This window comes from Rana temporaria, assembly GCF_905171775.1.
Source record: "Rana temporaria chromosome 4 unlocalized genomic scaffold, aRanTem1.1 chr4t, whole genome shotgun sequence".
NCBI classification, from domain to species: Eukaryota; Metazoa; Chordata; class Amphibia; order Anura; family Ranidae; genus Rana; species Rana temporaria.
In genome coordinates this window covers 161,206-233,294 of record NW_024404457.1, presented here as the reverse complement: position 1 = coordinate 233,294, position 72,089 = coordinate 161,206, and the positions used below count along the sequence as shown (strand labels likewise).

Below are 72,089 nucleotides of genomic sequence, written 5' to 3'. Positions count from 1 at the left end.
CGCTATTCAGTTCTCAGGCATTCTCAGGGGAGATCGCTCTCCTCTGAGTGCCTGTTTATGAAGCTTTGTAGATCGATTCTCATGTTGAGATGAGGAGCGATCTACAAACGGCTGGAAACTCCTGAGAACTGCTTCTCTCACTGTAATCTGGCGTGATGTAGCGGGATTACAGTACGAGGAAGTGAAAAATACAGAAAAAGATGAACATGAATCAGCACACATTATACACCACATATTAATAACATAATAAAGTTACATTCCCACCAAACAATATACATTAACCTAATTATTAAAAAACATTGTTTTTATCAATATTTAAAGCTCATACATGTGCCTATTTACATGTGAATGGTGTATAGTAAATGAATGGAATTCCACATATGTAATGCAGCTATACACCATTCTGCAGAAGTAGCCAGAAAGGTTTAAGGGCGTTGGAAAACTTCAGCTGTTCAGAATGAGGCAATTAAGGCCTCTATAAGTAATCCAGAGGATTACTACTGATTGCTGCATCCTGAGGCTTTTTGAGTAAGGAGAGCAGTGAGCTGAAAAGACTTCTGAAGAGGTGAGGTGGTGTTGATTTTTCTGTGTGATAAAATCAAAAAGACTATTGTTTTGTGCTGTATGACCAGCAGTGTCTGCCCAGCACTAGGCTGTGCCAGACTCCATAGATAGGTTCCTGTGTGGTGAAGGTAGACGCCCCAAGTGGCCAGGGTTTATTTTATGTTTGATTTTGTTTATGCTGTTTGGATGCTTGCACTTGTTTCCAGCAAGATGGAAGAATAAACCAAAATCTTTGTTTTCAACCGTCTTCGGCTGCTTCTCTGTATAGTTCAGTGTGTAGTGAACCCATCCAGAGGGTCACACACCCCGCTACTGAGCTAACCCCTTACACATGGTGGAGTGCCGCGGGCAGTTAAAGTAAACCCAAAATGGAGGAGATACTGAAACAGCTGGCTATAGCAAATGCAAATTAACAGCAGACAAATGCAGGTTTGCAGCCGAGCCTTGCAGCTCAACAACAGGCTCACGCAGCTCAACAACAGGCTCACCAAGAGAGCATGGCAGCTCACCAAGAGAGCCTTGCACCTCAACAACAGGCTCATGCAGCTCAACAATAGGTTCACCAAGAGAGCATTGCAGCTCAACAACAGGCTCACCAAGAGAGCATTGCAGCTCAACAACAGGCTCACCGAGAGAGCATTGCAGGCTTGGAACAGAGACACCAGCAGGAAATGGAGGCCATCATGAAACAGCTTCAGAGACAGCAGACCAAGGTTGGGAGTCAGGCCAGTAACATACCGACTTTTCGGGTAAGACACTTATTGCCAAAGATGACTGCAGATGAGGACCCTGAGATGTTTCTGACCACGTTTTAGAGAGCAGCGGAAAGAGAGAGTTGGCCTAAAGAACAGTGGGCTGGACTAGTGGCCCTCCTATTATCTGGAGAAGCCCAAAAGGCATATTTTGATTTGGAGCTTGCAGACGCAAAAAACTATGATCGATTAAAAGAGGAAATATTGGCACGTTTTGGTGTAACCCTGGATGTCCGTGCTCAGCGGGTCCACAATTGGAGTTATCAGCTGAGGAAGCCACCTCGGTCGCAGATGTATGACCTCATCCATTTGGCAAAGAAATGGCTGCAGCCAGAAACTCTGTCCGGACCAAAAATTTTGGAGCGAGTAGTCATGGACAAATTTCTTAGGTCTCTTCCTAACACCCTGCAGAAATGGGTGAACCATGATGGTCCGGAAACCGCAGACAAACTTGTAGACCTGGTCGAAAAATACCTAACAACAGAGAATTTGTCCTCTTCCACCAGAGACGCACAGACTTTCCACCCCAAGGCCAGACCCTCCCCACCTATAGGTAAGACTGCATCAAGGGATGGGGGTGGAGAGAGGGACCAAGGAGCAATGATTGGCGAGAGCGGCCTGGAAGACCCATCCCACAGGAGAGGACCAGAAGGTTGATTTGTTACCGTTGCCGGGAAGAGGGACATGTAGCAGCGGTTTGCCCCGCGGTTGATGAACCCATGCAGTGTGACTTTCTGACAGAGAGACGACAGTCCCTTTTTGCAACCACATGCACTGCAGAAAAGGGAAATGAGAAACCTTTATATAGAATGTGCTTAGATGGTAAAAATGTTGTGGTATTGTTGGATTCAGGTAGCCTGGTCACCTTAGTGAAAAGTGATCTAGTAGTGGGAAAAACCTTACATCCGAGGAAAATGGCTGTAGTTTGTGTACATGGGGACACTCGAGAATATGCGGTGACTACGGTTTCCTTTGAAACCTCTCTCGGTAACTTGTGTCACCAGGTGGGTTTAGTTCCCAAACTGTCACATGACGCCATTGTGGGAAGGGATTTCCCAAAATTCTGGGAACTCTGGGACTGTCCAGATTCCCCAGTAGGTGGTTCTTCTGAGGCTGAACAATTTACTCCAGAAACCGCCAATCTCGCCAATCATTAGCAGTAGTCCCGATAATTCCTCTAGTTGCTCCTTGGTCCCTCTCTCCACCCCCATCCCTTGATGCAGTCTTACCTATAGGTGGGAAGGGTCTGGCCTTGGGGTGGAAAGTCTGTGCGTCTCTGGTGGAAGAGGATTCTCCTGAGTTTCCATTCTCAGTCTTAGCAGGGTAAACATCAGTCCCTAGGGAGGAGCCTGCTACCTCAGAAGAGGAACAGCGGCCAATAGGGTTTGATGACCTCGAGGTGCACAGAGAAAATTTTGCCACTGAGCAATTGAGGGACCCCACATTGCTAAGAGCCCGGGAGAATGTAGTGAAGATAGATGGGGAGTTAGTTAACCCTGACGAGAGGGTTGCCCTCCCTTACTTCATTATTGAAAGGGACCTGTTATATCGAGTGTCACAGAGGATAGAGGACACCATTGAGCAACTGGTAGTGCCTAAACGGTACCGCAAGATGGTTTTGGAACTGGCCCATGGGCACATTCTTGGGGGACATTTGGGAGCAGAAAAAACCCGGGAGAGGATCACCCAGAGGTTTTATTGGCCTGGGATCACTAAGGAAGTGGAATTGTACTGCTCTTCCTGTCCAGTGTGTCAGATTACTGCACCCATGCCACATTTCCGCAGTCCGTTGGTACCCCTGCCCATTATCGAGGTCCCTTTTGAGAGGATCACCATGGACTTGGTTGGCCCCTTACTGAAGTGCACTAGAGGGCACCAGCACATCTTGGTAATAATGGACTATGCCACCCGTTACCCAGAAGCGATTCCTCTCCGAAACACCTTTGCTAAAACCATTGCCAAAGAGTTATTTCAGGTTTTCAGCCGTGTGGGTCTTCCTAAGGAAGTCCTAACTGACCAGGGCACCCCGTTTATGTCTAGGGTTACCAAAGAACTTTGTAAACTCCTGAAAGTGACCCAATTACGTACATCAGTATATCACCCTCAAACAGACGGGTTAGTGGAAAGGTTTAATAAAACCTTAAAACAAATGTTGAGGAAGGTGGTGGATAAAGACGGAAAGAATTGGGATTATCTGCTCCCTTATCTGATGTTTGCCATAAGAGAGGTTCCCCAATCGTCCACAGGGTTCTCTCCGTTTGAGCTACTGTATGGGAGGCACCCCCAGGGCCTACTGGACATTGCCAGGGAAACATGGGAGAGTGAGAGTTCCCCTCATCGAAGTGTGATTGAACATGTGGCCCAAATGCAAGATAGAATTGCCCAAGTGATGCCGATTGTGAAGGAACATTTAGCCCAAGCCCAATTGGCTCAACAAAGTATTTACAATCGTGGGGCCCAGGTCTGTTCTTTTGCACCTGGTGATAGGGTGTTGGTGCTGGTCCCCACGGTTGAAAGTAAATTCCTAGCCAAATGGCAGGGTCCATATGAAGTGTTGGAAAAAATGGGAGTGGTGAATTATAAAATTAGCTCTATCACGTGAACTTGCTGAAACCATGGAAGGATAGAGAGTCCTTGGTCGCTAAAACTACCTGATTTTCTGCTCCATTTAACCTGGCTGTCCCTGAAGTTGGGATAGCGGAGACTCTATCCAAAACTCAGCAACAGGAGGTTAAAGAATTTGTGCTCCGTAATAAAGAGAAGTTTTCAGACCTGCCAGGTTGGGTCTCCGGAGTTGAACATGACATTATCACCACACCAGGGGATAAGGTCAAGTTGAAGCCTTATAGAATTCCAGAAGCTCGGCGAGAGGCAATTCGCCAGGAAGTAAAAAAAATGCTTGGGCTGGGGGTGATAGAAGAGTCAAATAGTGATTGGTCCAGTCCCATTGTCTTAGTGCCCAAACCAGATGGAAGTTGGCGGTTTTGTAATGACTTTCGCCACCTGAATCAAATCACCAAGTTTGACACCTATCCTATGCCCCGCATAGATGAACTGATTGATCGCCTAGGCACTGCCCGATATATGACAACGTTAGACCTGACCAAGGGTTATTGGCAAATTCCTCTCTCGGAGTCGGCCAGGGAAAAAACAGCATTTGTAACTCCAGACGGATCTTTCCAATATCGAAGGATGCCTTTTGGATTACAGAATGCTCCCGCCACATTCCAACGCACCATGGATAAGACCCTTTGGCCTCATCAAGCCTATGCTGCTGCATACCTCGATGACGTTGTCATCCACAGTGAGGATTGGGAATCATACTTGCCAAAAGTTCAGGCTGTGTTGGATTCCATCTGGAAAGCCGGGTTTACAGCCAATCCAAAAAAATGTACCCTTGGGCTAGAAGAGGCGAAGTATCTGGGGTATACCATTGGAAGAGGTCTAATCAAGCCCCAAATAAACAAAGTTGAGGCTATTCAGGATTGGCCACGTCCCACCAACAAGAAACAGGTTCGTGCATTTTTGGAGATGGCGGCTATTATCGCCGCTTTATCCCCCATTTTGCCTCACAGGCTGCTCCCCTGACCAATTTGACCAAAGAGAAGGAGTCTGTCATGACCAAATGGACTCCCGAAGCAGAAACAGCTTTTCAGGTGTTAAAGCAGGCCTTATGTAGTCAGCCAGTTTTAAATTTGCCTGATTTTTCACAGGACTTTGTGGTTCAGACAGATGCGTCAAATGTGGGCTTAGGAGCTGTACTGTCTCAGATTATCAAGGGGGAGGAACACCCTGTTATGTACCTCAGCCGAAAGTTGAAGGCCCATGAGGAGAATTATGCCACCATTGAAAAAGAGTGCTTGGCGGTGAAATGGGCTTTGGATTCTCTCCGGTACTACCTCGACAGTTTGAACTGGTGACGGATCATGCCCCATTGAAGTGGATGGCACAGAACAAAGAGACCAATAGGAGAATAAATAGGTGGTTCCTGGCACTCCAGGAATTTAGTTTTGTGGTAACGCATCGCCCCGGTGCTAAAATGGGGAATGCAGATGGGTTGTCCCGAGTGCATGCCTGCCTGGCAACCTGTGTCCCAAACCTAGGGTTGAAACAAGAGGGGGGGGGGGGTGGGGGTATGTGACAGGAAGTCAGGAAAATCTGTGGGTGTGGTCACAGATGGGAGATACATTTCTGCCTTGTTTAGACAATACACCAATTGTTATTAGGCGTCGGCTGCAGAAGTAGCCAGAAAAGGTTTAAGGGCGTTGGAAGACTTCAGCTGTTCAGAATGAGGCAATTAAGGCCTCTATAAGTAATCCAGAGGATTACCACTGATTTGGTGCATCCTGAGGCTTTCTGAGTGAAAGAGAGCAGTAGCTGACAGTCTTCTGAGGAGGTGAGGAGGATTGATTTTTCTGTGTGATAAAAATCAAAAGACTATTGTTTTTCTGCTGTATGACCAGCAGTGTATGCCCAGCACTAGGCTGTGCCAGACTCCATAGATAGGTTCCTGTGTGGTGAAGATAGACGCCCCAAGTGGCCAGGGTTTATTTTATGTTTGATTTTGTTTATGCTGTTTGGATGCTTTTGATTTGATATTTTTCTTCTTACATAGTTCCAATTTTATTGACAAAACAAACGTCCAATATATTTCACATTGTTAATCACTTACTTACCTGTAGTATAGTAACGGATGGACATGTGAAATAGACGCTTTCGTTTCATTGTCATTTACATAAAGTTATTGTAACTAAATTGAGAACCTACCATTGCACAAATATCAAGTATACTAAATGCCCAGTTTGGGGGTATGTTGATTTATTTTCAAGTCGTTTATGGAATGCAATTGGTATTTTAATTTCATGTAAAATATTAATATTTTGTCTACCAATAAATTACCTATTTTGTATGATCGTACGTCTCCGTGAATAAGTTTCATATTATAGACTATGTCATATAGATTGACTTGTATTCAAAAATATCTTCATTAGAAAAGAATTCAAAATAAATTACTGTGCGGGTAAAAATGACCTTAAAAAAGCACAACAGGTTCGATATAAATTAGACCCCGGCAAGCAATTACCTGTCTCTGGTGACCGCCGGCAGCCACATCAGACATAGATAGACCAACAACAGAGATGGGTCACGTACTGGTAAGGTACTGAAAGGTATGTCTTACCGTACTCTGGAGGTGATCAGACTCCAGCTCGTCCGCACTGGTCCACCTCGGCCCCTTCGCGACCGGCTGTCCGTTGGTTCACAACCCGGGGCCCTCACGTTAGGGCACCAGCTGATATGGATTAGACTAATCGTCTGGCGAGTATCTTCCCCGTCCTGATTAGGCCTATATGATATAGTGCATGCACCACGAGAAAAGGACCACACTGAGACTGTGCTCAGATTTAAGATGCTCTCTTTATTGGTTCCGGATACATGGGGGGTTTTATAGGTGAGTGACTAATGCTGTAAGCAAATGTATCATTAGCATAATGTTATCTAGATACTCGTAGCTTCTGATTGGTTGTGTCCATGTAAGGTGAACTTCCTCCAGGATCTGAGTGTCATCAGATAGGGTGTAGTCTTGGGCGGAGGCGCCATTGTTTAGCTATATTCTTCACTCGATGGGAGGGGGTGCTACTAGCGGCCATTTTGAGCAAGGAATATAAAAGCAATTTATATACAGGAAAAATATAGACTTTATAGTATAGAAAAGATGCATAGAAAATGGGCATTTTACCTAATCATCACAGTATTATCACTGATCTCTGTATTGGTGTCACTGGTGATGTCAGTTCCCAGCCGGTGTCAGTAGTACAGTGACAGTGCATAGTATTATCACTGATCTCTGTATTGGTGTCACTGGTGATGTCAGTTCCCAGCCGGTGTCATCAGTACAGTGACAGTGCATAGTATTATCACTGATCTCTGTATTGGTGTCACTGGTGATGTCAGTTCCCCAGCCGGTGTCATTAGTACAGTGACAGTGCATAGTATAATCACTGATCTCTGTATTGGTGGCACTGGTGATGTCAGTGTGAAACAATAATATAAATGTCATTTGTGTACAGCGTCACATGACTGAGCAATTACCAGGTAAAGGAGCACAGTGTTAAATAGCAAACAATGGTCTGGGCTGGTCATGAAGGGAGGGGGGTAAAACCTTCCCAAGGCTGAACTGGGTAAAGAATATATAAGTCCAACATTTCCTCTTCCTGATCTGTGTCTGCTGTCCCATGTACTGGTATGAAGAAGTCTCCTGTTCTCTTTGTATTGCTTCCTTTGTGTGAAATCCCTGGTGATCCTGCCACTCCCTCTACTTTCCGGTTAAGAACTGACCACACTAGGCAGGAGAGCACAACATGATCAGTTTGCTGGCTGTGCGGAGCTTGGAAGTCAACCTGCTTTTCTCCAATGATCAGACTTGTGCTTACAACCTCCCCCCTGCACAGCCATTCACTGGGAAGACCAGTGTGTGGCTGTTTCTCCTATCCCAACTCTTATGCAGCTGAGAACAGAGGGAATGTGATCACTTATAAAAAAGGAGAGAAAAGTACTTCTAATATATTTTATATCTATACACAAATGTTTTGCCTTTCATTTCTATTATAAACTGAATGGGTTGTATTAGAAGGTGAGGCTTCCATACACTTTCCCTTATATCCCCCAATATCTGCTGTACTGATAAGTGTATGAGTATGATCTCAGGTATTAGTATGAAATCATGTCTGACAGAGCAAACTGAGGGCTCTACTTATAGGAAATTCATTCAGCTCTTACACATATTGCTAGAATGTAACACAGTGATTTCCTATGACTGTCAGCTCCATCTAGTGGACATAAAACTGTATTTTTCATTAAATACCTCAATCAGTAAAAATAGCACAATACCACTTTATGGCCACTAGATGGAGCCAAGGAAATCAGTGTATGAAATAAAATACATCCAATATTCATCATGGCGGCTCACATTCATTCAACTATTTTTATTTTATACCGACCTCTAAGTGTTTGTGAAATCTTCCACCCCAAAATGTACTCAGCCAATGAGAGGTAATGACTCCATTTTTATTTTTCTACTGCTATCAATGGCCAATACGGTACAACACTTCATCCATGTCTTTGGTGATCTCTGATCTCCTTATGAACGGTTTCTTTTTTTAATCCAAAATAAAGGTTTATTGAAGCACCAAAAGAAATTTACATACATCGAGAATACTTCCAGTCATAGATCATTGAACAGCAATCCATTACACATTTCAGCTTTGGTAAACCCTAGCCTTACATCATCAACCGATATGACAAAATCCAGTCCCGGCCCCCCCCTCCCCACATAAATGCTTCTCCCGTCCCTTAGCCCGATCACATTGACAGTATAGAAATCAAGTTGGAGTGCTCAAACCGAGTAACCTACCTGTGACCAGGTCCACCGGTGCCAAGCCCGGTACATCTAGCCACCTGCCCCACAGCTTCTCGAACTTCTGGGAGCAACCTCTATGTTGGTATATCACTTTCTCTTTGCGCAGCATTTCCCCCATTAGATTGATCCATTCCCTCATACTGGGGGGCTCCTCCGCTATCCAGTGAGCCATTATAAGTTTGCGGGCCAGAAATAGGGACCTAATGACCGCCACTTTAGTGCCCTCCTCCCACTCCAGTTCATCCAATATAAGTAGCAAGCAATGTTTTGGGTCAATAGGCAGCGTTATCTGGAACACCCTGTTAATGGTGTCCACTACTCCCACCCAGTACGGGTGAAGCTTCGGGCATCTCCACAGTAGGTGAATCAGGTCACCATGGTCTCTCTTACACCTGGTACACAACGGGGTGGGTCGTAACCCCATAGCAAACAGTCTGTGGGGGGTGTAGTACACTCTCAGTAGTAGGTATAATTGCGATACCTTATGGGATACATTTAGGGAGAAGATTGGTACCGCCTGTAGAGCCTCATCCCACTGTTCACCATCCATCGGGCCCACGTCCCCCTCCCACTTGGCTCTCACTCTCAACGGGTGTTTGGTCATGAAACTGTGTAACAGCATGTTATAGCATTGCGATATAAAACCCTTGGTAGAAGTCGCCCCTGCAACCAGATTGAACAAAGTGGTAGGGGAGGGAAGCCACTCCGTAGCGTCGCCCTGGGCCTGCACTGTGTGTCTAAGTTGCATGTAATAGAACTGCATTGATAGTGGTAGTTGAAAAAGCTCCCTCAGAGTCTCAAATGAGAGTAGGTTCCCGTTGCGAAATATCTGCCCCAGACGGGTTATCCCATATCTCTTCCAAAGTGCCCCATGCTGTAGCTTGGCTAACTCAGGGTATGAGTCATTCGACCAGATGGGGCTATATTCCGTGAACCCTGTTACTCCCTGCAAATACCTAGCTTTGTTCCATACTTTTTGCATAAGGTTATAGGTAGGGTATTGTTTTTTGGCTTTCCAAAGGCCAGCGCTTCCAGGGCAGGTGCTACCGACTCCCTCCCAACTGTATGGAGCATCACCATCTCAGAGGAACCTCCTCCTTCCCCCTCCCTCCTCTCCGCAGTGCGAACCACGCCTACCAGCTGTTGCAGCTGAGCGGCTATATAGTATAACCAGGGATTAGGGAGGGCAAGCCCCCCCTCATCCTTCGGACACTGGAGATGTTCCAGCTTAATCCTGGGGGTACGGTTTATCCAGATAAGTGAGCAAAACAGGGCATTAACAATCCGGAATACCTTCAAGGTCACCACTGTGGGGGTATTGTGAAGGACATAGAGCAGTTGGGGCATAAGGATCATTTTGATCAGATTTTCCCTGCCGGCTACCGACAGGCCTAGAGAATTCCACGTTTTAATACGGTCACAAAATTTTTGCAGCAACGGGGACACATTCAGTCTTCCATACTCACATATCCTGGGCGTCACCTGGATACCCAGATATCGGAATGAGGCAGTCATGGGCACCGTGGAAGAGGACGGGGGGGGGCCCCCCCTCGTCGGTGAGCATCAGCGAGGACTTGGTCCAATTTATCTGCAGCCCTGAAAATCTACCAAATTCCTTTATCACAGTCATAGCCCCCGTCAGTGAGCCCTCTACGTCTCCTAGCAAAATCATGGTATCGTCCGCATAGAACATTATTTTTTCCTGCCTGTCTCCGTACCTGAACCCCACTACCTCCTGGCTGGCTCTAATTTTAATAGCAAGTGGTTCTATTGCCAAGGCAAACAGCAGAGGTGACAGTGGACACCCCTGTCGCGTGCCTCTCCCCAAAGAAAAAGTGTGGGATACCGCCCCTGACGACCGGATAGCTGCCCTCGGGTTGAAGTACAACAAGCGGACCCAGGAAATGAAGGATTCCCCAAACCCAAACCTCTCAAGCACCTCCCATAGATACTCCCACTCAACGCTATCGAAGGCCTTCATAGCGTCCAGTGAGAGCAGGGCCCTCCCTCCCACATTATCTGCCGGGGATTGCATATTCAAGTATAGCCTACGCAAGTTGACGGCCGTCGACTTGTTAGGCATGAAGCCAGCCTGGTCTGAATGCACCAGACTAGTAATGACCCCATTCAGCCTGATCGCTAACATTTTGGCCAACAGCTTAATGTCACTCTGGAGTAACGATATCGGTCTGTAGGAGCCCGGATCCAACGGGTCCTTGCCAGGCTTTAGTATCAAGACAATGTTAGCCGTAGTCATAGAATCAGGTAAAATCTGTCTTTCCCTGGCCGCATTAAACACTACTAAAAGTTTCGGTAGGAGAATACCCGTGTAGCGTTTGTATATTTCAATGGGCAATCCGTCTGCCCCCGGTGCCTTACAGTTAGGGAACTCAGCCAGGGCCGTCTGCAGCTCCTCCAAAGTAAAGGGGGCGTCCAAGGCCCTCCGCTGCTCATTACCCAACCCGGGGAAGTCAATGCCCTCTAAGTAAGTCAAGAGTTCTGCTCGGGTAGATAGTTCCGTCAGAAGGTACAAATTCTCGTAGAACCTGGCCAGTTCCACCAATACTAGGTCCGGGGAGTTCACTATTTTGCCCTCTTTGTTTTTAATAGCTCCGATGCTGGGGGACCTCCGCTGGGAGTTAGCTATTCTTGCTAGCATACGTCCTGTACTTTCCCCCTCCTCAAAGTACGCCAGTCTAGAGAAGAATAATTTATTTTCTGCCTTGGAGGCGAGCAGCCGCTCATAAGCTGATTGAGCTGACTGCCATACCTCTCTAGCAGCCTCCGTAGGGGTTTGCACGAAAGCCACCTCCAGGGCCGTTACCTGTTTTTCAAGGTCCTCTTGGAGCCCCGAAGACGCCTTCTTCACCCTGGTAATTTCCCTTATAAGCAACCCCCTCACATAAGATTTAAAGGCATCCCATTGCTCGGGACGGGGATTCAACAAAACTCTCCCTATCCAAAAATTCCCGCATGCTCCGTTCCACCTCCTCATGCGACAGGAACAATTCTAGCCAAAAGGCGTTAAATTTCCATGGGGATCTTGGGAGTGTAGAGGGTAGAGAGATAATCAAGTTTGTCACCAAATGTGAGTGATCCGAGACACTACGTGGCTTGTAAGTCACTTCCGAGATGGACGGGAGCATAGCAGGGTTACACACTACCAGGTCTATCCTAGATAGTGTCCCATGAGTCTTGGAAAAGCATGAGAACTGCCTGTCCCATGGGTTCCTTGACCTCCATACATCTATCCAACCTACCTCGGTGAGCAATCTCAGCAATGGGGAATCCCTCGGAGTGGACGAGGCCCCAGAAATAGGGTGCCTGTCCACCGAGGGATTCAGCCAGCAATTAAAGTCCCCCACTATCAGCAGCGGAAGGTCCGGCCTGCCCTCCAAATAGGCCAGCAGCGACCGGAGCACCGCCACCGTGAACGGCGGGGGTATATAAACACATGCCACTATGCAGGTCAGCTTTCCCACCCGACAATGCAAAAAAATAAACCTTCCCTCTGCATCAATACACACATCCAGTTCCTGAAAGTCAATGGCGGCATGAATCATTACACTCACACCCCGGGAATACGAGGTGTGAGTAGAATGGTAGGCCTTACCCACCCAAGCATATTTCAGACAGCATTGCGTTTCAATAGTCAAGTGCGTTTCCTGCATACATAGAATCATAGGATGGTATTTTTCAGACAGGTGGATACCATCATATGTTTCAGTGGGGAGCCTAGGCCCCTCACGTTCCACGATACTACTGGTAACTCAGCCATTAGGATAAAGCATGTATAAATGAAAGGGTAATAAAATTACAAAGAAAAACATCAATCCCAGGCTGGCATCTGGAGGCCCAGGAGTGGCTAGGAAAGGACAGTCACTATGCCACGGTGCAATGGTAAGCAAAAAGAGTTCTCGATGTAGGTGGTAAAAGTGCAAAAACCGAAAGGCCTGGGCCGTCAACTGACCGGTCCCGTATCCATGACCTAGAATCCGAAAACAGAACTGTAGTGTGACAAAAATAACAAAAAAAAAGTTATAGGCCCAGGTCGCCAACAGAGCTGACCTCTCAGCTCCAACAGGGAGCGAACCATTATAAGGCACTTTTGCTCCACGTGTATTGTGAAGCAATCGCATCTTCCTTGCAACTTTACAAGGTGGCTCAAAGATCTCTTCCAAATGTAACGTCTCCCAGCAGAACATGGCAAAAACATAATCACATAGAAACAGGATAAGAGCCTTTTTGTGCAGGTAGCAATAAATGTTGACAGCAGGCCAGCTATTTCCAACAGGGGAAGGGGAAAGAGGGTATGGAAATCCACCCCTCCGCTTATAGAACGTGTAGACAGTACATCAAAAAGTAACGAGCAAACATAGTAGCCTGCTTCAGCTCCTGTAATGTCAGTCTCCTTCCTCCTCTCTCTCGCGGTGACGTAGTGCCTGTTCATTCCGGTCAAGCCATAATGCAGCATCTTGAGCCGATTCGAAAAATTGGGCCTGGCGGTTGGCAGTGACTCTCAGCTTAGCAGGGTACAGCATAGCATACGGTAGTTGTAGTGCGTGAAGACGCCTCTTCACATCCAAAAATTTGGCCCGGCGGCGCTGCACCTCAGCAGAAAAGTCCGGGTAGAAGGACACTCGGACCCCATTAACCTGTACATTAGCTTTCTCTCTGGCATGCCTCAGCACCGCCTCCCTGTCCCTATAATGCAGCAATTTGGCCAGGATAGGCCTAGGGGGGCCCCAGGCTGCGGCGGGCGGCCTGGTGTGCGGTGCGCTCGTTCCACCGTAAAAAATGGGGAGAAGGCCTCCTTTCCGAATATCTCCACTAGCCAGCTTTCAATAAAGGTGGTGGGGTCCCGGCCCTCCGTTTTCTCCGGCAACCCCACTATGCGCACATTATTGCGGCGTAAATGATTTTCAATGTCATCAGCCCTGTTGTTAGTGTCCCTGGCCAACTGAATGGCTGCATGGGCCTCTCAGGCAACTGGGGGCAGCCTGTCTTCCACCTCACTCACCCTGCTCTCCACAGCCGTTGTGCGCTCCCTTATCTTTTGCATGTCTTGCCGCAACAGGGATACCTCCTCCCTGAGGCCCCCAAACTGTTCTTTCAATGTGTTCACTGATGCAGTACACACATGGACCGCTCTTAATATTTCAGCCAGTGTCGGTTGTTCTGTTTCCCCAGCCTCAGTATCCGGATCTGTATGTATGGAGGGGGGCTGTTCAGTACCGTCAGCACGCTCCACACATCTCCAGGCCCCGCCATCCGTCTGTCCCTGCAAGGCCTGCCCTGAGTCCGGGGACCGCTCATCTTCCCCCCTGCTCCTTGCTCCTGGGGGCCCCCAAGCTTCTGCGTAAAAAAGGTCATGTCTCTAGGGTACTCCTTACCCTGAGTCTTTGTTGCTTTTTTGCTGGGCTCCCCCCTGGGTTTGTCAGCGCCTTGTGGTGTGCGGAGGGCCCGGGCCGCGGCGGCGCCATCTTGGATCTCGAGTGGCGGCCAATCATCCTGTTTTTTTAGCCATTCCGCGGGTGCAGTGAGCCGGCGGATGGACCGGGAGGTTGACCGGGTGAGTAGCCAGCTGAACAGCCGAGCCTTCGGATCGCTGCTGGGAGAGGATCGTTAGCAGGTACTGCGGAGGAGCTGTGAGACACACGTCTTCTCACATGCCGGTCTTGGCCACGCCCCGTATGAAGTGTTTCTTACATGATGAAGATCAGCCATGGAGTATATCTGAGGTGTATATCAGGGTGTGCTTCTTCCCCACATGAGACCTGTGATGTCCAGCAACATTCATATACAAGACATTTCCCGCACTCACCAATACACCTCAAGGGTTGTGTGGGATCCCTGATGTACAGGAAGACAGGACTTCAGTGAGGAGCAATTCCCTCACTCAGGACAGGAATACGGCTTCTCCCCCGTGTGAGATCTCTGATGTTTGTAAAGATTGGACTTCTGTGTAAAACATTTCCCGCACTCAGGACAGGAATATGGCTTCTCCCCCGTGTGAGATCTCTGATGTCTGTAAAGATGGGACTTCTGTGTAAAACATTTCCTGCACTCAGGACAGGAGTACGGCTTCTCCCCCATGTGAGATCTCTGATGTGTGAAAAGACTGGACTTCAGTGTAAAACATTTTCCGCACTTAGGACAGGAATACGGCTTCTCCCCTGTGTGAGAGCTCTGATGTGTGTAAAGATGGGACTTCTGTGTAAAACATTTCCTGCACTCAGGACAGGAGTACGGCTTCTCCCCCGTGTGAGATCTCTGATGTTTGTAAAGATCGGACTTCTGTGTAAAACATTTTCCGCACTCAGGACAGGAATACGGCTTCTCCCCCGTGTGAGATCTCTGATGTGTGTAAAGATTGGACTTCTGTGAAAAACATTTCCCACACTCAGGACAAGAATACGGCTTCTCCCCCGTGTGAGATCTCTGATGTGTGTAAAGATTGGAGTAGTCTGAAAAACATTTCCCGCACTCACGGCAGGAAAACGGCTTCTGTCCTGTGTGAGATCTCTGATGTGTGTCAAGATGGGACTTCTGTGAAAAACATTTTTTGCACCCAGGACAGGAATACGGCTTCTCCCCTGTGTGAGATCTCTGATGTGTGTCAAGAATGGACTTCCGTGAGAAACATTTCCCGCACTCAGGACAGGAATACGGCTTCTCCCCCGTGTGAGATCTTTTATGCATATTAAGAAGGGATTTAAAAAGGAAACACTTCCCGCACTCAGTACAGGAAAACCTCTTCTCTGTTGGAAGGACGGCACCATCCCTCACAGTCTGAGGTTCCTCAGGATAAGAGGAATACGATGGTCCGGCACCGTCCCGCACAGTCTGAGGTTCCTCAGGATAAGAGGAATACGATGGTCTGGCACCGTCCCGCACAGTCTGAGGTTCCTCAAGATAAGAGGAATACGATGGTCCGGCACCGTCCCGCACAGTCTGAGGTTCCTCGGGATAAGAGGAATACGATGGTCCGGCACCGTCCCGCACAGTCTGAGGTTCCTCAGGATAAGAGGAATACGATGGTCCATCTACACTGTGTGGTGCCGGATGGACATTTGAGGTAGTCGGGTTTTCTCCTGGACTATACTGTGTGATGTCCTCATCTTCTACTTTACAGTCTGGAGACAAAGTGAGACAATCCTCTGAGGTTTTCCTCATCTCCCGTCCATCTACTAAAATAGAAATACAAAGATTATTACTAGACATGAGCTGATTGGTTCCCCTAAACCAGGACTCCGCCCACATCAGGCAGCTTTGTCTCTGAGGATCTTACAATTCCCCCCTCAAGTTAACTAATAAATGGCTCCTCTGATCTCCTACCAGATCATTTCTTTATTCATGGACCTTAGTCAGAGAGTGAGGAAACAACGAGAACTGTCTTTTATAGGAGTGACAGTGATGAGGGGATTATAGGACGAGTGTCCCCACCCCCTCTATCACTCATTACCATCTTCCCAACACAAGAAGTCCTGCACCTCCTTATTTAGTCCATGATTTAGTCATGAATAACAGCGGGGCTGAGCCCCACCAGAGGTCAGAGAGTGAGGATGGGGGGAGAACAACCAAGATGAAGACTGGACTGATCCTGAAGACCCCCATCATTGGATTATTGACTCCTCCCTCATTATCACTTTCTGTTTAACCACTTTCCCACCGCGCTATAGCGGAAATACTGCTACAGCGCGGTGGAGTTATTCTGGGAGGACGTCCCTGGGAATCATCCGTGAGCGCCGGGTCTAGAAGACCCGGCGCATCACGGATCGTGGTAAATTGCCGCTGATAGCGGCCGTTTACCACGTGATCGCTCCGTCAAATGACGGTGCGATCACATGTAAACAAACCGGCGGTACAGTGCGAGAGGAGAGGGGGGAGCGGGTGGCAGCAGCAGCACTGTGGGCTGGATCTGTGAAAATTGCAGTCACAGATCCAGCCATCCCTCCCTGCGCAATACTCTGCAATACCCCCCCACACTCTGCAATACCCCCCCCACACTCTGCAATACCCCCCCCCCACACTCTGCAATACCCCCCCACACACTGCAATACCCCCCCACACTCTGCAATACCCCCCCCACACACTGCAATACCCCCCCACACTCTGCAATACCCCCCCCCACACACTGCAATACCCCCCCACACTCTGCAATACCCCCCACACACACTGCAATACCCCCCCCCACACACTGCAATACCCCCCCACACACTGCAATACCCCCCCCCCCCCCCACACTCTGCAATACCCCCCCCACACACTCTGCAATACCCCCCCCCCCCCACACACTCCACAATACCCTCAATACTTCACAATACCCCAATACGTCACCTATGGGGATTCTGAAGTAGCGAAGTTTGGCGCAATTCCACGAGCGTGTGCAATTTTGAAGGGTGACATGTTAGGTATCTATTTACTCGGCGTAACTTCATCTTTCATAGTATGCAAAAACATTGGGCTAACTTTACTGTTTTTTTTTTTAAGCACAAAACAGTTTTTTTTTAAAAACACGCGTTCAAAAAATTGCTGCGAAAATACCGTGCAAGATAAAAAGTTGCAACAACCGCCATTGTATTCTCTAGGGTCTTTGAAAAAAAAAAGCATATATAATGTTTTGGGTTTCTATGTCATTTTTTAGCAAATAAATGATGATTTTTACATGTAGGAGAGAAATGTCAGAATTGGCCTGGGTGGTCCCTGCATGTTGGGCCTCTGTATGTGGCCACGCTGTGTAAAAGTCTCACACATGTGAAGGTGCTCCCTGCATGTTGGGCCTCTGTATGTGGCCACGCTGTGTAAAAGTCTCACACATGTGAAGGTGCTCCCTGCATGTTGGGCCTCTGTATGTGGCCACGCTGTGTAAAAGTCTCACACATGTGAAGGTGCTCCCTGCATGTTGGGCCTCTGTATGTGGCCACGCTGTGTAAAAGTCTCACACATGTGGTATCGCCATACTCAGGAGGAATAGCAGAATGTGTTTTGGGGTGTAATTTGTAGTATGTATATGCTGTGTGTGAGAAATAACCTGATAATATGACAGAAACTAGATTTTTTTTTTTTTTTACAGAATTTTCAGTCTTTTTTCTTTTATAGCGCAAAAAATAAAAACCGCAGAGGTGATCAAATACCACCAAAAGAAAGCTCTATTTGTGGGAAAAAAAGGACAAAAATTTCAGACGGGTACAATGTTGTATGACTGAGTAATTGTCATTCAAATTGTGAGAGCACCGAAAGCTGAAAATTGATCTGGTTAGGAAGGGGGTTTAAGTGCCCAGTGGTTAAGAGGTTAAGGTTCTAAAGTCTGAGGATGTTATCACATTATTATCACCATGTAAAAGTCTGTGCTCCAATCAAATCATCAGATATAAAATGTCCAGCTGGTAGGAAATGGGTGTAAGAAAAGAGAATACATATTATGTGTATATATAACAGTGGGTAGAGGGGAGAGGGCAGAAGTCAGGACTATGTAATGTACAACATATTGTATAAGATACAACAGACAGGACTATATAGTATCAGAATGATGTAATGTACAACATAGAGGATATAGTGCAGGGGTCAGGAGTATGTAATGTACAACATAGAGTATATAGTGCAGGGGTCAGGAGTATGTAATGTACAACATAGAGTATATAGTGCAGGGGTCAGGAGTATGTAATGTACAATATAAATGATACAGTGTAAGGGTCAGGACTCATAATATTGGTATTCAGTAATCAGTGGTGGATGAAATGTTTACATGAGACAAGTTGCAGAGATCCCACACCGCTGCCTCCCATCTCCTGAGACTGCACTCAGTGACTTGGGTCTGAGACTATACAGACATATCCTTCCACCCGGCACAGCCAGCAAATAACAGAGCAAGTAACACAGGAGAATTGTTCTGTCAGAGATCTCACTAGACCCGGGCATGGGGCAGAAGACCCAAGGTACATACCCCAGGTGTCTAGGTCAAGCAAACCCTATGGTGAAAATCAACATTTTGCTGCCAGCTGAACCCCAGAATCTCCATAAATCCAGTCTAGAGACATAAATTGTGTCTGCAGCACAGAGAAGGAAGATTATCCGAGAGAAATACAGGAATACAGGACGGGGAACACAGCTCAGGAAAGTGACCAGGGGATTACAGGCTGATATCACCCAGTCCCCGCCCTACTCTGGACCAATCAGTGAGCAGTATGGGTGGAGGAATGGATTTAGTGTTAATGACCCACCTGTGCTGATCTCTGTAGGAGTGTCCTCCTCTATAAATGTCCCCGTTATTCCATCCTCCTCCATAGACTGCTGATCATCCCTCACATACGTCTCTTCTTCTTCTTCTGATTTCACCTCAAATTCTATATCGACTGGATCTCCACTCTAAACCAAGAGAATGAGAGAGAATATCATCTGTAAGATATAAACTTACATACAAAATCCACACATCATCTCCACCAGTCCATGTTCTAGATGCTCCGCCCCACCGACCTTGTAACAGTGGGGGATGGTGTGACCTTCCTGTGTGGAATCCCGGGAATACAGAGGACGGGGACATCTCTCTGGTGGGTTCCTGGTATTAGGTGGCTCCATCATATCCTTGTGTCCTGATAACTCCTCCATCACTCCATACTCCTCATCCTCCTCTTTATACTCTTCTTTAATATCAATATTATCATCCCCGAGGTTTCCACACTGAATATAGAATAAAAATGACATCAATGGTAACAATGCAGATAATGTACAGATCCTAATGATACTATCAGTGATTGTTCCTCATCTACCTGATGATGGTGGGGGATGGTGTGACCTTCCTGTGTGGAATCCCGGGAATACAGAGGACAGGGACATCTCTCTGGTGGGTTCCCATTACTGGATCCATCTGTAGGAAACACACACACTGACTGAATACATTGTTTCTATGTGTTTATCAGATGATGGGGGATCTAGGTGGAGCCTCCGTACTGCTCTCTCCTTTACAATAAAGTCTCCTCTTACCCGGTGATGTGAGGGGCGGCTGATTGTCCATCATGACGTCCTTGTAGAGATCCTTGTGTCCTTCTAAATACTCCTACATAGGGAAATAGACAGTGACATCCTGACACCTTATAGGAACCTGATAGAGTCTCTCTATCCACATTCCTCCCACAACTCTGGCCACCTTACAATCCACTTATTCGTGTCACTAGTGTACCTGTTCCCTCAAATACCGGGGTATTCACGTCACACCCTCTCCTCATACTAAGATAACTAACCCTTTTTTTTTCTAGACATACACTCATCCTTGCATTAATGGGATATTTACTGTATAATATCTCCTGGCTAGGCAGGGTTAATGTCCTCAAATGTTAATTCCCCCCAAAATGGTGTACCTATTAGAGACTCTCCCAGGTCCCTTTTTCTCCCAAGTACCTTTGTTGTATATGGCACCACAAGACCCATCACAGAGCACAATCTACTTTTCTTTCCCTTGGATCTAGGGGCGGTCTGGGGGCACCTGACCTGTTCATATATAATTATGCCTCCCACCCCCACACTTTTATGCCCTGGTCTGTCCATCGCCCTCCCAATTGTTGGTGTGAAATAGAATTTGAACTCATCTCCTCCCACACACCTATGCTCTTTATTATGGTCAGCTGATTCCTCCATGTCCTCTCCACTCACACAATCCTCCTCCTCCCCTATGCCATTTATGTCGTCCTTCAATCCCAGACTCCCTGTCCTATGGAAGAATCCTGCCCTGCCTGAAACCAATGGATTTCAGTGGTGTCATTTTGTAGATCTGGTTACACGCAAAGCAGACCCTTTGGGGAATTCCACTCCAAGCACCACATTCCCAATAACCTCTTTATTTCTTATATTCAATTTCTCCCTCTCTCCATTATTTATCTTTAGACCACCCAACTAAATGTGAGCACATATGAATCCAAGGCTCACACCAACTACATCTCATATCCTCAAACTATTACACAAGGCATATACATGGAAGTGGACCCAAAATCTCCAACGCCTTATCCCTGTGAAACCTTGGGAGAGAATGTGGCTTCTAAATCCTCCAGACGTGTGGTATATCGGGAGAATGCCTACAACGTTATGATGGACTGGTACAAGACGTCTGAGGAGCTCCATGCCACCAACCTTCCTTTACCCGACTCCTGCTGGAGATGTGGCCAAGACAAAGGCTCTTCATTTTACTTACTATGGAGATGTCCTGATCTCCAGATTTTTGGGCTTTATGTTATGTCCGTGCTTGGAAAGTTCCTTGATGCCTCCTTGACTGACGACCCCGCCCCCTACCTTCTTTTTTAGATATTTCTAAACAATCATAGAAGTTGGCCAATCATATCCTAACAGCATCTAGAAGAGTATTCTCTAGGTTTTGGCTTTCTACTTCTCCCCCCCCCCCATCCCCCATCCCATAGCCAATTCATACATCCTATAACTATGTATCGGCAGCACATCCACACACAAAATATAAATGGATTCCTTTATTGAAAATGATAAAAGCAATGAATGGGCACCGCTTGAGACCGGACCAGACCGGCTTCAAAACGGTATCTATTCTGATTTTTTCTTTACAGGGCTAGATAGGTTAGTGTTAGATCATCGATGTCTGTAGATGTAGAGATATTAGTGTTAGGCTGGACTTCCACTTTAACTGACAAACTGGATCTATTCAATAAAGTCCAGCACTTTGAGGGTTGTTCTGACTTATTTCACTTTATTGCGTATACTTTCCAAGTATGCTGTATATCTATTGGTTATTGCAAGCTGTAACACTATACTAACTATATACCTCTTCATACTGTAATACCTATATACCCTCTTCATACTGTAATACCTATATACCCTCTTCATACTGTAATACCTATATACCCTCTTCATGCTGTAATACCTATATACCCTCTTCATACTGTAATACCTATATACCCTCTTCATGCTGTAATACCTATATACCCTCTTCTTGCTGTAATACCTATATACCCTCTTCATACTGTAATATCTATATACCCTCTTCATGCTGTAATACCTATATACCCTCTTCACACTGTAATACCTATATACCCTCTTCATACTGTAATATCTATATACCCTCTTCATACTGTAATACCTATATACCCTCTTCATGCTGTAATACCTATATACCCTCTTCACACTGTAATACCTATATACCCTCTTCATACTGTAATACCTATATACCCTCTTCATACTGTAATATCTATACACCCTCTTCATGCTGTAATACCTATATACCCTCTTCATGCTGTAATACCTATATACCCTCTTCATACTGTAATACCTATATACCCTCTTCATGCTGTAATATCTATATACCCTCTTCATACTGTAATATCTATATACCATCTTCATGCTGGAATACCTATATACCCTCTTCATACTGTAATATCTATATACCCTCTTCATACTGTAATACCTATATACCCTCTTCATACTGTAATACCTATATACCCTCTTCATACTGTAATATCTATACACCCTCTTCATGCTGTAATACCTATATACCCTCTTCATGCTGTAATACCTATATACCCTCTTCATGCTGTAATACCTATATACCCTCTTCATGCTGTAATATCTATATACCCTCTTCATACTGTAATACCTATATACCGTCTTCATGCTGTAATACCTATATACCCTCTTCACACTGTAATACCTATATACCCTCTTCATACTGTAATACCTATATACCCTCTTAAAGCTGTAATACCTATATACCCTCTTCATGCTGTAATACCTATATACCCTCTTCACATTGTAATATCTATATACCCTCTTCATGCTGTAATACCTATATACCCCCTTCATGCTGTAATACCTATATACCGTCTTCATGCTGTAATACCTATATACCCCCTTCATACTGTAATACCTATATACCCTCTTCATACTGTAATACCTATATACCCTCTTCATGCTGTAATATCTATATACCCTCTTCATACTGTAATACCTATATACCCTCTTCATACTGTAATACCTATATACCCTCTTCACGCTGTAATACCTATATACCCTCTTCATGCTGTAATATCTATATACCCTCTTCATACTGTAATACCTATATACCGTCTTCATGCTGTAATACCTATATACCCTCTTCACACTGTAATACCTATATACCCTCTTCATACTGTAATACCTATATACCCTCTTAAAGCTGTAATACCTATATACCCTCTTCATGCTGTAATACCTATATACCCTCTTCACATTGTAATATCTATATACCCTCTTCATGCTGTAATACCTATATACCCCCTTCATGCTGTAATACCTATATACCGTCTTCATGCTGTAATACCTATATACCCTCTTCATACTGTAATATCTATATACCCTCTTCATGCTGTAATACCTATATACCCTCTTCATACTGTAATATCTATATACCCTCTTCACACTGTAATACCTATATACCCTCTTAATGCTGTAATACCTATATACCCTCTTCATGCTGTAATACCTATGTACCCCCTTCATGCTGAAATACCTATATACCCTCTTCATACTGTAATATCTATATACCCTCTTCACACTGTAATACCTATATACCCTCTTCATGCTGTAATACCTATATACCCTCTTCATGCTGTAATACCTATATACCCTCTTCATGCTGTAATACCTATATACCCTCTTCATACTGTAATACCTATACACCCTCTTCATACTGTAATATCTATATACCCTATTCATGCTGTAATACCTATATACCCTCTTTATGCTGTAATATCTATATACCCTCTTCATACTGTAATACCTATATACCCTCTTCATACTGTAATACCTATATACCCTCTTTATGCTGTAATACCTATATTTCCTCTGCACACTGCAATATCTATATACCCTCTTCATACTGTAATATCTATATACCCTCTTCATGCTGTAATACCTATATACCCTCTTCATACTGTAATACCTATATACCCTCTTCATGCTGTAATACCTATATATCCTCTTCATACTGTAATACCTATATACCCTCTTCATACTGTAATACCTATATACCCTCTTCATACTGTTTGTGATGGTTGCGGAATTCAAACCATTGACTATTCTCTACTGTTTTGTGAAATACAAGGGATGTAACTTTATTTGTGCAATAGAAAAAATATATAATTACAAAAAAATAATTCCCGGCACCGCTCACCTCTCCTGTCAGCAGCTCCACCATCTTCTTGGTGACTTCTAGAATCTTCTCCATGTTGTGTCTCTCAGGTTTTAGGGAGTCACATGGAGGCACTGTGATGGTCATGTGATCACCGGACTTCACAAGAGGAAATCTCTGTATTGAGGAACCAATAGGAATATCATGTTAGAATCCCAGAATCCTCCTCACCTCTCCGGTCAGGTCTGTTTTTTATTAATAGAGATAAGAGTGATGTCATGTGACCTCCCAGAATCCTCCTCACCTCTCCGGTCAGGTCTGTGTTTTATTAATAGAGATAAGAGTGATGTCATGTGACCTCCCAGAATCTTCCTCACTTCTCCGGTCAGGTCTGTATTATTAATAGAGATAAGAGTGATGTCATGTGACCTCCCAGAATCCTCCTCACCTCTCCGGTCAGGTCTGCATTATTAATAGAGATAAGAGTGATGTCATGTCACCTCCCAGAATCCTCCTCACCTCTCCGGTCAGCAGGTAGATGATCTCCAGGGTGAGGTTCAGTATCTTCTCAGTCATGTGACTCCGGTCCTCCTCCATCCTCATTGGTCCCATCATTTGATCTATACAGGTCTCCTTGTAGACGGATAACTTTGGGAAATGAAAGACGTATTTGGAGGGTATTGGTCACACAATAATAGGATGTGGATGTGAGGCGGGTAATTGGAGGGTTTCTGTACATTCAAGAACTACTACCCCTATGGGAATACATTTATTATTATTGGTATACAGGATTTATACAGCACCAACAATTTGCACAGCACAGGATGATCAGAGGGCCCTGCTCGTTAGCGACTACAATCTAGGAGGGATGGTCAAATAATACAAAAAGTAATAACTGTGGGGGATGAGCTGATGGAGAAAATAAATGTACAGATGTTAGGTGAGGACAGGATAGGCTTCTCTGGAAAGGAGGGTTTTCAGGGATCATCTAAAAGCAAACAGAGTAGGAGATAGTCAGAAAGATTGGGGTTTGGAGTTCCATAGGATAGGAGAGGCTCGGGAAAGTCCTGGAGGTGAGCCTGGGAGGAGGTAACAGGAGAGCTAGAGAGCAGGAGGACTTGGGAGGAATGAAAAGAACGATTTGGTTGGTATAGTGAGACTAGGTTAGTGATGTAGGTGTGGGCTGAGATGTGGATGGCTTTGTCAGTTATTGTTTGTATTTAGAATTTATTTTGTTGGGTGAATGGAAGCCAATGGATGGATTGGCAGAAAGGGGTGGCAGACGATGGGCGGATATTTCATAAGAGAGAAAGTAGGGTTGCCAGGCAGAGAAGTCATCAAGAAAGGTTGATACCAGTCCAGGGGGCCGGTAGATAACAGCAATTCTTAGAGAAAAGGGAAAAGAAGCCAAATACAATGTGCCTCAAAAGAGGAGAGTGTCAGAGAAGGAGGTGGGTGAAGGTGCTGTGTGGGGCTAGAAGGATTCTCACTCTGCCTCCCTTCCATCCCCTTGGTCTGGAGGAGTGAGTCCAGAGAAGGCCACCATGGGAGAGGGAAGCAGGAGAAGCAGTGTGGGATTCATGAAGCCAGGTTTCAGTAATGGCAAGTAGGGTAAATGGATTTGTGATAAAGAGGTTGTGGAGGGAGGTGAGTTTATTACAGAGAGAGCGGGCATTCCAGAGGGCACTGGAGAAGAGGAGGCTGGTTTTAAGAAGAAGAGGAATGGAAACCAAGTTATGTGGATTGCAGATGCTGCCAGAGGGTGTAGGGTGATTGGAGTGTTGGGCAGTTAAATGATAGAAGGCCGGGGGCGTGGCTAACTGTGGACTTTGATGGCTGCTTGAGAGCGGAGCTCCTCAATAACGGGACACACAGCGGCACAGAACGGCTTTACAGGGGACATACACTCACCCTAGCAGAAACCCTACACGGCCGGATGACCATGACCAAGAAGCGAAAAGAGAACCGAAAGCCTCAAAAACTGACAGAGTTCTACTCATATCGGCAGCAAGGAGGTAGGCAAGATGGTGCCGGCACCTCATCAACACCAGCACATAACGCTTGTTCCCCTCCACCTTCATCCACCTCCTGCAGCAAAACTGGCAGTTTCCCTGTAAGCCCCCAATCCTGCCCTGACACACCACAATCAGCTAGCCCAGCTAAGGCTAGATTCAGGCTGGATGGTCCTGGATGCAGTCCGGTGACAGGGACAGAGGTTGACTCAGGGGAAGACACCAGGAAATTACTAGACAGAATTGAGAAATTCCCCACCACTAATCAGGCTGTCATGGACACTGTGCTGAAAGATATGCTGCTCTCATTACGAAGCTCTATACAGGCCGACATGATGTCCTGCATGCAGAAGTTTCACACAGACATACAGGATGTGGAGTCAAGGGTGGATCACATCGAATGTAAAATGGGGGAATTCACATCCACTATAAATTACTTAGTGGATGCCCAGGAGAAGAATGAGGACGAGATGGAGGGTTTTAAGGCAAAATGGCAGACATGGAAGACAGGAGCAGGAGAAACAACATGAAAAAAGGAGTTATCCCTGAGTCCGTCCAACAGGGGATCTGAGGGACTACGTCACTACCCGATTTACAGAACTCCTTCCTCATCTGACTGTGCTAGATGTCACTATAGACAGAATCCATCGCCTCCCCAAACCATCCTACCTTCCCGATCAAATTCCGAGAGATGTGATTCTGAGATTACACTTTTACCATGCCAAAGAGCAGCTCATGGTGGCCATGCGTACCAAGGAATGCATCTCACCCCAATACCAGCACCTGCAATTATATGCAGATCTGTCGCAGTATACATTGAAAAAAATGAGAAGCTTGGTCGCCATCACCAAGGCACTCAGGAATCACCAGATATCTTACAGGTGGGGGTGCTCACTATCACCAAAGAGGGGACTACGCACGTTTTGACATTCCTTGCTCAAGGAATGGCACATTGTCCCTGACTTGGACAATAACTCCAATAAAAAAAAAAATGAAAAAAGCGCAACCTGTGGAATCAGAATGGAGAATGGTCACTGCAAAAAACTCTAAGAAACACGCCTGAACCTGGTGGGCTTGTCTAGGAATTTTAAGTCCCGGGGGAGGAGGGGACGCCCTCTTAGTCACAAACTTGACCCCTTTAATTACATTTGAGCAGCAGCCAGCTGCATCCGAGTGAACAGTTAAATTGTTTTGACCCGGGCAGTTAACCTTTGGGTCCAACATCTTCCTTTTTTCTCAGAAATCTGAACTTCAGTTGTGTTATATAATTTTTTGTGTTACGCTTCTACTTATCATTTTTTCTCCCTATTCATCACAGTCCGCTCCAACTAACAAATGGCATCATCTTAAGTGTTGTATTCAGGACTTCTTACACGATCAATTCCCATGCTGGAAGACACACAGTGCTGACTTCAAGATCCTACACCAAAGCACAGCCAGTGTACCCTCACGTCCATCTACGGTGCATCATCAGAACGTGAGTACCTCAGCCACAGCTTCTACACACTCTTTTCACTACAAAAGACATTCTCTCTTTGACCACTGGGGGGAACACTCAGCACAAGACTCGGCTCTCCTCTTCAAGGATCTAAAGCATAGCATCTTCAAACCATCCACATGGGGGTGACTTTTCTTTCTATTAATTCAAAAGGCCTCAATCACCCAGTTAAGCGCAAATCACTGTGGTCTGAAGCCTTGCAATTTAAGAGTGACATCCTGTGTGCACAGGAAACACACCTCTGCGCTACTGCACAGCTCAAATGCTCACACAAGAGCTACCCATATGTTTTTACCGCAAATGCTGAGTCAAAGAAAAAGGGGGTCCTCACGGCAATCAGAGACACGGTCTCATTTCAGCTCCACAAAGAAATTAAAGACCCTAGTGGCAGGTATCTCATCTTAATCTGTGATATAAACTCTACCACGTATACAAGTGCAAACGTATATACCCCTAACTCCCATCAAATTAAATTCCTTAATAAGCAGTTAAAGCGGGGGTTCACCCTTAGAGGGCACTTTTCCCCCTTAGATTCCTGCTCGTTTTTACTAGGGGAATCGGCTATTTGTTTTAAAATATGTGCAGTACTTACCCGTTTACGAGATGCATCCTCTCCGTCGCTTCTGGGTATGGGCTGCGGGAATGGGCGTTCCTTCTTGATTGACAGTCTTCCGAGAGGCTTCCGACGGTCGCATCCATCGCGTCACGATTTTCCGAAAGAAGCCGAACGTCGGTGCGCAGGCGCAGTATAGAGCCGCACCGACGTTCGGCTTCTTTCGGCTACGAGTGACGCGATGGATGCGACCGTCGGAAGCCTCTCGGAAGACTGTCAATCAAGAAGGAACGCCCGCTCCCGAAGACCCATACCCGGAAGCGACGGAAGAAGATGCATCTCGAAAACGGGTAAGTACTGCTCATATTTTAATACAAATAGCCGATTCCCCTAGACCGAACGAGCAGGAATCTAAGGGGAGAAAAAAAAAAATTTAATACATGGGTGAACTCCAGCTTTAAAGAAGATAGACCTGCTCAGAAGAGGGGCCCTGGTGATCTGCGGAGATTTTAACCTTGCTCCAGATAAAACCATAGACTCAACCTCTGCATCTACTCGCAAAGTCCCTTCTCTTCTTAGCACACTGCATCAACACCGTTCTTACTCCTGCATAGATCTCTTTCTAGTGGACCAAAGACTCCTATCCCGTACCACCAATACGACTATAAATACTATTACGTGGTCAGACCATGCATCTGTGACTCTCACTATAAAAGACTCCCTCTCATCTGGGGCAAACCCATCCCTCCTGCAGAGAGAGGATACCAGGAAAATTCTAGAAACTCAGCTGAATGCTTAATTTGCTGACAATGTGGATTCTGTGGAAAATTACTCTACCATGTGGAACACCCACAAAGCGTTCATGCGAGGCGTTTTTATAAAGCTAAGAGGAAAGACACATAATTACTGACAGCATCCATGATCTGGAAACCCAGAACAAACAGGATCCCTTGCCCTCCATATCCCATAAACTCTCACAAATTAGACATGATCTCAGACTCTGTCTTCTGGGGGACGTTGAGAAGTCTACTAGACGACTAAAAATGACTTATTATGCCAATGGCAATAAAGCCGGGAAAATTCTCGCCTACCGCCTGCATGGCTGCAGGTACAAAGCTAGAATCCCTTACATAGTCCACCCTATCACTAATGATAAACATTATCATCCTAAAAACATTGGGCTAGATTCAGCAAGGATTTACGCCGGCGTATCTATAGATATGCCACGTAAATTCAAAGCTGCGCCGGCGTATCTTCTTTCTGTATTCAGAAAGCAAGATACGCCGAAATTAGCCTAAGATCCGACTGGCGTAAGTCTCTTACACCGTCGTATCTTAGGGCGCATATTTACGCTGGCCGCTAGGTGGCGCTTCCGTCGTTTTCGGTGTAGAATATGCAAATGACCTAGATACGCCGATTCACAAACGTACATGCGCCCGACGGAATTTTTTTACGTCGTTTGCGTAAGGCTTTTACCGGCGTAACGTTGCTCCTGCTTCTATGAGGCATACGCAATGTTAAGTATGGACGTCGTTCCCGCGTCGAATTTTACATTTTTTACGTCGTTCGCGTAATCGATTGCGAATAGGGCTGGACGTAATTTACGTTCACGTCGAAACCAATACGTCCTTGCCGCGTACTTTGGAGCAATGCACACTGGGATATGTACACGGACGGTGCATGCGCCATTCGTAAAAAACTTTAATCACGTCGGGTCACCACCCATTTACATAAAACACGCCCCCCTCATCCTCATTTGAATTAGGCGCACTTACGCCGGCCCCATTTACGATACGCCGCCGTAACTTAGGAGGCAAGTGCTTTGTGAATACAGCACTTGTCTCACTTACTTACGGCGGCGTAGCGTAAATACGATACGCTACGCCGCCGTAACAATGCACGATTTTACGTGAATCTAGCCCATTGTGGATGCTTTCAGTAACTACGATGGAACCCTCTACAACTTAGGCCCCGTACACACGACCGAACATGTCTGCTGAAACTGGTCCGTGGACCAGTTTCAGCAGACATGTTCGGTCGTGTGTAGGCCCGAGCGGACAGGATTTCAGTGTACATTTGCCCGCCGGGCCTTTTTCCAGCGGGCAAATGTTTCTGAACATGTTTTAAAACATGCCCGCTGGAATCCTGTTCGTCGGACATGTTCGGTCGTCTGTACAGACCTACCGTACATGTCCGAGCGGCCGCCATCCCTCGCATGCGTCGAATGACTTCGACGCATGCGTGGAAGCATTGAACTGGCAGGGCCGCGCACGTCGCCGTGTCATCGTCGCGGCGACGGCGTGCGGCCTCGTCGCCGCGTATCGAGTACGCGTGGATTTCTGTATGATGGCGTGTACAGCCATCGTACAGAAATCCCTGGGCAGACATGTACGCTGAAAACGGTCCGGCGGACCGTTTTCATCGTACATGTTTGCCCGTGTGTACAAGGCCTAAGAGAAAGATCCTCTTACTCACCAACCCGAATCGGAGCCGATAGCTGGCTTCCTAGCCAAATTGTCCCTTCCTCAACTAACAACATGCCAACTTCAAATGATAGAAGGTCCAGGGTTTGGGGATATGTCACCAGAGGTTAGGAGAAGCAGAAGGGTGAGGGAGGTGATATGGGAGTGTGATTTATATGAAGGGACATAACCCAGCGTCCTGGGGGATTTATCAGCATGTGGGTGTAGAAGTATCAGGAGCTGGTGAGTGCAGTAATAGGGAGAGGACAGAAAGGAGGGTGATATATATAAGCTGAGGGGTGGAGGAAAATAGACACAAGTGGTAGGAAGTAGGGTTGTCCCGATACCACTTTTTTAGGACCGAGTACAAGTACCGATACTTTTTTTCAAGTAGTCGCCGATACCGAATACCGATACTTTTTTTAAATGTGTCCCCAAATGCAGCCATGTCCCCCACATATGCAGCCATGTCCCCCACATATGCAGCCATGTCCCTCACATATGCAGCCATGTCCCTCTAGCCATGTCCCTCACATATGCAGCCATGTCCCTCTAGCCATGTCCCTCACATATGCAGCCATGTCCCTCACATATGCAGCCATGTCCCTCTAGCCATGTCCCTCACATATGCAGCCATGTCCCTCTAGCCATGTCCCTCACATATGCAGCCATGTCCCTCTAGCCATGTCCCTCACATATGCAGCCATGTCCCTCTAGCCATGTCCCTCACATATGCAGCCATGTCCCTCACATATGCAGCCAAGTCCCTCACATATGCAGCCATGTCCCTCACATATGCAGCCATGTCCCTCTAGCCATGTCCCTCACATATGCAGCCATGTCCCTCTAGCCATGTCCCTCACATATGCAGCCATGTCCCTCTAGCCATGTCCCTCACATATGCAGCCATGTCCCTCTAGCCATGTCCCTCACATATGCAGCCATGTCCCTTTAGCCATGTCCCTCATATATGCAGCCATGTCCCTCTAGCCATGTCCCTTACATATGCAGCCATGTCCCTCTAGCCATGTCCCTCACATATGCAGCCATGTCCCTCTAGCCATGTCCCTCACATATGCAGCCATGTCCCTCACATATGCAGCCATGTCCCTCCAGCCATTTCCCCCATACCTTTGCCGCCGAAAGCCGCCGCCGCATGGAGAAAATCACAACATTTGAATAGCTGTTTTGCCCGCGCGTATAGACACTCCCCCTTGCTCGGGATTGGACAGATCACGATCACCCATCCAATCCCGAGCAAGGGGGAGTGTCTATACGCGCGGGAACACTACAGCTATTCAAATGAAAGCTGTGATGTTCCCGCACGCCGTTTAACCCATGAGGCGGCTTTCGATGCGGCGGTGCGATGCGGCGGCAGTGGCGGGGAAAAGTATTCTATTTAGGTATCGGGGGTATTTGCGCGAGTACAAGTACTCCCGCAAATACTACCGATACTGGTATCGGTATCGGGACAACCCTAGTAGGAAGCGCATGTTACAGGGTGGAAGGAGAGCTGAATAGAGAGACGGGTCACCTACAGTCTGTTTGGTACTTCTCAGTGCAGTTTTCTATGTATGTTCACTTTGTGCAATCACTGGAGTGCAGAGCTTTATTGTACAGATCACTTGTATAAAGAATCACTTAGAGAGAGAATCTCTAAAGGAAAGAACCCCAGCAATGTGCTGACCCCATAAGTGTGCTCCAGTGTTATAATGTCAAAGGTGGGGGTGGTTGTTTGTTAAAGCGGGGGTTCACCCTTAGAGGGCACTTTTTCCCCTTAGCTTCATGCTCGTTTTGTCTAGGGGAATCGGCTATTTGTTTTAAAATATGAGCAGTACTTACCCGTTTACGAGATGCATCCTCTCCGTCGCTTCCGGGTATGGGCTGCGGGAATGGGCGTTCCTTCTTGATTGACAGTCTTCCGAGAGGCTTCCGACGGTCGCATCCATCGCGTCACGATTTTCCAAAAGAAGCCGAACGTCGGTGCGCAGGCGCAGTATAGAGCCGCACCGACGTTCGGCTTCTTTCGGCTACGAGTGACGCGATGGATGCGACCGTCGGAAGCCTCTCGGAAGACTGTCAATCAAGAAGGAACGCCCGCTCCCGAAGACCCATACCCGGAAGCGACGGAAGAAGATGCATCTCGAAAACGATAAGTACTGCTCATATTTTAAAACAAATAGCCGATTCCCCTAGACAAAACGAGCATCCATCTAAGGGGGAAAAAAATAAATTTAAGAAATGGGTGAACTCCCGCTTTAATTGATGAATCATGAGATAATATAAGGATGGCTGACAATGAAAGCAAACCTTTCACATCTAAAGTCAGACCAGCAAGAGGGCAGAGCTGTAAAGATAAGATCTGCACATAAAACTTTGGTAAAACACTACAGAGCAACACAAACATCATAATGATGGAGACGGGGAATAGATGGTGAAAGTGACACCAAAATTCCATACCATTCCAAATACATTTCCACATTATATATGTGTGTATCATCATCTGCTGGAGATAAAAGACGTCACAGTGACTATGGAGGAAGAGGACGGACATGACGGGGTTACTGGGTGTAAATAGAAGATAAGATCTTATTACCTCCTCTGCTGCCGATTCCAGCAACGTCTTCTCTCTTCTGCCTCCCGACTCACCTCTCACCCGGAACTTCCTGTCTGTATTCCATAGAGAATTACTGTCTTGGTAGAAGTGAGATCACCACCTTGTGGAGCTCAGAGGAACTTCAGTCCTGAGAAACTTCTCGTAGGGTGAACACGTCCTTGTGCTGTGTGTGTATGTATTGTATATCCTTATAGATGGGTCATCTCCACTCCCACCAAGGGGGTTAGAAATATATTACTGCTCGGGGGGGAACATTTTCCCAAAGGGAAGACTTACCTTTGTTACAGCAGCAGTCCGGTATAAGTTATTTCTGTAGGTATTTGAGTTGTTACACATAGCGCAAGTTTTTTTCTATTTATATTGGGGACATAATTGCCCAAATCTGGGGATCAGGAGCCATTTCCACCCTTTACTCTCGGCTGGGGTTCTTTGTATCCATATAACAGATGTTCTACATGACTAAATCTCACATCAATTTTACTGCAAAATCAAAGGGGCCAAAATGTCTCCCCTCCTCCCCCGAGCAGTAATATATTTCTCTCCCCCTTGGTGGGAGTGGAGATGACCCATCTATAAGGATATACAGTACATACATACACAGCACAAGGACGTGTTCATACTACGAGAAGTTTCTCAGGACTGAAGTTCCTCTGAGCTCCACAAGGTGGTGATCTCACTTCTACCAAGACAGTAATTCTCTATGGAATACAGACAGGAAGTGATGTCAGGTACAGACAGGAAGTTCCGGGTGAGAGGTGAGTCGGGAGGAAGTAGTGAGGAGACGTTGCTGGAAGAGGCAGTAGAGGAGGTAATAAGATCTTATTTTCTATTTACACCCAGTAACCCCGTCATGTCCGTCCTCTTCCTCCATAGTCACTGTGATGTCTTTTATCTCCAGCAGATGATAATACATACATATATATAGTGTGGAAATGTAGAATATCCCCGTATATTACAATGAGGGAATTTATGGTCTGTACCACGAGGGGAGTTATTGATGTCAGGAAATGTCGGTTCCAGACATTGTATGTGGGGGGAATGAAATGATAATTAAGGCTTAATTTCCATGGACGCTTTTACAGCCACTTTTCTGAGCGTTTTTTTCCTCATGCCCACCATGATGTTTTTGAGCTGTAGATGGCTGAGCCATTTTTAAGCTGCAAAAAAAAAAACAGGACCAGTAAGTTCTGAAGCTCCAGCGTTAGAGCTGTAAGCCTCGTCCTGCGTTTCTTTCTCTATTCAAAATCAATGGTTCCCTATGGGAGCCCATTGATTTGAATAGAGGTCGCACCAGAATCGGATCAAGATGATCTGACTTGCAGGGGGCAGTGGTGTTCAGAGAATCTTGAAGGGGAACCACGCGCAAATTAAAAACATTTTTGCGTGAGGTTCTCCCCCAGGATGATACCAGACCCTTCGGTCTCGTATGGATTTTAAGGGTAACACCTACGCCAAAAAAAAACGGTGTGGGGGTTCCCTCAAAATCCATACCAGACCCTTATCTGAGCATGCCGCCTGACCGGTCAGGAATGGGGGTGGGGACGAGCAATCGCCTTCCCCCTCCTGAGCCGTACCAGGCCGCATGCCCTCAACATGGGGCACAAGGGTCTCTTCCCGACAACCCTGGCCGTTGGTTGTCGGGGTCTGCGGGCGGGTGGCTCATCAGAATCTGCCCCCAGATCCCGGCCCCCCACTCTACGTGAATGAGTATGGGTACATCGTACCCCTACCCATTCACCGGGAGGAAAAGTGTCAATAAAATAAAAACACAACACAGGTTTTTAAAATAATTTTTTAGCCAGCTCCGGGGGTCTTCTCCGCTCACCGGGTGTCTTCTTCTGCCTTCGGGGGACTTCTCCACCCTCCCCGGTTCTTCTCCCGCTCTCCGGCAGCTCTTTTACTAGCAACGGACAGCCTGCTCTTCCTCGTCGCCTTCTGCCTTCTTCTGATGTTGCCACGTCGCTTCCTCCCGCTGTAATGCCGGGTGTGCGGTGCGCGATGATTTATATAGGCCTCTTATGACGTCACAGTCCCAGCATGCTCCGGGTAATGTCGTCACCATCCGGAGCATGCTGGGACTGTGACGTCATAAGAGGCCTATATTATTATTGTGTCCCTGATCACTACCACACCAGTGCACTGTTGCCGCTTCCTGCCACCTGGCCTTTTTATTGACCATGTTTCTGCCTGCTGCCTGGACCGATCCTTTGCCTGTTTGCTAACCGTGCCTCTGCCTGCATCTTAAACTGACTCATCTGCAGATCCCACTGACTACATACCTATAAGACACCACACCAGTGAGCATTGTATTTCGGGAGGCAGCCATGTACCAGTAGGCCAGGCTTAGTTGACTTATAGAAACTGGGACTGATAATGGTAACGCTACACTAAGCTATATTCTCTGATCAGAGAGAGGTGACCATTACAGTACATTGGTTTTTACACAAGTGGTTGATTTGTGTGATACACAATTGCATTCTCTTAAAGCGGAGCTCCACCCTTTTTTTCAAGTTTATACCATTCTATTTAACACTGCCCCCTTAATTACATTTGGCATGTTTTTTTTTTTTTTTGAAAACTCACTGTGTTCTTGCCGTGAGTTTATTACTGCCGCCGCGGCGGCAGCGCTGCTATGTATGCCTCCTGGGAGATGTTTGTCCTCGATCCCAGGAGGCTGGGCTGAAGTATCGCGGGACTTCGGCCGCAGCTGAAAAACATCTCGAGCGAGTCTGCTCACACTCTGCAGTGCACTGAAGCCATAGCTGAGCATCTGTGATAGAGGCAGCCTGAAAAACATCTCAAGCGAGTCTGCTCACACTGCACTGAAGAGGAGCCTGCGATGGCATATAGAGCTGGCTGCTGTGACTCTGCGGTAAGGTGTGGGGGTCCTGTCTCTGCGGTGCAGGGGGGGAGTGCTGCTGCTATATGCCATTGCAGGCTCCTCTTCAGTGCAGTGTGAGCAGACTCGCTCGAGATGTTTTTCAGGCTGCCTCTATCACAGATGCTCAGCTATGGCAGCGTGTGTGTCTATCTCCTCCAGTGTCTGTGTGACCAGATACATTCCCTCCCCCCGCCCCCCCGCTCACAAAAAAAAAAACAGCTGCTTCCTATCAGGGTACAGGAGGAATTAACCCTTGTCTGACCGCAGGGAGGCTGATGCCTTCAGAGATCCAGACACAGCATCAGTTTCGTCATCCATCCCCCTTTATCCAGAGACCTGCACAGCACCAGCTCCGTCATCCATGCCCTTATACACAGAGACCTGCCCAGCAACACTTCATTCATTCACATTCTTACACAAGGCACCGCTGTCATTCACTCCCAACACACCATCAGTCTTGTGCGAAGCACCCCCGGTGTCTGCTGCTGCTACAGGGAAGCTGCACATCGTCTCCAAGGCTGATGGTAGGGAGAAGATGCTTGGTAAAGTTTGTGCCATCACAGGAAAATAAAGAAAACCTTGCACCTCCACTGCACATTGATTCATAAAGTCTTCACGATATGATTGTGGCTGCCTAGTATTCACATAAATACTTTTAAAGTGTTGTTACATTTGACTTGATAATGTCATTTAAATGTGACAGCTTTCCTTCAAAAGGATTCAAAATGTGACCGCGTCCCATCAGTAGAGTCTAAAAGCAATAATGTCCTATCAATAAAGTCAAAATGTGGCAGCATTCCATCAGAAGAGTCTAAAAGGCTTGTGCAGCACTGAGCGTGTGCGAGATCTGCAAGGCTGAAATCCAGGAAGTCTGGCTTCATGATGCCCACACTTAAGATGGCCCCAGTCAATTTCTATTTTATAAAGTATCTAATTGCTGTAACAACCTAACAAAACGGACCTTAGTTTACAGACTAACTTTACTAGAATACATTAAGCTTGTGTATTACAGGGGTATTTATATTTAAAAAGTGAAATTGTGGCCGGAACTCCGCTTTAAACAGATCACATGCAGTATTTAGGTGATCTGACACATTTTTCCCAAATACCACATGCAATGCTGAAAATGTCTATTCACTTTCTTTTTATGTGGTATTTACCTCAAAAAGTACAAATGTACAATACCGCATAAAACAGCATTAAAGTCAATTCACAAAGGAAATAAAGAAAGAAATGCAAGTGGAAATTAAGTAGCGATCGAGGCATGCAATATTTAAAGGTTGTATGATTTTAACTGAATGTTAAGGAGTCGGCAGGTGCTGGCATTCTTAGCAATCAGTAAACAATATGGTTGTCAAGGAGTGGGTGGTCGCTGTGTCCTTAAAAACCATGAGTCATCTGCAGAATTGCTGGCTAATTACCCTCGCTAATAATTTTTTTTAAATGGCATGGGGTCCCCACCAAAATTTTTACCAGGCCCTTATCCGAGCATGCAGCCCGGGAGCACACCCCCTTCTGAACGATGCCAGACCATATGGCATCAACATGGGGAGGTGCTTTGGGGCAGGGGGGCTCCACCCTCAGCACTTTGTCTCCATGTTGATGAGGACAAGGGCCTCTACCCCACAACCCTGGCCCGGTGGATGTGGAGATATGTGGGGGCGAGGAGCTTATTGGAGTATGGAAGCCTCCTTTAACAAGGGGCCCCCAAATCCTGCTCCCCATATGAATAAATATGGGGTACATAGTACTCTTATTCACCAAAAAGTAAAAGTCAATAAAAAAAACACAGCCAGTTTTTGACACTTCCTGTATTCAACCCACCAAAAATTAATAAATGTCCCCCAAGTAGATCTAACATTAATCACGATGAACGCCAACCGCTGACTCACACTGATGCTCGGCTCCCACAGAATGACAGCTCCACAGCCTCCCACCGCTTAATAAAGTAAGGGGCGGGGCCACCCAATGACATCACTGGGTGATGCCACCCCTTATGACATCATCCACTCAGCATGCCACAGTCAGTGGGGGCCTAGTATGGATTGATGACCCCATGCTGTTTTTTTTCTTAATTTTTAAATGCTGGCAATTCTTTTGTTTACATTCTACTGTCAGTGGGAAATCCCGCTGACAGCAACTCATGGTTGTTAAGGACATGGCAGCTGCCCAATCATTAACAGCTATGACAGTAACTGGTTGTTAAGGATGCCGGTGGCTGCCCTCTCCTTAACAACCAGCTCATTACTGCTTGTTAAAGCGGGAGTTCACCCGAAAAAACTTTTTAACATTAGATTGAGGCTAATTTTACTAAGCAGAATCAGTTTTTTTTTTTTTAAATGAATGCAGTACTTACCATTTTAGAGATCGATGTTCTCCGTGGCTTCCGGGTATGATCTTCGGGACTGGGCGTTCCTATTTGATTGACAGCCTTCCGACGGTCGCATACAGCGCGTTACCAGTTGCCGAAAGAAGCCGAACGTCGGTGCGGCTCTATACGGTGCCTGCGCACCATATGTTTTCAAGGAAACCAGGCTCCCCCCCCTCCATTGATACGTAAATAAACCAGTTGGATAGGTTTTGGAGCTGAGACAGGAAGTTGGTATACAGGAAGTTGGTGGGAGGGACCTGCTTCTCTCCCTTTTTAAAAATAATTTCCTCATTTAAAACAACAAAAATTGTGACAAAAAATTACAGCTTAAAAAAACTCACCATACCTCTTACTAAACAAGCCAAGGAAAGAGAGCAGCGCCATCTCAGTGCAGTATGTCAAGTATTTTAATGGAAATATATACACACTCACATTGTAAATAAGAGAAGGTCAGCATGGTGGAGACACTGTACGGGGTTCTTCCGCTCTGAAGGGAGGACGTGCTGCTGCGTGTGAAGGTGTCAATCTGGTCATGGCTGTGCTGAATGCCTGAAGAAGGAACACGCATGTTCCGAACGCATGCACCACCCCGCTCCATCTGACATCTACCTAACACCCGGAAGTGATGTCGGTGGCTTCTCTCTGTATGTACCCATGGACTAGGAAGTGCTGGAAGCCACCAGCACAGCCGTGACCAGATTGACACCTCCACAATCCACAGCACATCCTACCTTCAGAGCAGATGAACCCACGTGACCAGATTGACACCTCCACACGCCACAGAACGTCCTTCCTTCAGAGCAGATCAACCCACGTGACCAGATTGATGCCTCCACAATCCACAGCACATCCTACCTTCAGAGCAGATGAACCCACATGACCAGATTGACACCTCCACACGCCACAGAATGCCCTCCCTTCAGAGCAGATGAACCCATGTGACCAGATTGTTTTTAACCACTTGCCGACAGGCTCACGCCGATATACGTCGTCAAAATGGCGTGGCTGGGCATATTAATGTATCTGTACGTTGCCCTTTAAGACGCGCCATTGTGGGCGCACTTGCGCACCCGTCGCGAGCTCCGTGAGTATGACCGTGGGTCCCGTGGAAACGATGTCCGCCGGGAGTCCCGCGATCGTCTCACACATAGCTCATCCCCCCCAACACATCTCTAGGACACACTTAACCCCTTCAGCGCCCCCTACTGGTTAACCCCTTCACTGCCAGTGTCATTTTTACAGTATTCATTTTTAAGGCACTGATCACTGTATAAATAACAATGGTCCCAAAATGGCATCAAAAGTGTCCGCCATAATGTCACACGCCACGATAAAAATCGCTGATCGCTGCCATTACTAATGCCATAAAACTATCCCCTATTTTGTAGATGCTATAACTTTTTTTGCGCGGACCAATCAATAAAGTTTATTGTGGGTTTTTTTTTAACCACAAATATGTAGAAGAATACATATTGGCCTAAACTGAGGGGAAAATAAGTATTTTTTATAGATTTTTTGGGGGATATTTATTTTAACAAAAAGTAAAAAATATTGTTTTTTTTTTTCAAAATTGTCGCTCTTTTTTTGTTTATAAAACAAAACAATAAAAGCCGCAGAGGTGATCAAATACCACCAAAAGAAAGCTCTATCTGTGGGAAAAAAGCCCCTCTGGGGCTTATACACTTTCCTGTTATACTCTATAAGAGGTGGTGCATTTATTGAAATATCTGGGCTTCATGAATACTTTGATAAACTATTCTCTTATTTACTCTTTCCTTGGCTTGTGTATCTTCAGAGTATTCCTTCTAGCTCTTTCCTGAGCCTGCTGCCGTCCACAGTCCGCAGTTCATCCCAAAGACTGTCTATCAGAGACGCACAGTTGTGCTCTTTTTTTTTACAGACCATACCCACTCCTCCTAAAGCTCCTGTTCGGCTCTTCTGCTTGATTCTGAGCATACATGTTTTTTTTTGTGCGTCACAATTGCATACAGACGATCGGAATTTCCATCAAGAACCTTTCTTGACGGAAAATTTGAGAACCTACTCTCAAATTTTTGTTGTTGGAAATTCCGATGGAGCATACACACGGTTGGAATTTCCAACCAAAAGCTCACATCGGACATTTGTTTGTGTGTACACGGTATAAGAAATGTATCAGAATACAGTTTGGCTTAAATTTATGAAGACAATTATTTATTTGCAACATAACAGAAAACATTTTTGTTTTTAAATTTCAGTATTTTTTAATTTTTATAGCAAAAATAAAAAACCTTTTTTTTTTTTTTTTTTTGAAAAGCCTATGGCGTGTGAACACACCCAAAAAACTCCACCCGGTGCAGAAAAAATGTGCACACACATAAAGAGTGTTCACAAAAACGTGCAGACGGGTGCAACGTCAAGTGGTCCTCCTGTGAAGAGGGACCCAAACCCTGGGGCGTTAGGCTCCAGACGGGGACTGAGGTACTGTGGTCCGAGCAACCGAAGCTGACACGGACCCAACTTCCTTGGAGGGACTGCCGAAACAGGACCCTCCCAGTACTAGGTGGGGCTCCCCCGAAGGGAGACCCCATGAGAGCAGGCGGACTAAGCCAGAAGGCCATGTCCACCCACTCCCAAGACGTTCAGGGCTGGCCCAAGGACCAGCACCCTACTAATCACACAGTGACAAAACGTGCACAACAAAAAAAGACAAAAAAGTGACAAACACAGGCTTAAATAAAATAAAGTGGGGGAAGGGATAGTGGAGAGGAGAGTGAAAGAAGTGGCCATTGTGGTGAAACAATGACCAGGCCCTCCGGCCAGGAATAAAAAATTCCTCCGGTCCTAGCCAAAAGGCCCGGCCCAGGAGGCAGGTGCTAAAAAAAGCGTGTATGTAGCAAAAATAAAAACCTTTTTTTTTTTTTTTGAAAAGCCTATGGCGTGTGAACACACCCAAAAAACTCCACCCGGTGCAGAAAAAATGTGCACACACATAAAGAGTGTTCACAAAAACGTGCAGACGGGTGCAACGTCAAGTGGTCCTCCTGTGAAGAGGGACCCAAACCCTGATCCCCCGGGGCGTTAGGCTCCAGACGGGGACTGAGGTACTGTGGTCCGAGCAACCGAAGCCGACACGGACCCAACTTCCTCGGAGGGACTGCCGAAACAGAACCCTCCCAGTACTAGGTGGGGCTCCCCCGAAGGGAGACCCCATGAGAGCAGGCGAACTAAGCCAGAAGGCCATGTCCACCCACTCCCAAGACGTTCAGGGCTGGCCCGAGGACCCGCACCCTACTAATCACACAGTGAGACAAAACGTGCACAACAAAAAAAGACAAAAAAGTGACAAACACAGGCTTAAATAAAATAAAGTGGGGGAAGGGATAGTGGAGAGGAGAGTGAAAGAAGTGGCCATTGTGGTGAAACAATGACCAGGCCCTCCGGCCAGGAATAAAAAATTCCTCCGGTCCTAGCCAAAAGGCCCGGCCCAGGAGGCAGGTGCTAAAAAAAGCGTGTATCTGGTGCAGTGACCGTGGTATCCTTCAATCAATGTGTCCCTCACACACAGTGATCTTCAGATACCCCTGGACTGCCACTCCAGGGGCACATGCACCATAGGCTTTTCGTTCCATATCCGACCCCCCGACCGGCCAGTGCAGCCCTCCACCCCTGCCAGCCAACCCAGCGGATTTGCACGGTCCTGCCCCGTCATATCCCAGAGCATTACCAGCTCCTCCTACCGGATCGCTGACAGAGATAGCACTTACACCAGCCAGCCAGAAGGCCAGACTAGAACTCGGCAAAAAGACCAAGACCAAGCACAGCACCCATCCTCACCAGAAGCACCCTTCCAGATGGCTCAGACTCAACCATGGGCCGGCCCCCAGTATTCTATCGGGCAGCACAGCGTAGTCCATGCTGAAACCATCCTTCCAGGTGCAATGACGTCATTGGATTGCATCCACCCTCCCCATGTAGGAGGTGCTTCAGCGCTCCGCTGACAACTGATAAGGACAGATACCACACCCAGTCCCAGCCAAAAGGCCGAGAAGCGGCAGGGAAGACAACCACGATCAGCACGGCCTAGAGTGTGCAATAGCCGTGCCTCGCCCTGGGAGAACCACCTTCATGATCATGGTGTCTCCCCTGCCAGGTAAGTAAGCAAAAATAAAAACCTAATGGGGAATTAAATACCACCAAAAGAAAGGTCTATCTGTCTGAAAAAATCTGAAAACTGGCCTGGGCAGTAAGGGCATACAAGTTATTGTGTGACCAATACCATCCAAATAATTCTTACTTTCATTTCCCAAAGTTATCCGTCTACAAGGAGACCTGTATAGATCAAATGATGAGACCAATGAGGATGGAGGAGGACCGGAGTCACATGACTGAGAAGATACTAAACCTCACCCTGGAGATCATCTACCTGCTGACCGGAGAGGTGAGGAGGATTCTGGGAGGTCACATGACATCACTCTTATCTCTATTAATAATACAAAGACCTGACCGGAGAGGTGAGGAGGATTCTGGGAGGTCACATGACATCACTCTTATCTCTATTAATAAAACACAGACCTGACCGGAGAGGTGAGGAGGATTCTGGGAGGTCACATGACATCACTCTTATCTGTATTAATAAAACACAGACCTGACCCGGAGAGGTGAGGAGGATTCTGGGAGGTCACATGACATCACTCTTATCTCCATTAATAAAACACAGACCTGACCGGAGAGGTGAGAGGGATTCTGGGAGGTCACATGACATCACTCTTATCTCTATTAATAAAACACAGACCTGACCGGAGAGGTGAGGAGGATTCTGGGAGGTCACATGACATCACTCGTATCTCTATTAATAATACACAGACCTGACCGGAGAGGTGAGGAGGATACTGGGAGGTCACATGACATCACTCTTATCTGACCGGAGAGGTGAGGAGGATTCTGGGAGGTCACATGACATCACTCTTATCTCCATTAATAAAACACAGACCTGACTGGAGAGGTGAGGAGGATTCTGGGAGGTCACATGACATCACTCTTATCTCTATTAATAAAACACAGACCTGATTGGAGAGGTGAGGAGCATTCTGAGAGGTCACATGACATCTCTCTTATCTGACCGGAGAGGTGAGGAGGATTCTGAGAGGTCACATGACATCTCTCTTATCTGACCGGAGAGGTGAGGAGGATTCTGGGTTTCTAACATGATATTCCTATTGGTTCCTCAATACAGAGATTTCCTCCTGTGAAGTCCGGTGATCACATGACCATCACAGTGCCTCCATGTGACTCCCTAAAACCCGAGAGACACAACATGGAGAAGATTCTGGAAGTCACCAAGAAGATGATGGAGCTGCTGACAGGAGAGGTGAGCGGTGTTGGGAATTCTGGGACATTATCCAGTAACAGACAAGGGGTGTGTCTAGAACATGGACTCGTAGAGGTGGTGATTGTTTTTTTTTTTTACACTATGTGATATTACAAGATTATCACCTTTTACAAGTGATCTTTTGTATAATTCTCTTGGTTTAGGGTGAAGATCTGATAGATATAAAAGTTGTGATTAAAGAAGAAGAGACGTATGTGAGGGATGATCAGCAGTCTATGGAGGAGGATGGAATAACGGGGACATTTATAGAGGAGGACACTCCTACAGAGATCAGCACAGGTGGGTCATTAACACTAAATCCATTCCTCCACCCATACTGCTCACTGATTGGTCCGATTTTGATGCTTATACATTTACCCTTATGCGTTTTTTCCAGTGCTTTTTATTGCCATACCTATTTTAGATGAAGGTTGGCAGGTGACACACACCCCTTGTCACCTGCTCTCCATCTACTCATTAGCACTTGTATGCCTCATTGAGGAAACTAGAACAGTTTAGTTAGGACTACTGTAATGCAGAGAGCCTTGTAAGCGGCCTGTGGCTTATCCATATATTTGCAAATGTGTGCAACCAATCCTCTGCTTTTAACATACGAAGTTAGACAGCTGAATTCGGCTTGCAATTTGGTTGGTAAGTTTGAGCCTGGTTATTACGCTATACAATTTTACTTATACATACTGTTTGCATCAAAACGCATCTCATTTAAAGTCCCAACCCTTTCTTTCAACTTTTAAGGATGGAGGCATGTGTTATTCATATGCCTTATTCAAAGTCCCAAACCCAGTTCCACATTGGTCCAAAGTAGGGCGGGGACTGGGTGATATCAGCCTGTAATCCCCTGGTCACTTTCCTGAGCTGTGTTCCCCGTCCTGTATTCCTGTATTTCTCTCGGATAATCTTCTCTCTCTGTGCTGCAGACACAATTTATGTCTCTAGACTGGATTTATGGAGATTCTGGGGATCAGCAAAATGTTCCCACAATAGGTATTCGTAGACCTGGGGTATGTTTTTTGGGTCTTCTGCCCCATGCCCGGGTTTAGCATGATCTCTGACAGAACAATTCTCCCAGGATTACTTGTTCTGTTGTCTGCTGGCTGTGCCGGGGGAGGGATATGTCTGTATAGTCTCAGACCCAAGTCACTGAGTGCAGTCTCAGGAGATGGGAGGCAGCGGTGTGGGATTTCTGCAAACATTTCATCTTCCACTGATTACTGAATACCAATATTATGAGTCCTTACCCTTACACTGTATAATTTATATTATACATTACATACCCCTGACCCCTGCACTATACACGCTATGTTGTACATCATTCTGATACTATATAGTCCTATCTGTTGTATCTTATACAATATGTTGTACATTACATAGTCCTGACTTCTGCTCTCTCCCCTCTACCCACTGCTATATATACACATAATATGTATTCTCTTTTGTTACACCCATTTCCTACCAGCTGGACATTTTTATATCTGATCAGATTGGAGCAAAGCAGGAACCAATCAGCTCATGTCTAGTAATAATCTTTGTATTTCTATTTTAGTAGATGGACGGGAGATGAGGAAAACCTCAGAGGATTGTCTCACTTTGTCTCCAGACTGTAAAGTAGAAGATGAGGACATCACACAGTATAGTCCAGGAGAAAACCCGACTACCTCAAATGTCCATCCGGCACCACACAGTGTAGATGGACCATCATATTCCTCTTATCCTGAGGAACCTCAGACTGTGAGGGACGGTGCCGGACCATCGTATTCCTCTTATCCTGAGGAACCTCAGACTGTGCGGGACGGTGCCAGACCATCGTATTCCTCTTATCCCGAGGAACCTCAGACTGTGCGGGATGGTGCCGGACCATCGTATTCCTCTTATCCTGAGGAACCTCAGACTGTGCGGGACGGTGCCAGACCATCGTATTCCTCTTATCCTGAGGAACCACAGACTGTGCGGGACGGTGCCGGACCATCATATTCCCCTTATCCTGAGGAACCTCAGACTGTGCGGGACGGTGCCGAACCATCGTATTCCTCTTATCCTAAGGAACCTCAGACTGTGCGGGACGGTGCCGGACCATCGTATTCCCCTTATCCTGAGGAACCTCAGACTGTTCGGGACGGTGTCGGACCATCGTATTCCTCTTATCCTGAGGAACCTCAGACTGTGCGGGACGGTGCCGGACCATCGTATTCCTCTTATCCCGAGGAACCTCAGACTGTGTGGGATGGTGCCGTCCTTCCAACAGAGAAGAGCCTTTCCTGTACTGAGTGCGGGAAGTGTTTCTGTTTTAAATCCAGTCTTATTGTGCATAAAAGATCTCACACGGGGGAGAAGCCGTATTCCTGTCCTGAGTGCGGGAAATGTTTTTCACTGAAGATCAATCTTGACATACATCAGAGATCTCACACGGGAGAGAAGCCGTATTTCTGTCCTGAGTGTGCGAAATGTTTTTCAGATAAGTCCAGTTTTAACAGACATCAGAGATCTCACATGGGGGAAAAGCCGTATTCTTGTCCTGAGTGTGGGAAATGTTTTTCAGTGAAGTCCAGTCTTTCAACACATCAACGATCTTACACAGGGGAGAAGCCGTATTCCTGTCCTGAGTGCGGAAAATGTTTTTCAGTGAAGTCCAATCTTAACACACATCAGAGATCTCACATAGGGCAGAAGCCATATTCCTGTTCCGAGTGCGGGAAATGTTTTTCAGTGAAGTGCAATCTTTACAGACATCAGAGATCTCACATGGGGGAGAAGCCATATTCCTGTCCTGAGTGAGGGAAATGTTCCTCACTGAAGTCCTGTCTTCCTGTACATCAGAGATCCCACACAACCCTTGAGGTGTATTAGTGCCTTGAGTGCGGGAAATGTCTTGTATATGAATGTTGCTGGACATCACAGCTCTCATGTGGGGAAGAAGCACACCCTGATATACACCTCAGATATACTCCATGGCTGATTTTCATCATGTAAGAAACACTTCATAAGGAGATCAGAGATCACCAAAGACATGGATGAAGTGTTGTACCGTGTTGGCCATTGATAGCAGGAGAAAAATAAAAATGGAGTCATGACCTCTCATTGGCTGAGTACATTTTGTGGTGTAAGATTTCACAAACACTTAAAAATAGTTGAGCGGTTATGACCGGCATTCGTGATGAATATTGGCCGCATTTTATTTCATACTCTGATTTCCTTGACTCCATCTAGTGACCATAATGCAGTATTGCACTAATTGAGGTATTTCAGGAAAAATACCTGATTATGGCCACTAGATGGAGCTGATGATCATAGGAAATCACTGTGTTAGATCACAGCCAGAAATTGTAACAGCTGGATGAATGATTGTCCAATAAATTCTTTGAAAAACAGACGTCTTATTTCCCTTCATCAGACATGTCTTCATACTAATACCTGAGATCATACTCATACACTTATCAGTACAGTACACACTGAAGGATAGAACTTCAATAAGACAACACTATTACACTAACCATTGAATTACAATGAGAAATACTATGTTTGGACTTTAGATGGCGCTGAGTATAATAGCAATTATCTCCAGCTAGTGGCAAATGTAGTATTTTCTATTTTAAATCAATGGAAATTATTCGACCAGCAAATAGCCAATTAAACTCCATTTTCCCCTCATTCACACAGAAGGAATGTACATGTATTTTCACCCGGAAAATTGCTGTACAATTATTTATGACGAGACCCCTAAATGTCAGGAGAAGTTTATATAAAGATGGGAAGTATTGAGCAGATAAATGAATAGACCTCCTAGCAATGTTATTACCAGGCTGCAGCTAGGGGGAGCTCTAATGATTAGAGTGTGACCACAGCAGAGTGATTCCCATCTAGCTCACATTAACCCTTTCACTGCCAGAGCTGGTTTCCCATTCTTTTTGCACACATGGTAAAATGCAGATTTTGGGCCTGAAGATTAGATAAAACCCCCAAACATATATTTTCTGAAAGCAGAGGCCCTGGAGAATAAAATGGTGGTAATTGTTAAGGTGTTCCTCGTACACAAATGTCACCTTCATATCTGGGTTTATTTTCTCCTTTCCCCCATTTTCTATGGTGTGATCTTTTCTACAATACTTTGTTATAATAATGTAACACGTTGTGTATTGTATTGTACACAAATTAATAATGACTCCGCCTCCACATTCCAGACACGTCATTTTCCTGACCAATCGGATTTCTTCCTTTACTATTCCCTGATTCTATGACTGCAATCTTGTTATAAGTAACATTATAATAAAAAGTTTATTGAATGAAGAAAAATAAAGAGTGTGTGTCGGTGTAATGATGAAAATCTGTGATATGAAACATTTCTCATCGGTGACACTATAAAAGTCTTTACAGGTCATCAGTTTAGAGTTCGGGGTCATTATTCTCACCATCTGCAGAGATCTGCCTTGTTCTGCACTAGGGAAATGCACATCTGTGCAAGACACATAGATAACAATTGTTTTCTATGTCTGGTTCACACCCAAACCCGTGTGTGATGTGCGGGGCGGAGCTGTGTGGGGTTATGCAGCATGTCTGCAGTTTTCCGCACCTAAACTGAAGGAAAGTGACAGCGCCGCTCTGCACTCCATGTGAGAGGAGAGTCGTGTGTCCCCACAGATAAGAGAGGACAGCAGGAGGAATCATGGTGGATAGGAGCATGTGATCAGTGTGGTGGGGGAGGGGGGCAATTATAAGAAATTATCTCCTGTGCGTCTCTCCCTGCAGCTGCTAAAAGCTGCTTCCGCTTTGTGCCTACTTCTTTGATCTTCTAATATTTGCTACTATAATAAATAAACTAAAAATCTGTGCAAATTCATGTAATCATACAATATTTTTTGCTCAATTTAGTGTTCAGACACTCAGGAGCTCCGCCTCTTCATACACACTCAGAGCTCCGCCTCTTCATACACACTCAGGAGCTCCGCCTCTTCATACACACTCAGGGATCCGCCTCTTCATACACACTCAGAGCTCCGCCTCTTCATACACACTCAGGGAGGAGAGAAATTCAACTTGGCTGTATACCAAATACCAATTTAGTGCAGCCATTATCTCACCCCCAAACAGGGCAAATTCAGTCCAAACCCAAACAAAACCAAACAAGTGATCTGTTTATTGTTCCCTTATAGCCGGTTCACACTGGGGCGACCTGGGATCCGACTTCAAGTCACCCCAAGTCGCGCGGTCGAGAAAATGAATGGAAGTGAATGGGAGATGTCTTAATGTACACTACTGAAGTCGCTGTGACTTCAGAAAAGGTTCCTGTACTACTTCAATCCGACTTCTAGGCAACTTGTACCCATTGATTTCAATGGAAGTCACCTCAGAAGTCGGATCACTGTCTTAACTGAAGCAACAATACAGGAAGATAACATACATTTCTCAGGCAAACCCCTCCCTCCCACAGAGCTGATTGTTGTTTGATTGGCCACTGGAAAGCCTCCTGTTCAGGATGCGACTTGAAGTTGCCTTGTACTGTCCAGGAGGCGACTTGAAGTTGCCTGATGATTCATACTCAAGTTGTGTCCAAGTTGCCTCCCAAAGTCGTGCTTGAAGTTGTGTTGCCCCTGTGTGAATGGGCTCTTATTGGTGACCGATGGGAGAAGGATCCCCTCGTATCAGTGATCAGTGAAAGAAGGACATTTTTACATTATCATGAAATTGTTGTTACTGAAAGACAGAAATTGATCAATTCACAGGGAACCCCTAAAAACCTTTGGAGGATCCCTGGCTGATTAAGGATGGACTAGTCAGTAATATATTTCTATCCCCCTTGGTGGGAGTGGAGATGACCCATCTATAAGGATATACAATACATACACACACTGCACAAGGCCACTTCAATATATTTCTCAGGACTGCAGTTCCTCTGAGCTCCACAAGATGGTGATCTCACTTCTATCAGGAAGTCTGTAGACAGGAAGTGATGTCAGCTACACATAGGAAGTTGCGGGTGAGAGGTGAGTCGGGAGGAAAAAGAGAGGAGAAGTTTCTGGAAGAGGCAGCAGAGGAGGTAATAAGATCTTATTTTCTATTTACACCCAGTAACCCCCGTCATGTCCGTCCTCTTCCTCCATAGTCACTGTGACGTCTTTTATCTCCAGAAGATGATGATACACACATATATAGTGTGGAAATGTAGATTAACCCCTTCAGGGTCAGAACATTTCTCAACTTACAGGGCCGGAAAACACCATTTTGGAGATGTGTCACCTTTCCCACCAATCACCTTCTCACCTCATCAGTCTATATCAGGGGTCTCCAAACTTCCTAAACAAAGGGCCAGTTTAGACTTTAGAGAGGCCAGTGGAAGTAAACAATGCCCCATCGTTGGTGTCAGTAGGAGGAACTGTGTCCCATCATTGGTGTTGGTGGGAGGAATAGTGTCCTATCATTAGTGTCAGTGGAAGGAACTGTGCCCCATTGTTCATATCAATGAAATGAATAGTGCCCCATTGTTTATATCAATAGAAGAGATAGTGCCCAATTGTTGGTGTCAGGGAGATAAATAATACCCCATAGTTAGTGTCAGTGGATGGAATAGTGCCGCAAGGCCCAGATAAAGGCAAGCAAAGGGCCTCATGCAGCCCCCAGGCCACAGTTTGGAGACCGCTGGTCTACGCTAATTGGATTATACCACTTCTATTAGTGGGGGGTGTGGCAGTGTATGGCATTGGAAGAAATCACATCCAGGTACATGTGAATGGTCAAGTTGGTGACAAGATACACAGCGGGTCCAACCAAAATGCACAGTGAGACCTATCTAGTAATAGAAGGTCCATCCATTGTGGTGAGTGTCATCCATGTGGGGTCCCCTGGAAGTGGTCACGTGTTTATCTGTTACTAATGGCACAGCACCTGATCACCTACCTCTTGTTTTTCAAGCAACTAATATTTGAAGGGGACTTTTTGATACATTGGACATTAGTTGTGTTTTCTGGTGTCATTCATTTCTTTATTTTTTACATGTGGCAAACTGTTTAATAATCTTTATTTATATTTTTGGCAGCGCAGTCTATATACACATTTACTGGAGATCATATGACCATCACATTGCCTCCACCTCCCTCCCTGATAGAATAGAGAAATACAAAGAAGATTCTAGAAGTCACCAGAGAGATGATGGAGGAGAGGTGAGCGGTGCCGGGAATTCTGGGACATTATCCAGTAACAGACAAGGGGTGTGTCTGGATGGTGACTGTATCATTGTGTGTGTCAGGTTCCTATAAGGTGTCAGGATGTCACTGTCTATTTCTCCATGGAGGAGTGGGAGTATTTAGAAGGACACAAGGATCTCTACAAGGACGTCATGATGGACAATCAGCCGCCCCTCACATCACCGGGTAAGAGGAGACTTTATTGTAAAGGAGAGAGCAGTACGGAGGCTCCACCTAGATCCCCCATCATCTGATAAACACATAGAAACAATGTATTCAGTCAGTGTGTGTGTTTCCTACAGATGGGTCCAGTAATGGGAACCCACCAGAGAGATGTCCCCGTCCTCTGTATTCCTGGGATTCCACACAGGAAGGTCACACCATCCCCCACCATCATCAGGTAGATGAGGAACAATCACTGATAGTATCGTTAGGATCTGTACATTATCGGCATTGTTACCATTGATGTCTTTTTTATTCTATATTCAGAGTGGAAACCTGAGATTTTCTAAAGTTGAGGTTAACCACTTCCATACCAGGTACTTACGCAGCTTCCCGCCCAAGCCAATTTTCAGCTTTCAGCACTGTCGCACTTTGAATGGCAATTGCGCGGTCATGCTACACTGTACCCAAACAAAATTGGCGTCCTTTTTTCCCCACAAATAGAGCTTTCTTTTAGTGGTATTTGATCACCTCTGCAATTTTTTTTTTCTGCGCAACAACTAAAAAAAGGCTGAAAATTTGGAAAAAAAATTACATTTTTATTTTTTTCTGATAATTTTTTTGTAAATAAGTTTTCTCTTTCAATTACGGGCACTGATATGGCGGCACTAATGGGCACCAATGAGATGGCACTGATGGACATCGATGAGGTAGTACTGACGGGCACAGATGAGGTGGCACTGATTGGCGGCGCTGGTATGCGACACTGATGGGCACTCATAGGCGGCACTGATGGGCACACATAGGCGGCACTGATGGGCACACATAGGCGGCACTGATGGGCACACATAGGCGGCACTGATGGGCACACATAGGCGGCACAGATGGGCACTCATGGGCGGCACTGATGGATACTTATGGGCGGCACAGATGGATACTTATGGGTGGCACAGATGGGCACTGATAGGTGGGCACTGGGCATGGATGGGCACTGTGGGGTGGCACTGATGGACACTGGGGTGGCGCTGATGGACACTGGGGTGGCGCTGATTGACACTGGGGTGGCGCTGATGGACACTGGGGTGGCAGCACTGATTTTTGACAGGTTGCCAGTCAGTGCCCATTTGTGGGCACTGACTGGCATCTTTTTTCTAATGCTTTTTTTTTTACTTTTTTTTTTTTTTTTGCTGGCATTTTTTTTTTTTTTGCCCACCCTGGTGCTCCAGGGTGGGCATCCCTGGTGGTCCAGTGTGGCGATCCGAGGGGGGGCTGCGCTGATAAACAATCAGCGCGAACCCCCCCTGTCAGGAGAGCCGCCGATCGGCTATCCTCTACTCGTGTCTGTCAGACGCGAGTGAGGAAGAGCCATCGACGGCTCTTCCTGTTTACATCTTGATCAGCCGTGGTTGGACACGGCTGATCACGTGGTAAAGAGTCTCCCCCGGAGGCTCTTTACCGAGATCGGAGATGCAGGGTGTCAGACTGACACCCCGCATCACCGATCGCCGCGATGCGCGCCCCCACGGGCGCGCGCGGCATGAAATCCTGCAGGACGTTCTAGAACGTCCTGTCAGGATTTCATAACCACTTCCCGGACGTAAATCGGCCATTGGCCGGGCGGGAAGTGGTTAAAGAAGAGATAAAAGAGGAGGATGATGAGGATGGGGTGATGGAGGAGTCAGAGTCTCTAAAAGAACACAAAGATCTGTACCAGGACACCATGGTGGAGTCATCCAGTAATGGGAACCCACCAGAGAGATGTCCCCATCCTCTGTATTCCCGGGATTCCACACAGGAAGGTCACACCATCCCCCACCATCATCAGGTAGATGGTTGACAATTATTGGTAGTTCTGATTTATACACATCATGTTTGTTACATTGAATGTTTTATTATATATTCAGAGCGGTAACCTCGGGGACTATAATATTGTAGTTAAAGAAGAGTATAAAGAGGAGGATGAGGAGTATGGAGTGATGGAGGAGTTTTCAGAAGGACACAAGGATATGATGGAGCCACCTAATACCAGGAACCCACCAGAGAGATGTCCCCGTCCTCTGTATTCCACACAGGAAGGTCACACCATCCCTCACTGTTACAAGGTTGGTGGGATGGAGGTTATAAAACACACTAATAGAGACAATGTTTGGATATTAAATGTGATGTTACAATAATAAAGATTATATCTTACAGATGATATTCTCTCTCATTCTCTTGGTTTAGAGTGAAGATCCAATCGATATAGAATTTGAGGTGAAATCAGAAGAAGAAGAGAGGTATGTGAAGGATGATCAGCAGTCTATGGAGGAGGATGGAATAACGGGGACATTTATAGAGGAGGACACTCCTACAGAGATCAGCACAGGTGGGTCATTAACACTAAATACATTCCTCCACCCTTACTGCTCACTGATTGGTCCGGAGTAGGGCGAGGACTGGGTGATACCCAGTTATAGAGAATACCGGGTAAGGGGTTACTTTTAGCAGCAAAAATTTGATCAAACTTTATCAAAAAATTGTTGAATTTATTCCATTTACAAAATGTATATTTATTTTATCAAGAAGTTCAGACTAGAAATAGTGCATTGTTCTTAAAAACGGTGTCAGAACCATTGACGTATCTTGGCATAGAGCCAACATATACCGTCAGAATGTTTATATTGAACTATAAATTATTATTGTATTTATGGAAATATGTAAATATGTGCTTTGGGAGATATACAATTTTCCTACAATGCAAGATATCCAAATTCTTTTATCCATGCTATTTTGAGGACAAGCAACACAACTGAATATTTAAAATATATATATTTATTAACTAAAGATTTAGTGCAACAATTAAAATCAGGTACAATTTGTGTAAAAACAAATAATTGATATGCTTCTACAATCAGAGATAAGCGATTGTTAAATGTTCAGATAATATTTACATTATATGACAAGGTATATCCATAGCTCCTATTTAAATCATCCTGGCATATTTAAAACCTGGTGGCTTGTACCTTGACATGTATTATCTCTTCTCAATGACAAACAGATCTCTTGCTACTACTTATATATACGTGTACAGAATAAATGTTATATTTGTACACAAGCTTTGCAATGCAAACAAGCTTAATTTTAAATTTAGGAAGAATTTATTTTCACATACCTCATTCTAAAACCGATTTACCGTCGTTAGCTTTTCAAAGACAAACGTAATGCGTATGTCTTTAATATTTGGAATACAATTATCTCATACTGCAGTTAGACATAACCAACTCCCAAATTATATTTGCCAAGTATATTTAAACGGTCTTAGTTGTGTGTATGTGAAAACCTTCAAATTACCAAAAGGTAAATTATCAAGATTATACATTACCAGTATGTAAGAGATCTTGCTGTTTGAGAAGTGAGAAAGTCCTAATGAAGGACTTATGTGAGCCCCCTCCATGTTTGTGGTCAATCTCTGCCTTCCAGCTTCCTTCAGAGATCAGATCAGGCTCCAGCCATCGGCCTCGAGATCCCATCAGCCTCTCCTCAGATCCCCCCTCTCCTGTGCTGTGTAATCACTTTTTATCTCCCCAAAGAAGTGGGTGTATTTCACAATCACGTGACTGGCGATGTCACATGATGCTATGTTAGCTCAGCTGCCCTTAGCAACCAAGGATCTGGCTATCTTAAACCATGCCGATATTAACCTGTAGGGGGCAGTGGTGTATAAGAAATTATTCCTAATGATAGGGTCAATCAGAGTTAATCAGGATTTATGACCCCCTCTGACTTGAATCTTGGTATAGCATCATAAATTGTTTTATATGTCAAACAAAATGACAACGAACCCAGACATTTCGGCAACTTCTCAATTTATGATTGAGATAAGGTTTTATGGTCAGCACAGATGCTTTGGGAAGTTTCTTTGAACTAATGCCGGAATGTGATCAAAGCAGTCTAATACTTTTAAGCTATTATAGGATCTTATTCTTGGGACCCTAGTTATCTATGAATTAAACAATTGTAAAAGAAAGTGATCTGTTTGGAATCCAAAACCTAGAACATGCCCCCATCCCTGTAGTCATATAGAACAAAAAAAATTGGGTTGTGGGACTTTAAATGGGGCATGGACGGGTTTGTGAGATTATTAGAGATATCAACAGTGGGAGATCTATCACAGTCCCATCAAGGGAAATCTCTGTGGTCAAGGATAATGCTTAGTGATCAATCCGAAAAGAAATTGAAGGAGTCAAATATAAACTTAATAATATAATGTGTATCATAATAAATAATACAGAGATCATGCATACAAAGGCATAATACATGTAGTCATAGTAACATTGATAAAAAAATATTCAAAATCCAGGACATGACCATTAAAAGCAATCACAGTAAATTGACATATAGATACGGTAGATATGATTATCCAATAAAGTTGGTGGATGTAAACAATATGGTGATGTATTAAACAGGTTTATATATGAATTACTAATACACATATATTGTTAAAGCATTATAAAGAAACAATACTATTTCAGATATATTATTCCACCGGGATTGTGAATGAGCCCCTTTGGTCTCATAGTACAAAGTGATTTACAACCTAAGAACAATGTCTATTCATGCCTGAGAACCTATGTTGAAACTTTAAGGCCCCGTACACACGACCGGATCTGTCCGCTGGGATTTATCCGCGGATCAGTTCCAGCGGACAGATCCGGTCATGTGTAGGCCCGAGTGGACATTTTCCAGCGGACATTTGTCCAGCCGACGGTTTTCCAGCGGATAAAAATTTCATCATGTTTTTTCATCATGACTTCCTCTGAGGGCGTGGCCTTATGCTGGCCGTCGTATCTTAGGCATGTTTAAGTGTATCTCAGTTTGAGAATACACTTAAACATAGGACGGCCTTAGAATCGGACTTACGTCGGCGTATCTGCTGATACGCCGGTGTAATTCTTTGAGAATATGGCCCTTTGTGGCTTCCTATAGGGGATCTCTATACTATACTTTGTACCTTCCTATAGGGGAACTCTATACTATACTTTGTACCTTCCTATAGGGCAACTGTATACTATACTTTGTACCTTCCTATAGAGGAACTCTATACTATACTTTGTGGCTTCCTATAGGGGATCTCTATACTATACTTTGTACCTTCCTATAGGGGAACTGTATACTATACTTTGTACCTTCCTATAGGGGAACTCTATACTATACTTTGTGGCTTCCTATAGATGAACTCTATACTATACTTTGTACCTTCCTATAGGGGAACTCTATACTATACTGTGTACCTTTCTATTAGGGTTGTCCCGATACCACTTTTTTAAGGCCGAGTACAAGTACCGATACTTTTTTTCAAGTACACGCCGATACCGAATACCGATACTTTTTTTTTTTTTAATGTGATGTGACCGTGGCATTTTTTTCTTTTGTTTGTTTTTTTTTTTTACTTTTTTTTTAATTTTGTATAGTGGCATTTTTTTTTTAAGAGGGGGGGTAGTGGATTGTCAGTGTGTTTTTAAATTTTTTATTACTATTTACATTTTTTTTTTATTATTTTATTTATTTATTGCAATTTTTTTTATTTTTTTTAATCAGCCCTGTTGGGGGGGCTTTGGTGAGATATCAGGGGTCTTAACAGACCTCTGACATCTCCCCTTTGAGACAGAGAAAGGGACTAGGGACACAGATTCCCCAGTTCCTTTCTCTGCAGCCTCAGCTGAAATGAATGGAGAGAAGCTCCTCTCCATTCATAAACTGAAGCATCGTAAACACAGCTTACGATGTTTCAGTTATGTGAATGGACAGAGTCAGTGATCATTCGGAAAAGGTAGGAGCAGGGTTTAGCGGCTCCTAGCTCCGCTCTCCATCCTGACAAATTGAGGGGGGAGAGCAGCATGGATGGGGAGAAGACATCATGGGTTCCCCTGTCCCTTTCTAAGCAGCATCAGCTGCGCTGAAAATGAAAGGAGAGAAGACAGCATCTTCTCTTCATTCATAAACTGAAACATTGTAATCACAGTTTACCATGTTTCAGTTCTGTGAATGGGCAGAGTCATCGCTGACTCTGTCCATTCGGAACAGTAAGGAGCCGGGTTTACCGGCTCCTACCGCCACTCTCCATCCTGACAGTTCCAGGGGGGCACAGAGGAGAGAAGGAAACAGCGGGGGACGTACGGGGGAGAGAAGGAAACCGCGGGGGACACGGAGGAGAGAAGGAAACATTCGGAACAGTAAGGAGCCGGTTTTACCGGCTCCTACCGCCGCTCTCCATCCTGACAGTTCCGGGGGGGCACAAGGGAGAGAAGGAAACAGCGGGGGACGTACGGGGGAGAGAAGGAAACCGCGAGGGACACGAAGGAGAGAAGGAAACAGCGGGGGACACACGGGGGAGAGAAGGAAACAGCGGGGGACACGGGGGAGAGGAGGAAACTGTGGGGGACACGGAGGAGAGAAGGAAACAGCGGCGGGGGCACGGGGAAGAGGAGGAAGCAGCGGGGGACGCATGGGGGGGAGAAGGAAACCGCGGGGGACACGGAGGAGAGAAGGAAACAGCGGGGGGCACGGGGGAGAGGAGAAAACATCGGCGCGGGACACGGAGGGAGAAGGAAACAGCGGGGGACACGGAGGAGAAGGAAAACACGGCGGGGGGGGGGGCACAGAGGAAGAGAGACTTCAGCAAAACGGAGGGGGGGCTGGAGGAGGACACAGGACAAGTATCGGGAGCATTTGCCCGAGTACAAGTACTCGGGCAAATGCTTGGTATCGGTCCCGATACCGATACTAGTATCGGTATCGGGACAACCCTACTTTCTATAGGAGAACTCTATACTATACTTTGTGGCTTCCTATAGGAGAACTCTATACTATACTTTGTGGATTCCTATAGGGGAACTCTGTACTAGGCATGATGGGAATTGTAGTTCCTGAACAACTGGAGGGCCGTAGTTTGAAGACCCATGCTTTACAGCTTCCTATATGGGAACTCTGAAGGCAGGAGGAGCCAGAAGTGTGGGGGGGTCCAGAAGAGGAGAATCAGGGCTGCTCTGTGCAAAATCATTACACAGAGCAGGTAGGTTCCCCCTCTAACCTCCATATATCTTCATGTGTGACTCCCAGGTAAAATCCCCATATATCCTACTTCTGGGTATATTTATTATTATATATATGATATAAGATATATTACTTTCACTATCTCACAGTATAAATGATTCCCTTATAGTAGTGATTATTGGATGTTGTTGTACTATAAAGGAATATTTTTTTTATCCCATCATAACAGATGATGAAATAAAATCATGCTGCTGCTATAAATGTCCTATGCTGGTCATACACGGATCTATTATTGGATGAGAATATTCACACAAATATTTGTATGAAAATGATTTGTACATTCGATGAATGGACGAGTGTAGATAGAAAATTCTACTTTCTTTTACCATTCAATTATAAAATGAAAGTAACTTCTGAGTAAAAACCACACCCACCATGTGAGAATTTGTTCTATGGAGAAAAGTTTTCTGTTCTGCTCCTTCCAATTTTCCCGTCACTGTGGTGGAAAATGAACGCCGATTTGACCCACTAATGGTTAGAAAAGTGGATGAACGTTTTTGTGAAAGAAAAATGAGTTTGTGTACGGCCAGCATAAGTGACATCAGGTGCAGGGAGCTTGTACCCACCTACCTGTCACCCATCATATTATATTACACTCCTGTCTGATAATCTGCAAAACAGCGTTTTACCTCTTTTTTATATTTTATTAATGTTGATCTCTGATTGTGATATGTAGCAGATTCCCCCTCTAATAATACATCTATCTGTCTGTTATTCTCAGAGTGTATTAAATATCCAACTATATATCTGGGTATTTATATTTACCGCTGTATATAGATATTCAAGAATATTAACTCCATTATACACCAAACTTTTGAGGTTTGTATCTAATTTGTCGATTAATCAAAACAATGATCGGCCATCTAATCAATTCTGAAAATAATCATTAGTTGCCGCCCTACAGAGGAGCCATTTACTAGTTACCTTGAGGGGGAAATTGTACGATCCTCAGAGACAAAGGTGCCTTATGTGGGCGGAGTCCTGGTTTAGGGGAACCAAACAGCTCATGTCTAGTAATAATCTTTGTATTTCTATTTTAGTAGATGGACGGGAGATGAGGAAAACCTCAGAGGATTGTCTCACTTTGTCTCCCGACTGTAAAGTAGAAGATGAGGACATCACACAGTATAGTCCAGGAGAAAACCCGACTACCTCAAATGTCCATCCGGCACCACACAGTGTAGATGGACCATCGTATTCCTCTTATCCTGAGGAACCTCAGACTGTGCGGGACAGTGCCGGACCATCGTATTCCTCTTATCCTGAGGAACCTCAGACTGTGAGGGACGGTGCCGTCCTTCAAACAGATAAGAGCTTTTCCTGCACTGAATGCGGGAAGTGTTTCAATTTTAAATCCAATCTTAATAGGCATAAAAGATCTCACAGAGGGGAGAAGCCATATTCCTGTCCTGAGTGCGGGAAATGTTTTTCACAGAAGGCCAATCTTTACACACATCAGAGATCTCACACGGGTGAGAAGCCATATTCCTGTCCTGAGTGCGAAAAATGTTTTTCACAGAAGGCCCATCTTTACACACATCAGAGATCTCACACAGGGGAGAAGCCACATTCCTGTCCTGAGTGTGGGAAATGTTTTGGAGAAAAATCTGAATTTGTCAGACATCAGAGGTCTCACACAGGGGAGAAGCCATATTCCTGTCCTGAGTGCGGGAAATGTTTTTCACGGAAGTCCAGTCTTTACGCACATCAGAGATTTCACACGGGGGAGAAACCGTATTCCTGTTCTGAGTGTGGGAAAGGTTTTTCAGTGAAGTCCTGTCTTCCTGTACATCAGGGATCCTACACAACCTTCAAGGTGTATTAGTGCCCTTGTCTTCTATATTTATGTTGCTGGACATCACAGCTCTCATGTGGGGAAGAAGCACACCCTGATATACACCTCAGAAATACTCCATGGCTGATCTTCATCATGTAAAAAAACAGTTCCAAGGGTGTGGACAGTTAAAAAAAAAAACTTAGGCTTTCAGCTCTGGACTTTTAATCCTAGGTGGAGATTTTAACGTCCCCCTGGACCCCCTGACAGACACCTCTGCAGGCAAGACATGTATCAGATACAAGATCTTAAAAAGGATTAAGGCACTATTACACTCTCTCAATCTAGTAGACACATGGCGCTTTCTCCACCCAGATGACAAAGATTTCACTTTTTACTCGAATCCACATAATCGATACTCCAGGATCGATTATTTATTCATTTCACAACAAGACCTACAGGCAGTGACGGAAGCTCGTATAGGGACGCAGAGTCTTTCTGACCACGCCCCGATCTCCCTCACTTTGAACCAGGCAACACCTCAGACCAAGACCTCAATGTGGAGGCTAAATGCCTCTCTACTGACGGACCCGACCTTACTTCCTGGGCTGAACTCAGCTCTCCTTGAGTACTTCAAACACAATGTCACCCCAGGTTCAGACCCCTTGATGGTATGGGAGGCCCATAAGTGTACAATCAGGGGGGAATTGATCAGGATGGGCTCAAAGAAAAAGAAGGAGAGAGAAGGGGAAATCCTGAAGCTGATCAATCAGATCCGTCTTCTGGAAACCCAGCACAAACAATCCTTGTCTATCCAATCAGCGACTTCACTTTTAGAGTTCAGAAAAGCCCTGAGACAGATCATTGACGCTAAGACCAAGAGATTCCTTTTCTTCCGGAGGAAGCTATACTATGAGCATGGAGATAAGCCTGGTAACCTGCTGGCTAGGGCCTTAAAGGGACCAATTTCGCGTTGCACCATAGCGGGCATTCAAAACAAAAGTGGTAGAATTGACAGGGAAACAAACAAGATTGCGCAACATTTCCAAGAATTCTACACCAAACTGTATAACCTGCCAATGCACCATACAACATCTGGGCCCAAAGAGAATAGAACGCAGGCAATTAAGGACTATCTGACAGAATCCGCCCTACCCTCACTTTCCTTAGAGGATGTCGCCCTCTTAGAGAAAGAAATAGAAGCCTCTGAGTTGAAGGCCGCAATCAAAGACCTGAAGGCGGGCAAAAGCCCTGGTCCTGACGGGTTTAGCGCTATATATTATAAGACATTTCTAGACATACTCCTTATCCCCCTCAAAGACGCCCTAAACTCACTATCCACTCACAGGGAAATACCCCCTGACTTTCTGTCTGCCTACATTACGGTGTTGCCCAAACCGGGGAAAGATCCACTCCACTGCACAAGCTATAGGCCGATATCCCTATTAAATTTGGATGTCAAGCTGGTGGCGAAGATAGTTGCCAACAGGATGAGACCCTTGCTACACAAATTGATAGGCCCATGCCAGGCGGGCTTCATGCCTGGTAGGGAGGCCAGGGATAATGTAACCAAGTCTCTCAACCTTATCTATGCTGCCCGGGTTCGAAAGATCGAAGGCTTTCTCCTATCGACGGATGCGGAGAAGGCCTTCGATCGAGTAGATTGGGACTTTATGCTGGGGACATGCCGTCACGTGGGCCTAGGCCCGCATATGATGGCATGGATCTCAGCGTTATATAGGAACCCCTCGGCTAAACTTAAAATCAACGGATCACTATCTGACAAGGTCAACATCAAAAACGGGACCAGGCAGGGGTGTCCTCTGTCACCTCTACTTTTCATACTCTCACTAGAACCCTTTATCAGACGGGTTCTGGCAAACACAGACATCAAGGGATTCCAATTGGAGGGGAGGGAATTTAAGATCGCGGCCTACGCCGACGATCTTCTATTCTTTTTGTCGGCCCCGCATACCACCTTACCGTCCCTCCTGAAGGAATTTTCGCTGTACGGCCAATTAGCAAACCTTAAAATCAATTACTCCAAGTCCGAGGCATTGAACATCACATTACCAGATGCTGTTTTGAACCACGCCCAAAGCAATAACCCCTTCACGTGGCAACCCTCTGCCATAAAATACCTTGGTATCTGGTTGACCCCTAAGCTCCAGTCGATTTTTGAACGGAATTTTCCCCCTCTCTTCAAAAACATTGAGCGGGACCTGAAGACATGGCACACAGGCCATTTCTCGTGGTTTGGTAGGGCTGCCGTCTGTAAGATGACGACCCTCCCCAGGGTCCTCTATCTTATCAGGGCACTGCCGGTCAAGATCCCCACCAGCTTCTTCAAAAACTTACACTCCATCCAGATGAAATTCATCTGGGCGCACAAACCCCCTCGCATAAAATCGAATCTATTGACTAAATCCAAGGCACAGGGGGGACTGGGTATCCCTGACTTTAAGGCTTACTACCACGCCTCCCATATTGGCAGGATTATTGATTGGCACTGCCACGCCAACAACAAGGACTGGGTGGGGATAGAGTCCTTCCTCATATCTATTCCCCTAAAGTACTCACCATGGATACCCAAGACCTCCTACCCTCAGTCAGTTCAGGCTCATCCCCTGGTCAGTACCACACTCAATATTTTTCATCAGTTGACTAAACATGCTAGACTCTCATCCCCCCTGAGTCCACTCACCCCCTTAACGAATAACCCTGGATTTTTACCGGGTTTGGAGAGGGTTTTTTTGGGTCCCAACGCTGCCAAAGCCCCTCTGCTCGCACGGCACTGCTTCAACAACCAAGCAATGAAAGACATGACACAATTTAGGACGGACAATAATCTGCCCCTACTGCCCTGGTGGTCATACCTTCAAATACGTAGCTTTGTAACCAACCACGCTCACGAAACTCACCTAAACAGAGACCTTACCGAACTTGAAAAGGTATGCGACAGGGGGGAACAGGTCTACAGATCAACTTCTGTGGCCTATTCATGGCTACAGGAGGTGACAGACTCCGACTCGAACAAATATAGGGAGAAGTGGTCGGGCACCTTGGGCATTCAGATCACGGAGGCACAGTGGACCAGAGCTTGTATCCTGTCTCACAAATGCTCTATCAGCACTAGACTACAGGAGACGGCATACAAGCTCTTAACACAGTGGTATGCCACACCGGAGAGGGTCAATAGATGGTTCCCACAGGCTTCGGATGAGTGTTGGAGGTGCCATAGAGAGAAGGGAACTTTATTGCACATATGGTGGCAGTGTGACATGATAACACCTTATTGGTCGGAGGTCAAGGAGGTGGTGAGGCGGATCACGGAGACCACACTTTCCCTGGATGCGGCATGCTGTCTGTTACACGTCTCCCATTTCTCCCTTGGAGCTTATAAAAAATCCCTATCCAGACACCTACTTAATGCAGCCAAATCACTGGTTCCATTGCACTGGAAGTCCACAAAAGTCCCAACGGTGTCTTACTGGCTACGCAAAGTTGCAGACGTCTGCGAAATGGAAGACACCACAGCCCAATCCACCGAGTGTGTGGAGAGATATCACAAAACTTGGTCTCCCTGGTTCGCCTTTAGGTTTTCACAAGATTACGACCTCCTGTTACAGAAGTAAAAATGATCGACAGGACTGTAAGTCCCAATATACACTATACACGTGTAATGTTACTTGCTTTTATCTAAACCCATACCTGGTTATCTGTATGCCTTTCCTCAATGCTTAATGAACCACCCACTAATGTGACCCCGATGACCTTTAAAGATGCATAACTGCCCGAATTGCGGTCAGTTGCACTCCCCAACATGCAATGGGGTCTTAACGAACGAATAATACTTCACCACCCTTCATGCTCCACTTTCATAAAATTTGGTAAATAAGTAATTTTTCTCTTTCACTGATGGGCACTGATGAGGAAGCACTACTATGCAGCACTGATTGGCATCACTGGTGGTCATCATGGGCCTGTACTGATAATCAATGCTAAATATCAATGTAGATCCACTGATCGGCTCTCCTCTACTCGCACCTTGTCTCAATGAATAAAGGAGAGCCAATAACAGTCACTTCCTGGTTACCATGTGATTAGATTTAATTGGACATCGCTGATCACATGGTGAAGTGCCTACGTCATAGGCGATACACGGCATCACTGATCGCCACGTGTGCCTGAGCAGCTTATTATGGAAAGTTGTATGACATCCAGTCAGGATAGGGAAGTGATGTCATACATGACACTTCCCGGTCCGGACCAAGAAGGGGAGGAAAGCAGGTGTGTGTCCTCTCTCCTCCCTCCCCTCTACCCATTATCACCCGCTATGCTGGTCCCAAGTCCTCAGATGGGCAAGAGGAGCCCGGGATACATAGCGGGTGTGTGCAGGGGTGGGGGGCATTTACTGAGGGGGGTGGAAACATTCGCTCAGCCACCCGAATGCTTCCATCCGACAAGTAAACCTGCTCCTTGCTCACCCACAGCAGTGCTAAATGTTAAAAAACCTACCTGTCCGGCCCTCAGAACTGCATGTCCCGGGTGTCATGCGATAGGAATTGTTCATCCCGGAGTTCATAAGGAGATCAGAGATCACCAAAGACATGGATGAAGTGTTGTACCGTGTTGGCCATTGATAGCAGGAGAAAAATAAAAATTGGGTCTAAGATTTCACAAACACTCAGGCCGCGTACACACGGTCGTTCCAAACCGATGAGAATGGTCCGACGGGCCATTTTCATCGGTTCACCGCTGAAGTGGCCTGATGGTCTGATGTGTGTACACACCATCATTCCAAAAACCGATCGGGTCAGAACGCGGTGACGTCAAACACACGACGTGCTGAATAAAACGAAGTTCAATGCTTCCAAGCATGTGTCGACTTGATTCTGAGCATGCGCGGGTTTTGAACCAATGCTTTCTGTACTAACCATCGGTTTGGACCGATCGGGCAGCGGGCCATCGGTTCGATTTTTAAAGCATGTTTTAAAATTTTGGACCGAAGGACAACAGACCGATGGGCTATACACACAGTCGTTTGGTCCGATGAAACTGAACCTCGGTCCATTCTCATCGGTTTTGTCCGACCGTGTGTACGCGGCCTTAGAGGTCTGTTTAAAAATAAATAGTTGAATGAATGTGAGCGGCATTCACCCAGCTGTGATGAATATTGGATGCATTTTCTTTCATACTCTGATTTCTATGCTCCATCTAGTGGTCATAATGTGGTATTGTGCTATTTTTACTAATGGAGGTTTGTCAGATACAAAATACCCCATTATGGTCACTAGATGGAGTCGGCGATGATAGGAAATCACTGTATTACATTATGGTCAGTAGGAATGGGCCAAACAGCGCCCGGTTCGGTTGACACCAGAACACCTCAAACAGGTAAATTGTTCTAATGAACAAGCAAACCCTATTAGAGTCTATGGGACACGAACATGAAAAATCATTTTTAAAGCTTATATGCAAGTTATTGTCATAAAAAGTGTATGTGGACCCGGTACTGCCCTTGAGGGAAATATATCAATACAATTTTTTTTTTAAAACAATAATTTTTAGAGGAGCAGGGATTTTAACCACTTTAGCCCTGGAACATTTGGCTGCTCAATGACCAGGCCATTTTTTGTAATACGGCACTGCATAGATTTAACTGACAATTGTGCGGTCATGTGACGCTGTACCCAAACAAAATTGGCGTCCTTTTTTCCCCCACAAATAGAGCTTTCTTTTGGTGGTATTTAATCATCTCTGCGGTTTTATTTTTTAAGCTATAAACAAAAATAGAGCAAAAATTTTGAAAAAAAACACAATGGAGCTGATTTACTAAGAACAATGCGTTGCGCCGGTTCATATCTTAATTGGTGCGCCGGAAAAGTCATTAATCGAACGTGCGAAGCGGCGCACTTTGAAGCGCAAAGCGATAATAAATATGTAAATGGCAACTGTTGCCAGGGTAACGGCTGTTTTCTCATTGATAATAACGCACACCAATCTCATTGAATGTGTCTTGTTAGGCAATTAGTAGATGTTCGCACTTAATTAACCCTTTGATGCTAATCTCATTCCTATTACTTCTAATATATCTTTGAATTGTTTTTGTTTTATTTTCACACAAATATTTCAATACAAAGAACAGAGAAGTGTTTCTAAACCCAATAAATTAATATTTTCAGATCTTGATCTTTATTGGTGACCATACACTGCAATCTTTTAGAAAAATTAGATTAGGCAAGAGCCTGTTTGATTTCCAAAAATGTTAATTAATTGTTCAAGTGTGTATTCCTATTACCTATTTTGCCAAAATATCGAGTTGTACAGAGATTGGCCAAATAGATTGCATAGTGCATGACCGGCTTAAGTGCCAAATTTGGAATGTAGACGTGCCATGACCCACTTGTATTTTCATAAGTGGACACAAGAACCTACATCTCTAGATACATATTTGTACAGCACAGTGGTGTAGTGGTTAGCACTTTTGTCTAGCAGCAAAAAGGGTCGCTGGTTCGAATCCTGCCCATGACACCATCTGCCTGGAGTTTGCATGTTCTCCCTGTGCCTGCGTGGGTTTCCTCCAGGTACTCTGGTTTCCTCCCTCAAGCTAAAAACCTGCTTTAAATCAGATCCTGTCTAAATTGGCCCCAATATGTATGAATGTGTGTTAGGGACCCACACAAACACCACCCCATGTTAACCACTTAAGACCCGGACCAAAATGCAGCTAAAGGACCTTGCCCCTTTTTGCGATTCATCACTGCTTCGCTTTAACTGACAATTGCGCAGTCGTGCGATGTGGCTCCAAAACAAAATTAGCGTCCCTTTTTCCCCACAAATAGAGCTTTCTTTTGGTGGTATTTGATCACCTCTGCGGTTTTTATTTTTTGCGCTATAAACAAAAATAGGGCAACAATTTTGAAAAAAATGCAATATTTTTTACTTTTTGCTGAGGCCGATACGTATTCTACCTATTTTTGGTAAAAAAAAAATCACAATAAGCGTTTATCAATTGGTTTGTGCAAAATTTATAGCGTTTACAAAATAGGGGGATAGTTTTATTGCATTTTTATTAATTATTTTTTTTTTACTACTAATGGCGGCGATCAGCGATTTTTTTCATGACTGCGACATTATGGCGGACACTTCGGACAATTTTGACACATTTTTGGGACCATTGTCATTTTCACAGCAAAAAATGCATTTAAAATGCATTGTTTATTGTGAAAATGACAGTTGCAGTTTGGGAGTTAACCACAGGGGGCGCTGATGGGGTTATGTGTTCCCTGAAGTGTGTTTACAACTGTAGGGGGTGTGGCTGTAGGTGTGACATCATCGATTGTGTCCCCCTATAAAAGGGATGACACAATCGATGCTGCCGCCACAGTGAAGAACGGGGAAGGTGTGTTTACACACGGCTCTCCCCGTTCTTCAGCTCCGGGGACGGATCGCAGGACTCCAGCGGCGATCGGGTCCGCAGGTCTCGCGGTCACGGAGCTTCGGACCGCGGCTGGGCTTAAAGGACAACGTACCTATACGTTGATGTGCCCAGCCGTGCCATTCTGCTGATGTATATCAGCGTGAAGGGGTCCTTAAGTGGTAAAAAAAAAAAAAAAAAAATCGGGGTTACTTACCGGTAACATCCCTTTTCCAGGAGTCTTTCAGGACAGGTACTGTAGAGAGACACAGGCTCCTCCTCTCTCAGGAAACACCGCCTTCCAATTAGGAATTTAAGCCTCATCCTCCCTCAGCTCCTCAGTTTTTCCAGAGTACCTCCGACCAGCTGGGGAGACACAAGAACACGTCATAAAAATATAAAATTTCATCTTACCTGACGGCCTCGTCTGATGAGTTTTCATAATATCCCCTACAACAAAGAGGGTGGGTACCAGTGCTGTCCTGAAAGACTCCTGGAAAAGGGATGTTACCGGTAAGTAACCCCGATTTTCCCTGTTCGTCTTTCAGGACAGGTACTGTAGAGAGGATAAGCGAGCACCTTACCCTAGGGTGGGACTACTGCTTGTAGTACTTTGCGTCCAAAAGCCTGATCTTTGGCTGAAAGCAGGTCCAGTCTGTAGTGTTTCACAAACGTCGAGAAACTAGACCATGTTGCAGCTTTGCAGATCTGCTCCGGGGAAGCACCAGCACACTCTGCTTGGGAAGTAGCTACTGCCCTGGTGGAATGAGCCCTGATACCCTGTGGAGGCTCCACCCCCCTAGAAGCATAGGCTTGAACAATGGCTGCTCTTAACCACCTGGCTATTGTGCGTCTAGAAGCCCTAGACCCCTTCCTGCCCCCCTAAAATAAAACAAAAAGAGAATCAGCTTTCCTGAACTGACTAGTGCTATTTAAGTATTGGAGGACACACCTCCTAACGTCTAGGTTGTGAAAATTGCGTTCCTGTTCCCTCACAGGGTTTGAGCAAAAAGAAGGCAATGTAATTTCTTGACTTCTATGAAAATTCGAAGATACCTTCGGTAAAAAGGCCGGATCAGTCTTAAAAATAATGCGATCCGAAAAAACTTGAAAAAAGGGGGCCCTAATAGATAGGGCCTCGAGTTCACTTACTCTTCTAGCTGTGGTGATCGCTACTAGAAATACTGTCTTGAGTGTGATCACCTTTAAAGTACAACTATCTAAAGGCTCAAATGGTTCTTCTGTAAAGGCCTGTAGAACCAATGAGAGATCCCATACTGGGAAGTTGGAGGCTCTAACTGGTCTCCGTCTACCCACAGCTTTGAAAAATCTAGAAACCCAAGGGTCCAACGCTAGCTGTTTTTCCAGAAAAACGCTTAATGCTGAAACCTGACCTTTCAGCGTGCTAATGGCCAGCCCCTTGTCAGCCCCAGCCTGCAGAAACTCTAATACGGCTACAGAGCTACGAACACTGAAAGAGCTTTCCGAGCACCAGATGTTAAAACGTTTCCACACTTTTTGGTAGATGGCTTGCGTCTCCTTCTTCCTGCAGCTTAGGATAGTTGTTATCAAGCGTTCTGAAAAGCCTTTGCCCCTTAGCAGCTCCTCTTCAGAAGCCAAGCTGCCAAATTTCACCTCTCTACCTGCGGACAGCAGATTGGACCCTGAGAAAGGAGATCTTCCCGGATTGGTAGAATCCAGGGAGGTTCTATCGATAAGCCCTTCAGGATGGAAAACCATGGCCTTCTGGGCCAATGAGGTGCAATTAGAATAAGTGTTGTACTCTCCCCCTGCAGTTTTCTCAAGACTGCTGGAATTAGAACCGGAGGGGGGAAAGCATAGCACCTGGAGAACTGCCAGGTCTGAGCCAGAGCGTCCACCCGCAGAGCTCCGTCCCACCTGTTCAGGGAGAAAAAGAGCTGTGTCTTGGCATTTCTCTTGAGGTGAATAAATCCATCTCCGGCATACCCCACCTTTGAGTGATCACTCTGAAGACTTCTTGATTCAGAACCCAATCGCCCTCTCTCAGCTTCTTCCTGCTGAGGAAGTCCGCGACCTGATTCAGTTCTCCCTTCAGATGTACTGCTGAGAGGGACAGGACATTGGCCTCCGCCCACATGAGGATGGATTTTGTCAGATCCCACAAGGATTTGCTCCTGGTGCCCCCCTGCTTGTTGACATAAGCTACTGCGGAGGAGTTGTCCGACCGGATCCGAACATGCTGGCCCTGAAGATCCTTCTGAAAGGCTCTGAGAGCTAGATCTATTGCCTTCAGCTCCCTCCAATTCGAGGATCTCTGTGAGTCCTCTTTCTCCCAGCAACCCCTAAGGGAGTTCAGGTGTGCTCCCCCGCCGGTGCCACTGGCATCTTTTGTTACCGTTCTGGAAATTGGGGAGATCCAGACCTTGCAACAGGTTCGCCCCCTTCCTCCACCACCAAAGGGTCCTCTTGATGTGGACCGGTATGGATATCAGGGAGTCCAGAGAGCCCGGTTTGTGGTCCCAAACGCTTAGTATGAATAGCTGTAGGGGCCCAAAATGCAAACCTGCCCACTGTACTGCCGGAAGAGTGGACGTCAGCAACCCCAAGGCTGACATGGCTTTCCTTATAGGGAGCTGGCAGCTGCTCTGAAGTAGTAACATTGCACTGTCCACCTTCTGATAAATCATCTGCCTGGTTGAGTCCAGTACATAACCCAGAAATGTGACCTTTTGGGAGGGCGTCAAACTGGATTTTTCCAGATTCAAGAGCCATCCTAGGTTCTCCAGGATCTCCCTTGCTACCTGGAGGTCCTGGGATAACTGTGCCGGGGAAGATGCAAAAAACAACAGATCGTCCAGGTACGCCACCACTAAGATGCCCCTGAGACGAAGAAAAGCCAGTACCTCCACCATTACTTTGGTGAAGATGCGGGGGGGGAAGAGGAGAGCCCGAAGGGAAGCGCTTTGAACTGAAGGTGAAACGTCCCCTCTCTGGATCTTACGGCCAGTCTGAGAAATTTTTGATGGCATTCTGCTATAGGGATGTGTAAATAGGCATCTTTCAGGTCTATTGATGCCATAAAACAGTTCGGAAGGAGAAGAGTCCTTACGGAGTAGATTGAATCCAATCCGGAATCTTTTGTACGTGATCAAAGTATTTAGAGGCTTCAAATTCAGTATAAGCCTGAACTTCCCAGAGGGCTTGCGGACCACAAAAATGTGGGAGTAGAATCCCCTGCCTGTCTCCTCTGATGGAACACGACCCATCACCTCCTGATCCTCCAACTCTTGAAGAGAGGAGAGAAGAGCCATATATTTTTCTTTGCACTGTGGTAAATTGGTAACTAAAAGCCTGATTGGGGGGGGACTTGAGAACTCTAGTCTGTATCCTCTCCTTATGATCCCCAGCACGAATTGATTGCTGGTGATCATCTCCCATTGTGGGAGAAAGGCCCCCAACCTTCCTCCCACCTTGACTCCGTCACTGTGGTTTTGGGGCTGTTCAGGAGCACGAAAAAGCGCTCCACCACGGCCCTTACCCTTTTGTCCCCAAAACTTTTTCTTTCCTTCAGGTTTTAAGACTTCTACCTTCTTTTGGGTACAGAATTTTTTCTTTGCCTGTCCCCCCAACTTTTTCTTTATGGGGAAGGCTTTTTTCTTGTCGGCTGTATGATCTAAGACAGCCTCCAAGCCTGGCCCAAATAACAAATCTCCTGTAAGGGGGATCCCGCACAGCTTAACCTTTGAAGCGCTATCCCCTTGCCATGTCTTGAGCCACAAAGCCCTTCTTGCAGAATTAGATAGGGCTGCAGATCTGGCAGACATGCGGACCGATTCTGCTGAAGCGTCTGCTAAATACCCCACGCCATTTAGCAAGGTTGGAAAAGAAGACAGTATGGTCTCTTTAGGAGTGCCAGCCTCAATATGTGCCCTGATCTGTGTGAGCCAATGCTCCAGATTACGGGCTACCACTGTGGCTGCCATAGCTGGCTTTAGGTTCCCCTGGGAAGCATCCCAGGACTTTTTTAGAAGTGAATCCATCCGCCTGTCCATGGGGTCTGAAAGCACCCCCATGTCTTCAAACGCCAAGTCCGTATGACGGGATACCTGCGAGAAGGCAGCATCCAGTTTGGGAGATTTGTTCCATACCAGAGCTTCCTCTTCAGAAAAAGGAAACCTTCTCTTCAAAGCATTTGAAAAGAAAGGATTCCTTTCCGGGTCCTGCCACTCCTTTTTGATGGCATTGATCAAGACCTCATGGACCGGAAAAACTTTTTTCTTTTGTTCTCCCAGGCCCCTGTACATCTGATCATGGAGTGACAGTGTCTTCTTCTCCTCAACTATCCCTAAAGTAGTGTGGATAGCCTCCAATAATTCTTCCTCCTCTTCAAGGGAAAGCTTGTAGCGAGAGACCCTGGAGGACCCCCCCCCCCCTCCGTCCCTTCACCATCCGACTCCCCTTGGGAGATAGAAGCGGCACTGTCTTGCTCCTCCTCAGCGTCCTCTCTGACGTCCTCAGGTTTTTCTCTACTCCCAGAGGGAAGTACCCCAGGACTAGGTGGAACTAACTGTTGCGCTATAGAAGGGCTGCTCTGGGGTAACTGAAAGTTTGCAAAAATATCTTTAAAAGATTGAAAGGTGCTAGAAAGCTCTTTCATAGATGCTGCTAGTTCAGACCCCTGCTCTGCCTCTCTCTCTCTCTTTATTCAGCCCCTCAATGCATCTCCTGCAAAGTACTTTATTCCAACTCTCACTAAGGGAAGTTCTGCAGGAAGGACACTTCTTCTTAGAACTGTGAGCTGATTTTTCTGTGGATTTCTGAAAAACACAGAAGAGAGTAGAGGGTACCATGAGAGGGAGCCCAGCGCT

At 45.8% G+C, this 72,089-nt stretch overlaps 1 non-coding gene across 1 annotated transcript; it reads right to left on the bottom strand.

Moving 5' to 3' along the window:
• Positions 1-42,229: 42,229 nt before the first annotated feature.
• Positions 42,230-42,388, bottom strand: LOC120921803. Its single transcript, XR_005744982.1, has one exon. It is a non-coding gene; the product is annotated as a U1 spliceosomal RNA (small nuclear RNA).
• Between the last annotated feature and the right edge of the window lie 29,701 nt (positions 42,389-72,089).